Consider the following 71,052-nt stretch of genomic DNA (forward strand, 5'->3'; position numbering starts at 1 on the left):
CAATGTAGTTTGGGGCACAGAGTCAGTTACTAACTGCATTTTACAGAGAAGTCTTGGATTACAATGATTTTGTTCTCCTTTGTGTCAGATGGGTGTTAAATGATCAGACATGCAGAATTCTGCATTCACCACTGTTGGTATGTCTACATCTTGAGCTGGGGGAGGGAGCGATGCCCAGCTTGAGACCTATCCAGGCTGACTCCGATTGAGCTACCTCACTAAAAATAGTGCAGCTATGGCAGCACAAGCAGTGGGAGGGACTAGCTGCCCCAAGTGCGTCCCTGAAGTCTCAGGTGGGATCTTGGGGCAGCTAGTCCCTCCCACTCCTCGTGCCGCTGCCGTTGCTTTATTCTTAGCGCGCTACCTCGATCAGAGCTAGCGGGGGTATGTCTCCAAGCTGGGCATTACCCCTCCAGCTCGAAGTGTACACATAATCTAAGGGTGAAACTCACCCCCATACAGTGAAGATCATCCTTAAAGCTAGTGGTTATTAGTATTATTAATTATTTCTATTATCGTAGTGCCTAGGAGCCCTCCTCTTAGACCAGAATTCCATTGTGCCAGCTGCTGTACAAACACAGAACAATAGTCACTACATTCTCGGACAGTTTATTATGACTGTATTTAATATTCCAGTAGCATCCTGTTCTGCCAAGCATTGAACACACACATATGAAGGCCTGGTCCTGCCCCAGAGACCTGACAGTCTAGGGCCCTGATCCTGCAAACACTTACCGACATGATTAACTTCACTAACATGGCTTCAGTGGGATTATTTATGCGCTTAAAGAGTTCCAGCAGGCTCCGGTTATGCCCAGACCAGGAAAGCAAGAACAGCCTTTTGTCAATATTTGTTTTCACTTCCACTCTTGGCTTAAACCGGAAAGCACAGAGATGGGGGAGGGCTTAAAGTGAACCAGACTTTTTCTATGCCTAAAAGTTCAAATTCAGTATGAGTTCTCAGCTAAGAGCTGGTTCTCATTTTGTTTGAGGTGGTTTCTCTGTCTCACCAAATGATCAACCAAACTCAGTTATTTTCTGCAACAATGACATTTCTCTTATGATTTATGTTCTCAAATCTTTCCAATAGTCAGGAAAATCTCCCTTTCATTTCAATAAATTTATTTTTGTGTATAGTAAAATACATCCAGATTTCAAAGGTAATCTACCCACTCCCAGAATGTAACATGCTTCCCTAGATAGGTTTAATCTCCTAAAGAGCAGAATAAAAAAAATGCCCCATCCATGATTCCTGGGCGTTAGTCATACTGGAGATAACAGAAATCACGGAGGCTGGCACTACACACGCAGCAATTCACATGAAGCAGAGGCATGTTGCCAGGTGCTTCGGAAGAAACAAGAACGTTTCCGTATAGAAAGTGTGACAACTGGTTGGGAAAGCTTTTCAGTTCCACATCTCTAGGGGACCCTTCCAGCCAAGAGAGGGGGAAAGAGAAGCAATTAAACCCCACAAATACCTGCTGACAATATCCTTTTGCATTCATCAAACTTAATTCGATGTACGGTTCTAAATGTAAATCTGACGGTAAGATTCAGAAGTAGTCAAAATGACGCTATAAATCCTAATCCTAAAATCCTCGCCAGGGTTAAACTTCTCCTTCCATGGACACACATCTTGATAAGAAAGAGAGGAAACATTGTAAAGGAGAGTTCTACTGGCCAGTTCTTAAAATGCATCTGATTGGTTATATTTATTCAGCTGAAAACCAGCAGCCAATGGACTCTTCTGTTCTCACGTTTCTACAGCGGTGGATGGCACTCGGTTGATCTGAGCACTGGCAAGTCGCAGCTTCCGGGTTCCCAGGCTGCTTTCCCCCAAGCTGCGGCAAGAATACAGCTAATTCATCAACTGCGGCAGGAGTTCTTGCTTCCTGGGCAGGGAGTCCCTCCGTTTCTGGTTTCAGTGACATACACAGATACAAGGTACATTTCTTGTTATTGCTACTGTTTATCATATGCTAACTTGTGCCTGGCAGAGCTTGTCAGGTTGAGAAGTTTTAATCTCTGTGAAAGAAATGCATGATTTGGGGATGGAAAACAATTGACTGAAAATGTTTTTGGCCAGTGGGCTACACAAGGGCAAGTGATGATGGCTCAGCCCTAACTTTTACCTCCTATAAATGGTTATAATTCATTGGCTCTCTGTCCTTTACTCTGCTTCCTGAAGTGTTTTTCTTTCAATGCCCTTGTGAATTTGATAATAAAAACATGAAGAACTGAAATACACTGAAATCCTTTAGAGACAGAATGGTAGTTTCTATTCTATAATATTCAGGTGCTGATACCAGTCCCATCGTAGCTGCGCCTAGAGGTCTTAAACTCCCATCCTCTTTGATGTATTCATCTGCGCTCTGTCCCCATGACAGATTCAGATGCTGGAAGCTGGAGTTTCCAAAGGAGTTTTTGTAAAGGGCTGTAACTGATGAGTTTCCCGACAACCTCTACTACACACAATCCTTCATGGACATGGTTTATAATTAGGGGTGACCAGATATGCCGATATTATAGGGACAGTCCCGATTTTTGGGTCTTTTTCTTATATAGGCTCCTATTACCCCCCCACCCCCTGTTCTGATTTTTCACACTTGCTGTCTGGTCACCCTATTTATAATGCTATCAACCCCTTTTTCTCTCTGCAAGGCTGAATGCCATAGCACACCAGTGGGTTGCAGAATTAGCTGACTTAAACTTCAGAGTCAAATATTGTCCAGAGAAATCTGATGTGGAGGCAAATAACCTACCCAGGAATCCCCTTATGCAAAAATGTGACAGAATGCACTGAAGAGACAAGCAAAGATGTTTTGATTAATGCTGTCTTATAGTGCATGGATGTACACAGAGATGGCAAGGTACTTTGGTTGGCAGCTATTGTTAGCTGCCTTTTGGCAGCAGGAGACTTCTCTAGGGGTATTGAACCCAGGGCCGGCTCCAGGCACTAGCTTAACAAGCAGGTGCTTGGGGCAGCAACTCCGGAGCGGGGCGGCACTTTCAGGTATTCGGCGGCAATTCGGTGGAGGGTCCCTCACTCCCACTCGGAGCAAGGACCTCCCGCTGAATTGCCGCAGACCGCGATCGTGGCTTTTTTTTTTTTTTTTGGCTGCTTGGGGCGGCAAAACCCCTGGAGCCAGCCATGATTGAACCCATCACAATGCCTCTTCCACAGGAAGACATTTTTTGGCAGCCCAGAAGGAAAATCCAGCTATTGCTAAATTTCTTCATTGTAAGTTATTGGGGGGAAAAGCCTAATAACCAAGATAACAGGGGAGGATACACAATATCTATTTCCGTATCTTATCCTGCATTCTACCCAAGGCGGATGTAAAAATCCGTAAAAGAAGTGATATTGTTTTCTGATATTGAGATTGTTCTATATCCAAGGTTTTATCATTTTGCATAATGTACAGGTGTTTTTATTCGGCAGATGTTTTTTTCTAAATAGCTTGTGATATGCTCAGTGACATTGTGTGGTTTTACCATTGATCATATAGGCAGTGTTATTTCATAAGATATGAATATCTTTGGGACTATGAATGGTTCAGACCTGGATATCCTGTCAGATTGCAGAAATCAGCTGCCACCGAGAATTCCTGCTTGACTGGCCTTCACCTGGTATTTGGGGGACCCAGGTTCCCATCTCTGGTCTAAAACTAGGCAGAGCAGAGACATGAACTGGGGTCTCCCACGTGTGTGCCCAAACCACCAGGCTACACAGTACTTCTTATGCTCTCTGTGTGGCCCAATGAATGTTAAATTACATCTACACAATGGAAGAGCTTCAACAAGACAGAATGAAATTTGAAAGGTGGTTCTCATTTTACAGGGGATTAAGTGCCCCCTTTTTAGTTTTTACTAAAGTGTTTTTGAAGTTCTAATATATTTTCCTGGTATTTCTGTCACTTTCATGTTTGGAGGGTTGTCTCCCTTTTTTCTCTTCCCCACCCCCACAGTTATTTCAGAGGGGAAGGAGACAATTTTTTAAAAAATGAGTGAGGAGAATAAAAAAGAATAAACAAATGGTAAAAGGTATTTTAAAATGGCAAAAAAAAGGAAGTGTCACATTTTTGCAATGTTTGAGTGACTGTTTTTGGACGAATAGTCAGTTTAAAAAAGGTTATTTTTTACTACCTTTTTTTAAATCTTGACCTGCTGTAAACATAGGCCCGGATCATTAGCTGCTGCAAATCAGCATAGCCCAGTTCCCTTCTGATTTCCAGCACTAGATGATCTGGCCCATGTCGTATTTCCTCCCACAAACCCGTTACTCTGCTTTTTACATTTACCACCTATACCCAAGACCAAGACACTTAAAAAGCAAAGTTCGCTGACCCATACTGAACATGAAGTATCTTTGCCCTTAGCTGATTCCAAGGGCTAGAACTTCAGTACCTAATGTGACTAATATTTAATTGGTTATACCATTGATCCTATAATAAGTATTATGATTATGTAATCAGTGGAGTTTCACCTTATGGCTAATGTAACAAAGTGAATTTGCCTAATCCCCGTAGGTGCCAGTTTCCTGGAACATGGCTGTGCGTTTGTTAGATACACAGTATAATGCAGATTCCTATCAGAAATACAGATTCTCTCCCTCCGAAAATCTCCAAAGTGTCATCTTCTCCTACCTGGAAGAAAAGGTAAGTGACACTCTCCCTAGGCTGAGAATACATGTTATTAATTCTACTGTGGAGAAGACCTATAGAATGCAGTAGGAGTGAAACCAATAGGCTACCACAGACATTACTCTAATTACCTGGAGAATCAGAGCCTTTACTCTGTGACTAGGACTGTGTATGTGTAGATGGGTGTAAAGAGGACTAAGATTTGACTCTTCATAAGAATTTGTGCTCCGCTTGCTGAGACGTGTCTGTTCTCTTCTCAGAAAGTGGACCCCATTCGGCTGGCAGTGGATGTCGGCTGCGGGTCGGGACAAAGCACTCGCGTACTCGCAGCTCATTTTGAGAAGGTGGTTGGAACAGACATCAGTGAAGCTCAAATAGAAGCAGCCAAACAAGCTGCCTCCTTCCCAAATGTTTCTTATCAGTAAGTGTTCCGTAAAAGGATGCTGTCCCTTGGGTGTGTCCAGAGTGCTGACCTTTGCACAAAGCAGCACGTTGTGAACAGGACAGATACAGGCCAGCATTTTCAAACGAGGTCAGTCATTTTTAGGTGCCTGATTTCAAACATATTGGACCTGCTTTTTCACAAAGTACTCAGAACTCACGACTACATCTGAAGTCAGCAGGAGCTGCAGCTGCTCAGCTTCTGAAAATCAGGCCATTCCTAATTAAATGCCTAAATATGGATTTTGGAGCTCTAATTTTGAAAACTTGGGCTGACATTCTTAGGCCAAATCACTCTTCAGTTCCAAGAGAACAAAATAGTTAGACTTTTTTTCAATGTCAGATTTTCAACAACACCACATTTCCTCTCAGCAGAGTCCACACGTGACAAGTTTCATGCACATCAGGCCCCAAGTAGAGACAACTCCTTCCTATTTGAAATATCTTCCCTGTTTCCCTTTATAGTGTGTGCCCTGCAGAGGAGCTGCCATTTGCGGATGGCTCTGTGGACCTCATTACTGCTTTTACAGCTGCCCACTGGTTTGATCTGCCGAAGTTCATGAAAGAAGTGGATCGAGTTCTCAGGCCACATGGCTGTGTGGCCCTTAGCACCTACACTACCAACTTCAGTATGCACTATAAAGACTGCTCAGAGCGGCTTACAGAAATCTTCACTGAGGTAGGAGAAGAAGACAGTCCTCTTTTTTAAAAAAGATACTGCAGACAGCAGTTTATAATATATTTTAATGCTGCTAGACACTTTCCAGTATAAGACCATGTTTTCAGCTGCTTATAACTTTGCCAAACCTTAACCATTTGGGTTGAAATTTTCCTTTCTGCATCTTTGCCACATGCAGGATTATTTATTTATTTTTGTAAGTTTCAGCAAAAACAGTCACGCATTTCAAAAAACAGAAATAGAGAATAATAGGTGCCGTTGCCCATTTAAATGTAAATTCTTAGACCCATTGTATTGAGAAGGTCTAGTTCCTCCCCGCTCTGGAGCAGAGCTTGGAATTTGCAGAGCGGTTGTGCGAGGCAGCTTCCACCACATAAAACCTATTCCCAGACAAAAACTTCCTTCACATTGAGGTATGGCTCAGGGTACATATGAATAACTTGGGATCAAATACATTAGTAGCTGTTGTAATTATCCCCTAACGAAGTATTACAAACCCAGGACATTCAGAGTTATTGTTAGACTTACCTTCCTTAAGGTAAGAAAATGACTCAGGCAAGGTACCCAAAAAACATTAATTCTGTCCTCTATTGATACCATGTAATGCCTGTAGAATTCTGACTAAGGCATTATAATGCTATGGTTTCTTTAGATTAAACTGCTTGTAAAGACATGTTATATTTCTGTCTTCCCCCGCCTCCATAGTGGCACTCTGTTAGGTGACCATTTTGAGGAGGGTATCTATCTCCCATTGCTCTCAATGAGAGTAAGGCTGCAGGAAGCCTGAACAAAAATGGCTGCTGTTTACATTCACTTCATCGTCACAATATTCCTATACAAACACAGCAGAAAGAGATTTGCTAGTACAAACAATGGTGGGTGAGTGATCGGGGGGAGGGAAATGACCATTAAACCCAAAATAAAATTGTTCAAATGTAGCTCATTCACACAACTTCTGCGGGTATTATGTATAGGGAAAGTCTGAAGGGTCTGCATTATTCTCCTGTGTAGCTCTAACTTCCCCTCGGGCCAGGCAGCTCTGAATCAGGGAGTGCAGCTCAAATGGAGTGGAGGATCAAGGCCTTACGTAACATTTTTGCTGTTTCTGTTCTGACTTTACAGACCCAGGAACCGCTTCTTAAATATGCAGATGAAAAAGTAAATCTTGTCATTGCAGAGTATAAAGAGGTGTTTGAGTCTGTGCCTTTTCCAGACAAGAAGAGGTGAGAAAACGAGGACAAAAATGAATTGTATGTAATCTCTTGCATTGTGGGTGGTGTGAGCTCTGGAATATTGGGCACTTGGCAGCATTCATTGGTGTTCACTTTGAGACTGCAGGTTGAAGAAGATTCATAGAGTTTAAAGCTAGCAGGTAGCCCTGAGATCATTTGGTCCAATGTCCCTCAAACACATCTCCAGTCCCTGGTCTGTCTGGTTCATCTGTGTGGCCTCTTCATCAAATGAGAGAGGTTTCCCCATAACCAAATGTCCAAAAAGGGGAAGGGATAAGAGATCATGCCCCACATCTTAATAATCCACATGAGCCAGGTCCTCAGCTTATATAAATCAGCATAGGTCCATTGCCCTCCAGGCTTACTTCTCCAATGCTTTGGTTTCTCCCCACTCTTGCAGAGTTACCCAGATCTTAGACAAAATTCCCATGTCTGTTTCTGGGGTGATCGGGCTATTCCAGTCCTTCTCCATGTATCAAGCCTTTCTGAGGAGCGACCCTGAAGGAGCAAAATCCCTCCTCCAAAAAACTGAACAAAGGTAAAAACAAGTTAAGAAAACAAGCAGAATGTGGGCGGCTCCCTTGTATGACATAGGTGAAGAGTGAGGTCACTCACAACCTCCAACATTGGGGGAAGGGCGGGGAGTCGTTGCACTGGTGCAGCCATCTTTGCTGTGGGTCAGTATTGTGAACCATTGGCTTTTTATGGGCCAGATCCATAGCTGACTTAAATCAGCAAAGCCCCATTAACTTCAGTAGTGCTATGCTGACTTTAACCAGCTGAGGATATGACCCAGTATTTCTGCCAGAATCCCCTATGTGCATTGCTGTCACTGGTGAAGCTTGATATTTAGCTTGATTCTTCATAAAATAGGCAGCTTAGCTAATTTCCTCCTTCTGCTACTTGGTACTGAGTAATTAGCAAAGAAATAAAATATTGAGAGCTTGAGCTTCCAGTTCCAGCTTAAACCTAATAAACCACAATCTCTTGGGCTATATGGTGGCTTCAGTCTCTTCATTCAAACCCAGGAACACCAAAAGGAGTTTCCCATATGGGCAGCCTACCATACGGTCCTCAGTAATTACGGTTAGTGACTGGCACAGGTCACAAAACTGTTTTAGATATAGTAAGTTTCTCTTGAATTACCTTTTGTGTATCCATTTTTCTGATAAGAGTAGAATGTTTTGGGTGGGACAGGTATGTCTTAGGCTGTGATGCCAAGAACGGGCTGTCACCTCTGCCTCTGGTTGGACAGGAGTCAATCTATGTAGTGAGAAAGTAAGTGACCATTATTCCATTTCTTGTTTCAGGTTCCTGGAGACCATGGGAGTTTGCTCTAATGAAACCCAGGTAGAGATCGGGATAAGGAGTGTTTCTGTTCTAGGCTGCAAGGGGCCGTGAATGGAAAATCCAGCACTGACCCCATAGCCAGAAGAAAAATCCCGATTTTGGTATCTACTTATAACTGATGTTATCACCTTTAAAATATTTGATTAAGATCTCAATAAAGTCAATGGCAAAACTCCTATCTTGTTCAATGGGAGACAAAGGAGGCACAGAATTAAATAGTGTCAATATTAGAAGGGTTTTCATGGGGTGGATTTTTTCCTATTTAAAGAGGAAAAGCTCAGTGTTCTGTCTGGCCATCGTTCAACAGGCATTGGAAGAAATCAAGGACCCTTTGCCACATAGAAGGCTGCAGAGATTGGATCATATATGGAATATGCAATAAACATGTTACCTAAGAGCTGAGAGATTTTAAGAAGGCTTTATAATCCTACTGAATGAAAATAGCTTGTAGCAAGATCAACTGCTATATGTAATTCCATGTCAATGGGGTAAGCAAATAGGAACAGCAATAATGTTGTAGGGTTATAGTAATAATACTTCACAGGCATCTTTCATCCAGAGCCCTCAAAGAGCTGTACCAGGTAGATAAGTATTACTGTCTGCACTCCACATTAAGTGAATTGGAGACCAGCCCAAAACATGCCAATTACAGAACTTCTCGTTACAGGCCAGATTTTCAGAAGAGCTCACCTTCCATTTAGGCACCAAAATAACTGATGAGATTTTCTAGAAATCTCAGCATCTTGGGTGCCTAGCTCTGTGTGACAATCTGGCCATGAATGCGCTCTCTTGAAAATCTGACTCCATTGGTGGGTGCTGAGCACTTGAAAATCTGGCCCGAAGTTTCTAAGCTAGAATTAATGAGAGTGACTTACCATTACTCTGATGGACATAGAGCTATGTAATAATCTAAGAATATTGAGATGTAGAAATGTTATGAACATTGTATGTGAGCTGGTCAGGGAAGGGGAGTTATTGTATACTGGATTATAACATTTTCCTGTAGAAGGTATTGATCTAGCTTAATAGGGAACTGCCAGAAAAAACCCAAGAAAACAACACGATAGCTACATACAAGCAAACCTCCCGACAAACACTGTAGGTCAATTACAGGACAATAGCCTACTTCCAGGCTCCAGCTCAAAAGCTGTTTTGCCAGGCTGGGAGCTTAGAGATCAAAAGGACATTAAATAGTTAAAAAGCACCTATCCAGAGGGGATAGACAGCTATATGGAGGGATTGCCAAGGAGACATGCATAAATTATCAGGCATACAGGATTCTGCATTCACCACTATTGGTATGTCTACCCTTTGAGCTTGAGGAGACATACCCACGCTAGCGCCGATTGAGCTAGCTCACTAAAAATAGTGCAGCTGTGGCAGCACAAGCAGTGGGAGGGACTAGCTGCCCCAAGTGCGTCCCTAGAGTCTCAGGTGGGATCTTGGGGCAGCTAGTCCCTCCCACTCCTCGTGTCGCTGCCGTTGCTTTATTATTAGCGCGCTACCTCGATCAGAGCTAGCGGGGGTATGTCTCCAAGCTGGGAATTACACCTCCAGCTCGAAGTGACAGTCTAGGTCCCTGATCCTGCAAACACTTACCGATTATGATTAACTTCACTAACATGGCTTCAGTAGGATTATTTAGGTCCTTAAAGGTAAGTAGATGTGATTTGAAAACAAAGCTAAAGGAAGTGCCATCTGCCCTTCAGCCAGCAAGCACTGGCGGAGTTGGCAGGGGTGGATCCTAAGTAGGGATGTGAAGGAGAAAAAGAGACTGACGGCCTTTTCTTTTTGTAACCACTCATTTGTTAGCTGTTTGTCACTAGTGCAGCCTTTTAATTACCAGAGTTCCAGCAGGCACTGGTTATGCCCAGACCAGGAAAGCAAGAACAGCCTTTTGTCAATATTTGTTTTCACTTCCACTCTTGACTTAAACCAGAAAGCACAGAGATGTAGGGGATGGGGGGAGGGAGGGCGGCAAGCGGGTGGTGATTTTTTTTTAAAGTGAACCAGATTTTTCTATCCCTAAAAGTTCAGTGTGAGTTCTGGGCCAAGATTTTCCCATTTTGTTTGAAGTGGTTTCTCTGTCCCACCAAATGACCAACCAAACTCAGTATTTGCTGCAACAATGTGAAGTGATCACACTGAAGTAAGCTTGTGGGAAATCTAAATTTCCTTATAATAGCTGCAATTTGAGTACACTACCATTAGAACGGGCGGAGGAGGACTAGATAATTGATATTTCTCCCATGTTTTATGTTCCCAAATCTTTCCCATAGTCAGAAAAATCTCCATTTCATTTCAATGAATTTCTTTTTTGTATGAAGTTACATCCAGATTTCAAAAGGTATTTTACTAATCAGCTCCCAGAAAGTAACATGCTTCCCTAGATAGGTTTAATCTCCCAAAAAGCAGAATTAAAAAATGCCCCATCCATCATTCCTGGGCGTTAGTCATACTGGAGATAACAGAACTTCATAGAAATCACGGAGGCTGGCACTACACACACAGCAATTCACATGAAGCAGAGGCATGTTGCCCGGTGTTCTAAAAGAAACAAGAACTTTTCTGTATAGCAAGTGTGGCAACTGGTTGGGAAAGCTTTTCAGTTCCACATCTCTAGGGGACCCTTACAGCCAAGAGAGAGGAAAGGAATAACAAATTAAACCCTACAAGTACCTGACAGTATCCTTTTGCATTCATCAAACTTAATTCAATTTAAGGTTCCAAATGCAAATCTCAATGTAAAATTCAGAAGTAATCAAAATCACACTATAAAATATATTTACTCTAAAATACTCAGCAGAGTTAAACTTTGTTTCTCTGACACACATCTGGATAAAGAGATGTCTCCGTCTAACTGACACTGGTTTTCCAAGAAAGAGAAGAAACATTGTAAAGGAGAGTTCTACTGGCCAGTTCTTAAAATGCATTTGATTGGTTATATTTATTCAGCTGAAAACCAGCAGCCAATGGAATCTTCTGTTCTCATGTTTCTAAAACAATAGATTGTGCTCAGTTGACGTGGGCACTAACAAATCAAAACTTCTGGCTTCACAGGCTGGCTTCCCCCAAGCTGCAGAAAGAATACAGCTAATTCATCAACTACGGCAGGAGTTCTTGCTTCCTGGCCAGTGAATCCATCTGTTTCAGTGACATACACAGATACAAGGTACATTTATTTTTATTGCTTCACAGTTTGTTTTGGTGTGTATCATATGCCAAGTTGTGCCTGGCATGGTTTGTCAGGTTGAGAAGTTTTTATCTCTGTGAAAGAAATGCACGATTAGGGGTTGAAAAACAATTGACTGAAAATGTTTTTGGCCAGTGGGCTACACAAGGGTAAGTGCTGATGGCTCAGCCCTAACTTTTACCTCCTATAAATGGTTATAATTCATTGGCTCTCTGTCCTTTACTCTGCTTCCTGAAGCGTTTTGTTGTCAGTGCCCTTGTGGGTTTGATAATAAAAGCACGAAGAACTGAAATGCATTGAAATCCTTTAGAGACAGAATGGTAGTTTCTATTCTATAATATTCAGGTGCTGATACCAGTCCCATCGTAGCTGCGCCTAGAGATCTTAAACTCCCATCCTCCTTGATGTATTCATCTGCGCCCTGTCCCCATGCCAGATTCAGATGCTGGAATCTGGAAGCTGGAGTTTCCAAAGGAGTTTTTGTAAAGGGCTGTAACTGACGAGTTTCCCGACAACCTCTACTACACACAATCCTTCGTGGACATGATTTATAATGCTATCAACCCCTTTTTCTCTCTGCAAGGCTGAATGCCATAGCACACCAGTGGGTTGCAGAATTAGCTGAGTTTAACTTCAGAGTCAAATATTGTCCAGAGAAATTTGATGTGCAGACAAATAACCTACCCAGAAGTCCCCTTATGCAAAAATGTGATAGAATGCACTGAAGAGACAAGCAAAGCTGTTTTGATTAATGTTGTCTTATAGTGTATGGATATACACAGAGATGGCAAGGTACTTTGGTTGGCAGCTATTGCTAGCTGCCTTTTGGCAGCAGGAGACTTCTCCAGGGGCAGTGAACCCATCACAATGCCTCTTCCACAAGAAGACATTTTTGGCAGCCCAGAAGGAAAATCCAGCTATTGCTAAATTTCTTCATTGTTAGTTATAGGGGGGAAGCCTATTAACCAAGATAACAGGGGAAGATACAAAGCACCTATTTCTGTATCTTATCCTGCATTCTGTCCAAGACGGATGTAAAAATCAGTAAATGAAGTGATATTGCTTTCTGGTATCGAGATTGTTCTATATCCAAGGTTTTATCATTTTGCATAATGTATGGGTTTTTGTATTCAGCAGGTTTTTTTCTAAATAGCGTGCGATATGCCCCGTGACTTTGTATTATGTGTTTTTACCATTGATCATATAGGCAGTGTTATTTCATAAGATATGAGTATCTTTGGGACTATGAACGGTTCAGACCTGGCTATCCTGTCAGATTGAGGAACTCTGCTGCCACAGAGAATTCCTGCTTGACTGGCTCTCACCTGGTATTTGGGGGACCCAGGTTCCCATCCCTGGTCTTAAACCAGGCAGAGCAGAGACTTGAACTTGGGTCTCCCACGTGTGTGTCCAAACCACCAGGCTACACAGTAGTTCTTACGCTCTCTGTGTGGCCCAACGAATGTTAAATTGCTTCTACACAGTGGAAGAGCTTCAGCAAGACAGAATGAAATTTGAAAGGTGGTTCTCATTTTATAGGGTCTTAAGTGCCCCCTTTTTAGTTTTTACTAAAATGTTTTTGAAGTTTTAAAATATTTTTCCTGGTATTTTTGTCACTTTCATTTTTGGGGGGACAGGGTTCCCCCCTTTTTTCTCTTCCCCACCCCCACAGTTATTTCAGAGGGGAGAGAGACAGTTTTCAAAAATAAGTGAGGAGAAAAACCAGGGAGGATAGAGGCAGGGGCGGCTCTAGACATTTCGCCGCCCCAAGCACGGCGGCACGCCGCGGGGGGCGCTCTGCCGGTCGCCAGTCCCGCGCTCCGGTGGACCTCCCGCAGGCGTGCCTGCGGAGGGTCCGCTGGTCCCGTGGCTTCAGTGGACCTCCCGCAGGCGTGCCTGCGGAGGGTCCGCTGGTCCCGTGGCTTCGGTGGACCTCCCGCAGGCGTGCCTGCGGAGGGTCCGCTGGTCCCGCGGCTTCGGTGGACCTCCCACAGGCGTGCCTAAGGAGGGTCCACTGGTCCCGCGGCTCCACCGAAGCCACGGGACCAGTAGACCCTCGCCAGACACGCCTGCGGGAGGTCCACTGGAGCCGCCTGCTGCCCTCCCGGCGACCAGCAGAGCGCCCCCTGTGGCATGCCGCCCCAAGCACGCACTTGGCGTGCTGGGGCCTGGAGCCACCCCGGACAGAGGGTAACAGAAAATAAGAAAAAACAAAAAATGTATAGTAAAAGGTATTTTAAAATAACAAAAAAAGAAAATGCCAAATTTTGTAATGTTTAAGTGACACTTTTTGACAAATAGTCAGTTAAAAAAAGGTATTTTGACAAAAAATAATTTGACACATTTTGACCAGTGCTGCTGTAAACATAGGCCCAGATATTCAGCTGCTGCAAATCAACATAGCCCAGTTCCCTTCTGATTTCAGCACTAGATGATCTGGCCCATGTCGTATTTCCTCCCACAAACCCGTTACTCTGCTTTTTACATTTACCACCTATACCCAAGACCAAGACACTTAAAAAGCAAAGTTCGCTGACCCATACTGAACATGAATCAGCATGGATTCACCAAGGGCAAGTCATGCCTGACTAACCTAATTGCCTTCTATGACGAGATAACCGGCTCTGTGGATGAGGGGAAAGCAGTGGATGTACTATTTCTGGATTTTAGCAAAGCTTTTGATACAGTCTCCCACAGTATTCTTGTCAGCAAGTTAAAGAAGTCTGGGCTGGATGAATGGACGGTAAGGTGGATAGAAAACTGGCTAGATGGTCGGGCTCAACGGGTAGTGATCAATGGTTCCATGTCTAGATGGCAGCCGGTATCAAGTGGAGTGCCCCAAGGGTCGGTGCTGGGGCCGGTTTTGTTCAATATCTTCATTAACGATCTGGAGGATGGTGTGGACTGCACCCTTAGCAAGTTTGCAGATGACACTAAACTGGGAGGAGTTGTTGATACGCTGGAGGGTAGGGATAGGATACAGAGGGACCTAGACAAATTAGAGGATTGGGCCAAAAGAAATATGATGAGGTTCAACAAGGACAAGTGCAGAGTCCTGCACTTAGGACGGAAGAATCCCATGCACTGCTACAGACTAGGGACCGAATGGCTGGGTAGCAGTTCTGCAGAAAAGGACCTAGGGGTTACGGTGGACGAAAAGCTGAATATGAGTCAACAGTGTGCCCTTGTTGCCAAGAAGGCTAATGGCATTTTGGGTTGTATAAGTAGGGGCATTTCCAGCAGATCGAGGGATGTGATCATCCCCCTCTACTCAGCACTGGTGAGGCCTCATTTGGAGTACTGTGTCCAGTTTTGGGCCCCACACTACAAGAAGGATGTGGATAAATTGAAGAGAGTCCAGCGGAGGGCAACAAAAATGATTAGGGGGCTGGAGCACATGACTTATGAGGAGAGGCTGAGGGAACTGGGATTGTTTAATCTGCAGAAGAGAAGAATGAGGGGGGATTTGATAGCTGCTTTCAACTACCTGAAAGGGGGTTCCAAAGAGGATGGATCTAGACTGTTCTCAGTGGTAGAAGATGACAGAACAAGGAGTAATGGTCTCAAGTTGCAGAGGGGGAGGTTTAGGTTGGATATTAGGAAAAACTTTTTCACTAGTAGGGTGGTGAAGAACTGGAATGGGTTACCTAGGGAGGTAGTGGAATCTCCTTCCTTAGAGGTTTTTAAGGTCAGGCTTGACAAAGCCCTGGCTGGGATGATTTAGTTGGGTTTGGTCCTGCTTTGAGCAGGGGGTTGGACTAGATGACCTCCTGAGGTCCCTTCCAACCCTGAGATTCTATGATTCTATGATTCTATGAAGTATCTTTGCCCTTAGCTGATTCCAAAGGCTAGAACTTCAGTACCTAACTTGAGTAATATTTAATAGAGTTAATTAGATAGTTAGTGGAGTTTGATCTTATGGCTAATGTAACAAAGTGAATTTGCCTAATCCCTTTAGGTGCCAGTTTGCTGGAACATGGCTGTGCGTTTGTTCGAGGCACGAGATCATGCAGTTTCATATCAGAAATACAGATTCTCTCCCCCTGAAAATCTCCAAAGTGTCATCTTCTCCTACCTGGAAGAAAAGGTAAGTGACACTCTCCCTAGGCTGAGAATACATGTTATTAATTCTACTGTGAAGAAGACCTATAGAATGCAGTAGGAGTTAAACCAATAGGCTACCACAAGCATTACTCTAATTACCTGGAGAATCAGAGCCTTTACTCTGTGACTAGGACTGTGTATGTGTATAAGGGTGTAAAGAGGACTAAGATTTGACCCTTCATAAGAATTTGTGCTCCACTTACTGAGACGTGTCTGTTCTCTCCTCAGAAAGTAGACCCCATTCGGCTGGCAGTGGATGTCGGCTGCGGGTCAGGACAAAGCACTCGCGTACTCGCAGCTCATTTTGAGAAGGTGGTTGGAACAGACATCAGTGAAGCTCAAATAGAGGCAGCCAAACAAGCTGCCTCCTTCCCAAATGTTTCTTACCAGTAAGTGTTCCGTAAAAGGATGCTTTCCCTTGGGTGTGTCCAGAGTGCTGACCTTTGTACAGAGCAACACTTCATGAACAGGACAGATACGGGCCAGCATTTTCAAATGAGGTCAGTCATTTTTAGGTTTCAAACATATTGGACCTGCTTTTTCACAAAGTACCCAGAACTCAAGACTCTATCTGAAGTCAGCAGGAGCTGCAGGTGCTCAGCTTCTGAAAATCATGCTGTTCCTAATTAAATGCCTAAATATGGATTTTGGAGCTCCAATTTTGAAAACTTGGCTGACAGTCTTAGGCCAAACTGCACTTCAGTTCCAACAGAACAAAAAAGTTAGACTTTTCAGTGTCAGATTTTCAACAACACCACATTTCCTCTCGGCAGAGTCCACACGTGATAAGTTTCATGCACGTCAGGCCACAGTAGAGACGACTCCTTCCCATTTGAAATATCTTCCCTGTTTCCCTTTATAGTGTGTGCCCTGCAGAGGAGCTGCCATTTGCGGATGGCTCTGTGGATCTCATTACTGCTTTTACAGCTGCCCACTGGTTTGATCTGCCGAAGTTCATGAAAGAAGTGGATCGAGTTCTCAGGCCACATGGCTGTGTGGCCCTTAGCACCTACACTACCAACTTCAGTATGCACTATAAAGACTGCTCAGAGCGGCTTACAGAAATCTTCACTGAGGTGGGAGAAGAAAACAGTGCTTTAAAAAAAAAAAGACACTCCATATGGTGGGAAGTGTATAGTATATTTTAAGGTTGCCAGACACTTTCCAGTATAAGACCCTGTTTTGAGCTGTTTATAACTTTGCCGGACCTTAACCGTTTGGGCTGAAATGTTCCTTTCTGCCTGTCTGACACAGCAAAAACAGTCAGCCATTTCCAAAAAACAGAAATAGAGAATAATAGGTGCCTTTGCCCATTTAAATATAAATTCTTAGACCCATTGTGTTGAGAAACTCTAGCTCCTCCTTGCGGTTTGAAATTTGCAGAAGGATTGTGCGAGGCATCTGCCTTTCTGATTTTTTCCCCCATGGGAAAACCACCTGAACTTGGCCAAGTTATAAGTCTTTGAAAAAATTCAGCTTGAACATTCTCAGTAGAGGGTTTGGCAGCTAAATTTTCCAAAGATTCCATCTGCGATGAGCATGATCCAGCTCCTCACAGCTCCCGCTGCTTGCCCAGCGACTGTGACTGCACCATTCTCACGCAGCAACTGAGCATGCTCCATCCTGAAGTTGTTGGGGCTGAGCTGGAGGTTCCCTGCTGCAGGTCAGTGTGGTGCTGGGCACCAATCCTCAGAGCAGGGACACTGTCTTCAGTGGTGCCCTGCTGATGCCCAGGCAGCATGGAGCAGGCAGCATGCCTGGCTCAATTCAGAGAGAACATGGGTCATGGTGGTGGAGGTAGAGAAAGTAGATTGGGACAAGGAGCTTTGGGAGGGCGAGGAGTCTGGGACTGGGAGCAAGTGAGAACAGGGTAATTGGCCACAGAGCAAGCTACGTGGTAGTGGCTAGCACTGGTTGGGCAAGGGGAGAGGGAGAAAGTGCCTGAGAGTGAGATGGGGGAGCAAGTGGGAGAAGTCTGAGGTGGAATGAGGAGCTTCAGGGTGGAGGCTGGGATGTGTAATGTTTGTGAGGCACTCGAACATTATACTGTGTTCTAACTGTGCATGGCAGGGTTTGAATAGGGTTTACAGGAAATAAGGCCACACGTTGGACAATGAGGATAAAGCAAAATATTGACTAGCTACACATTATGTGAGCATTGCCCATCTTGCGCACTGACTGAGACGGGTCCTGTGGGAAAAAATAGTATCCAATCATGTAACTTAAAGACTGTATTATAGTAGAACAGATGTACAAGGTGGGAAATTAAGGTTACACAAAGAACTTTAATTCTGGCATTTTGAGTCCATGGAAGTAAGCAAGAGTTGTTTGACTCCACTGGGATTTGGATCCAGCCCTTATGGAATGGTGCTGGGTGAAGTGATACATTTGGGAAGGCTGGCTTGTGTTCAGGCAGCTTCCATCACATAAAACCCATTCCCAGACAAAAACTACCCTCACATTGAGGTATGGCTCAGGGTACATATGAATAACTTGGGATAAAATACATTAGTGGTTGTTGTAATTATCCCCTAACGAAGAATTACAAACCCAGGACATTCAGAGTTAGGGTTAGACTTACCTTCCTTAGAGTAAGGAAATGACTCAGGCAAGGTACCCAAAAAATATTAATTCTGTCCTCTATTGATACCATGTAATGCCCATAGAATTCTGACTAAGGCATTATAATGCTATGGGCTGTTTAGATTAAACTGATTGTAAAGCCATGTTATATTTCTGTCTTCCCCTGCCTCCATAGTGTCATTCTTTTAGGGGGCCATTTTGAGGAGGGTATCTATCTCCCATTGCTCTCAATGAGAGTAAGGCTGCAGGAAGCCTGAACAAAAATGGCTGCTGTCTCCATTCACTTGGTTGTCACAATATTCTTGTCTGCCTCCTGATGACACAGGTGGCCACCATCTTCCCTGAGGTGGCTTCATTCTCATTGGGTGGGCAGTGATCATTTTGATAGAGGGCATCTTAACTGAGGTCAGCCTTATGGCCTAAGTCTCAGTAAGAACAATGGAAGAGGTTATGTCTGCCATTTTGAAAGAGGGCAGTTTTTCATGGAATTCTCTGTAAAAGAACATTCCTATACAAACATAGCAGAAAGAGATTCTGTCTAGTACAAAGAATAAAGGGTGGGTGGGTGGGTGGGTGGGGGGACTGCGGGAGGGAAATGACCATTAAACCCAAAATGAAATTGTTCAAATGTAGCTGATTCACACAACTTCTGTGAGTATTATGTATAGGGAAAGTCTGAAGGGTCTGTATTATTCCATTATTCTCCTGTGTAGCTCTAACTGGCCCCGAGGCCAGGCAGCCCTGAATCAGGGAGTGCAGCTCAGATGGAGTAGAGGATCAAGGCCTTACGTAACATTTTTGCTGTTTCTGTTCTGACTTTACAGACCCAGGAACTGCTTGTTGAATATGCAGATGAAAAAGTAAATGTTGTCATTGCAGAGTATAAAGAGGTGTTTGAGTCTGTGCCTTTTCCAGACAAGAAGAGGTGAGAAGACAAGGACAAAAATGAATTGTATGTAATCTCTTACATTGTGGGCTGTGTGAGCCCTGGAATATTGGGCACTTGGACGGCATTCATTGGTGTTCACTTTGAGACTGAAGGTTGCAGAAGATTCGTAGAGTTTAAAGCTAGCAGGTAGCCCTGAGATCATTTGGTTCAATGTCCTTCAAACACATCTCCAGTCCCTGGTCTGTCTGGTTCATCTGTGTGGCCTCTTCATCAAATGAGAGAGGTTTCCCCATAACCAAATGTCCAAAAAGGGGAAGGGATAAGAGATCATGCCCCACATCTTAATAATCCACATGAGCCAGGTCCTCAGCTTATATAAATCAGCATAGGTCCATTGCCCTCCAGGCTTACTTCTCCAATGCTCTGGTTTCTCCCCACTCTTGCAGAGTTACCCAGATCTTAGACAAAATTCCCATGTCTGTTTCTGGGGTGATCGGGTTTTTCCAGTCCTTCTCCATGTATCAAGCCTTTCTGAGGAGCAACCCTGAAGGAGCAAAATCCCTCCTCCAAAAAACTGAACAAAGGTAAAAACAAGTTAAGAAAACAAGCAGAATGTGGGTGGCTCCGTTGTATGACATAGGTGAAGAGTGAGGTCACTCACAACCTCCAACGCTGGGGGAAGGGCGGGGAATTGTTGCACTGGTGCAGCCATCTTTGCTGTGGGTCAGTATTGTGAGCCATTGGCTTTTTTTGGGCCAGATCTTTAGGTGGCTTAAATCAGCAAAGCCCCGTTAACTTCAGTAGTGCTATGCTGACTTTAACCAGCTGGGGATATGGCCCAGTATTTCTGCCAGTATCCGTTATATGCATTGCTGTCACTGGTGAAGTCTAGCTTGATACTTCGTAAAATAGGCAGCTTAGCTAATTTCCTCCTTCTGGTACTTGATACTGAGTATTTACTTCTGGGACATCCTCAAGTTTGATTAACAAAGGAATAAAATATTGAGAGCTTGAGCTTCTAGTTCCATTTTAAACCCAGTAAACCACAATTTCTTGAGACTGAAGCCAGCATGCAACCCTTCATACAAACCCAGTAACACCAAAAGGAGTTGCAGGTATGGGCAGCCTACCATATGGTCCTTAGTAATTACGGTTAGTGAGTGGCACAGATAATGTGCTAAAACTGCTTTACATATAATAAGTTTCTCTTGATTTACCTTTTGTGTATCAAATTTTCTGGTAAGAGTAGAGTGGTTTTGGTGGGACAGGTAAGCCTTAGGGCTTGTCTACACTAGCTCTTACGTCAATGTAACTTTCATCGCTCAGGGGGGTGAAAAAGCACTCCCCTGAGCAACATAAGTTACATTGACTTAAAGCGCTGTCTACACCACACTATTTTGGCAGGAGACAATCTCCCACTGATACAGCTTCCGCCTCTCATTGAGGTGCAGTGATTATGTGGACAGGAGAGCACCCTCCTGTTGGCATAGCATATCTTCACCGATGTAGTGCAGTAGTGAAGACAAAGTCTTAGGTTGCGATGCTAAGAACTGGCTGTCACCTCTGCCTCTGTATAGACAGACTCCTGTCCTACCAATGAGAAAGTAAGTGACCCTTCCTCCATTTCTTGTTTCAGGTTCCTGGAGACCATGGGAGTTTGCTCTAATGAAACCCAGGTAGAGATCTGGATGAGGAGTGCTTGTGTTCTGGGCTGTAAGGGGCCATGAATGGAAAATCCAGCAACGACCCTATAGTCAGAAGAATAATCCCATTTTTGGTATTTACTTATAACTGATGTTATCACCTTTAAAATATTTGATTAAGATCCCAGTAAAGACAATGGTAAAACTCCCTCCTCTTCAATGGGAGACAATGGAAGCACGAAGTCAAATATTATCAATATTAGAAGGGCTTTCATGGGGTGTTTTTTTTCCTATTTAAAGAGGAAAAGCTCAGTATTCTGTCTGGCCATCGTTCAACGAGCATTGGAAGAAATCAAGGATCTTTTGCCACATAGAAGGCTGCGGAGATTGGATCATAAATGGAATATGTAATAAACATTGTGTTACCTAAAAGCTGAGAGATTTTTAGAAGGCTTTATAATCCTACTGAGTGAAAATAGCTTGCAGCAAGATCAACTGCTATATGTAATTCCATGTCAATGGGGTAAGCAAATAGGAACAGCAATAATGCTGTAGGGTTATAGTAATAATACTTCACAGATGTCTTTCATCCAGAGCCCTCAAAGAGCTGTACCAGGTAGATAAGTGTTACTGTCTGCACTCCACATGAAGTGAAGTAGAGACCAGCCCAAAACATGCCAATTACAGAACTTATTACAGGCTACAGATTTTCAAAAGAACTTGGCTTCCATTTAGGCACCAAAATAACTGATGGGATTTTCTAGAAATCTCCGCACCTTGGGTGCCTAGCTCTGTGAGACAATCTGGCCATGAATGAGCTCTCTTGAAAATCTGACTCCATTGATGGGTGCTGAGCACTTGAAAATCTGTCCCTAAGTGTCTAAGATAGAATTAATGAGAATGACTTACAATTACTATGATGGATTGGGAGCTATGTAATAATCTAAGAATGTTGAGATGTAGTAATTTTATGAACACTGTATGTGAGCTGGTCAGTGAGGGGAAGTTATTGTATTTTGGCTTAAGTCGTTCCTGTAGAATGTATTGATCTAGTCAAATAGGGGGGACGGCAGGAAAAACAACCAAGAAAGCAACACAATAGCCACATACAAGCAAACCTCCCAACAAACACTGGGCGTCAATTACAGAACAATAACCTACTTCCAGGCTCCAGCTCAAATTGATGCTGTTTTGCTAGGCTGGGAGCTTAGAGATCAAAAGGACACTAAACAGTTAAAAAGCACCTATCACGAGAGGATAGACATGCATCTGGAGGGGTCGCGGACAAGATATGCATATAGACAGGTTTATTATTTAAAGATTTTTCTCTTCAGTGCTGTGGTTCTAAATATAGACTTTGCTTTAAGAAGGCTGCTTGGTCACTGGTTAACACTATCACTGCTTCCTGAGGGCACCGGCACTGAAGTTGAATCACGTGAGGTAATCACAGTTTAGGGCCAGGGCTGCAGGCCCCTGCATTGTGGGAGAATCGCGTAATTCTCCCCCTAAAGAGAGTGACAGCTTGAGACCTGAGTGGGTGTGCACTCAGAGGCCAGGTGGGGTCAGAGGTGACATATATGGTGGCAGCATGGTGGGATGGTGAGAGATTTGAATATCTAGTAAGTGCCAACAGCAGGGAAAGCAAGTGCTATTGTAGGAAAAAGCAAAAAGAATGCGTCTTGTGGCCTCTTCCGGAAATGAATAGGAAAGGGCAGGAAAGATGAGCTATGACTGTGCAACTGAAGAAAGTCAGCTGGTGAAAATATGCAGAGAGGGGCAGCTAAACTCCCAAGAGATGACAAGGCCACAGCTGTTTACCCTGTTGTATTCTGAGAATCAGAAAAGGAATTTCAGAGGAACCTAACCACACTAGGTAAATGGGTAACATTGTGGTGGATTAAATTCAGCATTGATGAAGACAAGGTGACACACCGTGGAAGGGATCATTTGAATTACTCATACACATTGCTGGGTTCCAGGTTAATCGTATCGGCTCCAGAGAGAGACCTCAGCATCAGTGGAGAGGAGCAAACAAAATATTCGGATGCATAAGGAGTGGGGTTGAAAGTAATACAGCCTCCCTAGGAACCCTGTGCTCAATTCTGGGCACTCTGCTTCAGAAAGGAGATAGCAGACAAAAGTGTTCACAAATGGGTGATGAAATGATTAGACATCTGCAGAAACTTTTGAAGGAAGAGATCTGATACTGGCCACTGCTGGAAACAGGCTACTAAAAAGGATGCACCACTGATCTGATGTGCTATAGCATTTTTTGGCTTCCCAGGGTGAGGCAGTGTTTCAGCTTCTCATGTCACCGTTCTCATAAATCTGTCCATTTTTAAAAAAATATATATATATATAGTCCCAATGGATGAAATTATACAGAGGGTCAGCACAGAGCCCATGAACTGCTTATTTTGTTCTGGCCCTTTGCATGAGGTGACTGTCCCTTACTGAAAACAGGATAGCACCACTGCCTGGTCCCTTTTTGACCGGGCACTCCAGTCGAAAATCAGACACATGGACACCCTAAGTATGGGGCCTGCTTTTGAAGATAGTTTGCAAAATACAGGCTTGGGGGTAAAATTCAAAATGCAGTGTTAGGGTGTGAAGAGCACTGGCCCCTCCTACATCCCATTTAAGCCCTATTGCAAGGGCTTTAAGTGGTACATAGGCCTTGTTCTGGGTTTGTGCAAAGGGGGGTGATTTTACCCCGAGCTGATCATTTGCAGAAATCAGTCACTCTCTCTAGTGCAAATGAGTGATTGAGAAGCTACTGTGTTTGTACCTTTTCCACTTCAGTTATTAGGGCTCTCTTATTCCTCTTCCCTCAGTGTTGAATTTTGTCTTCCAGCTTGAATGAGCATGGCTGGACCCAACATTGTAAAACATTGCACCTGTTTTTTACACACACACACACATACACACACACACACACACACGGAAGGGGTTAATGTGGACCTCAGAGCCCATTAACATACCTTACAGCACCTGGGAGAGAGAGAAAGCCAAGATGAAGAGTGTAGTTGCTGACTATAAACCAAGAAGTTTGCAGCAGAAAGGGGGTTAGATTCTCTGGGACCAGAAGAAGGACTAGCAAGTAGGAGGGCAGGAAAGGAAAATGGGGACTATTACATAACAGTAAAATCCCTAGGTAAGGACATACAAATAGAGGATATGTATCCCCTGAGGATTTGAGAATGGATCTCCTCTTTCCCCCCCCCCCCACCCAAAGTGCTGGAGATATAGTAAGAACAAGGAAACTACCTGGTGGAGACTTGTTAGTGAAATGTGAAAACAAAAACAAGAGGGATGCTCCTTCAGATAAAGGCGCTAGGTAGAATAAAAATTATCTGTCTGCTGCCCAAATTCCTCACAGAAACTGAGGGATGGTATATGGTATGTCAACTGAAATGGGAGAAGAAAGAGCAAGGAATAGGCGAAGATAAGATGATAACTGCTAGCAGGTTAATTAGCAGAAGAGGTGATAGTAAACCCTCCACAGCTCTGCTGGTCACATTTAAGGGAAAGATGCTGCCAAACAGAGTAATTTTAGGGCAGGGGTTCTCAACCTTTTTCTTTTCCACCCCCCACCCCCAACATGCTATAAAAACTCCACAGCCCACCTGTGCCGCAACAACTGGTTTTCTGCATATAGAAGACAGGGGTGGCGTCAAGGGGTACCAAGTATGGCAATTGCCTGGGACCCCATGACACAGAGGCCCCCACGAAGCTATATTGCTCAGGCTTCGGCTTCAGCCCTGAGTGGTGGGGCTCAGTGCCCCAGGCTTCAACCCCATGCGATGGGGCTTCGGCTTTCTGTCCTGGCTCCTAGTGAGTCTAATGCTCACCCTGCTTGATGGACACCCTGAAACCTGCTTGTGGCCCCCTGGGGGCCCTGGACCCCGGTTGAGAACCACTGTTTGCTATTCTGGACTAAGACCTATATGCCTCATCCTGTGAGATGCTAGGGGTGCCAAAGATTTGGTCATGCAGCAGATAATTGCAAAAGGACAGTAGGGTGCAGTAAGCATGGAGATGAACATTCATATGAACATTGGGAGGAAGGGACAAAACAAAAATGTGGCAACTGGGAACACAGTTCAGCATGTGGAGGGTCTACTGAGGCAAAGTGAGCTGGAGAAATACAAAATACCAAAATCACTAATAACACTTCGTATGTAGAAACCTCTAGGAGATATCTAAAGGGTGGGGGAGAAAACCTGATGTGAGGAAAGGAAACTGCCAGCAACAAATTAATGGGAAGGAAGTAATGGGTGACATTGGGGTAAAAGGAGATGACCTACTACTTATAGAAACAGAGAGATTAATTGTGTTCATGCCTGAAGTAATAAATTGTACATTTCAAATGGGAAAGAAAACAGAGAATATGAGAATTATAATTAAAACTGCTGCTAAGTACCTATGGGCCAGCAGCCTACATAAAGGAAGTGTTGAAGGTTAAAAGAATGATGACTATTTTCAGCTGGAATGCCTATAGCCTAATAGCGCAGGGGCTGTGTAGCGAGGCAGTCTGGTTCCCCGCTGTGGGACGAGCCGCTCCGGATACCAAAGTGGGCGGAGCCAGTGGAACTTGTGCCCGCCCCCCAGAGGTCAGGGCGCAGGACAGGAAGTACAAAAGCCCAATCCCAGAGCTCACCTGAGGCCCAGCTGCTGGAGAAGCGAGACACTTGTGGCCTAGGTCCTGGTGGGGGAGACTTCTTCTGTTGGCAGCCGACTTGAGGACTGGCCAGACCCCAGAGAAGCTGTTAAGGCTGCCTGTGGCAGGTTACCCAGAGGAGCTGCCAAGCCCACCGCTTGCTGGGTACCCAGAGGAACCCACAGTGCTTGACCCCTTGGAGGACATCGTCCAGACGCAGGTACCTCTAGAGGGGGAGTGTGGAAGTAGCCCAGGGGCAGCCGACCCCAGTCTGGCTGCAGCACAGCCAGAGCCCATGTCAGTGTGTTGCGGCCAGGATCCCCACTGACACAGCAGCAGGCCGTCTACCGCTGATAGGGCCCCGGGCTGGGACGCAGTGGAGTGGGTGGGCCTGCGCTCCCCCCCACCCCCGCCACCCAATGTGTGGGTGTCAGTCTCCCCCTCTCCCAGGTCCTTCGGAGCCAGGGCCTGGGCCTCCTAAACTTATTTGTCTGCGCAGCCCCTGCCTGAGGGTCTGAGCCACAGACTCTCCACTGCCTCGCCCTGACCCAGGGCCAGGGCCTGTTATTTAACTGTTTGTGCCGCCCCTGCCTGAGGGCCTGAGCTGCTGACTGTTTGCCGCACAGCCAGGCTAGTTCCTCGACACCCCTGACCGAAGTAGTGAGGCGGTCTGGTTCCCTGCCACCCCAGAGGGGGCGAGCCCCGGCCGAATCCCCTACAGGCAGGAATTAAAGAAAAATACCCAATAACATGAAACCACAGCCTGATATAAGATGCATACAAGAGACTTGGACTAGATGACCTCCTGAGGTCCCTTCTTACCCTGATATTCTATGATTCTGTGACTTGGCATGACAAGAAAAACTGGGTTATATGTTCCCAGGATATGGCTTATATAGACATGGCTGCAAAATAGAAAAGGGTAGGGGTGTCTGCACCTTCATTAAGGGGACCTGAACCAACTGAAGTAAGGGTTAAAAGGCTAAATATAAAGCTATTGAGATACTGATATAAAACAACACTGCTTCCATAAGATTTTATAATGTTTATAACACAGGCAGGAAACTAAAGGTGATGGACCTAAAAGAATTAACTGCAAATGTCACGTGCCCGTTCATTATCTGTGGTGATCTGAAGTGAGGAAAATGATAAAAAGGGAAAATGTTAAGAACAATTCTTTGAAGAGAATAATTTAGCAATATTAAATGATGGAGCACTTACCAGGACCAATACTTCTGGCAGAAGCTTCTCATACTTGATCTGGGAACAGCTTCTGGCACCATAGCTAGGAAATGCAGCTGGGAAATGTACAGAGAGGAGGAAATGGGTAGTGACCATTTCCTGACGTCAATTATATAGCAAGGAAAAGGAAACACTGAAGATGAGGAAAATATCCCCACTTGAAATCTAAACAAAGCAAACTGAAAACTGTTTAGAAACAAAAGCGAGGAACATGGGAATGAGCAATGTATAAATGAAGATATTGAGGAATTCTCTTAGAATCATAGAATCTCAGGGTTGGAAGGGACCTCAGGAGGTCATCTAGTCCAACCCCCTGCTCAAAGCAGGACCAAACCCAACTAAATCATCCCAGCCAGGGCTTTGTCAAGCCTGACCTTAAAAACCTCTAAGGAAGGAGATTCCACCACCTCCCTAGGTAACCCATTCCAGTTCTTCACCACCCTACTAGTGAAAAAGTTTTTCCTAATATCCAACCTAAACCTCCCCTTCTGCAACTTGAGACCATTACTCCTTGTTCTGTCATCTTCTACCACTGAGAACAGTCTAGATCCATCCTCTTTGGAACCCCCTTTCAGGTAGTTGAAAGCAGCTATCAAATCCCCCCTTATTCTTCTCTTCTGCAGACTAAACAATCCCAGTTCCCTCAGCCTCTCCTCATAAGTCATGTGCTCCAGCCCCCTAATCATTTTTGTTGCCCTCCACTGGACTTTCTCCAATTTATCCACATCCTTCTTGTAGTGTGGGGCCCAAAACTGGACATAGCACTCCAAATGAGGCCTACCAGTGCTGAGTAGAGGGGAATGATCACACCCCTTGATCTGCTGGAAATGCTCCTACTTATACAACCCAAATTGCCATTAGCCTTCTTGGCAACAAGGCACACTGTTGACTCATATTCAGCTTTTTGTCCACCGTAACCCCTAGATCCTTTTCTGCAGAACTGCTGGCCAGCCATTCGGTCCCTAGTCTGTAGCAGTAATGTTACTAGAGGAATCATAAAGACAGCCAGCCTAGCTACTTTTAGGATACCAATGCTGTGTCAAGATGGGACCAATGTACCATGGTGGAACAAGGCATGTGAAATGGCAGTTAGGGGAAGGAAGAAGGCATACATGACAGCAAAGAATTAATTAAATAGAGAGGAAATATGAAAAAATAATGAAATGTAAAAAAACGAAGGCAGTTGCACAGAGGGCAAGAAGAGAAAGCTGGAGACCAAACTGTGGTAAAGTGAAATAAAGATACCAATACAGCAGAGGTATAGAAACAAATTAGGGAAATGAATGGAATAAAGAATAAGAGCCATATAATACCATGCCTTGAGAAAGTCCGTAATGATGAGGCTCAGAGGATAGAGATTAGGGAGAGGAAAAGAACATGCATTGAGGAAATTATGAGATGATGAAGAGGTGGGAGGAGGACGGGGCTATTATTTTAAATGAAAACATTAGTATGAGAGCGATAATAAGGAGTAAAATGCACTGCACCAGGAAAGGATGAAATAAGCTTTGAAATACTTAAACACATAAATGAGGGAAGATTGGGGTGTACTAGGCCCTGCAGTCCTACTGCACCCTGCCCCAGGAAAGGGAGCAGTAGAGGTGTGTGGGAAAAGAAATGTGAGATAAGTTAGACAGGTGTGTAGGATGATAATTATCCCACAAGGTCACAACTGTGCTTGTGTTAATTTAATCAACCAATTAGTTATTGTCTGATTGCTTGATATGATTGTATATAAGAGCATGCTGGAGTGGAATAAACGAGCTCTCTGCTTATGATCACACTTGGTTGTCAGACTCTATTCCCGCTCCTGCGATGCAACAAATGGCACCTGACCAGGGACGATAGTATCGGTGGCCCAAAAAAAGGAGGCGCACCTGAGTCTCAGTGTTGAGCGGCTGGGAGCCGCAGGGCGTCCGAAAAAAGGAGGCGCACCTGAGTCTCAGTGTCGAGCGGCTGGGAGCCGCAGGGCGTCCGAAAAGAGGGGCGCACCTGAGTCTCAGTGTTGAGCGGCTAGGAGCCGCAGGGCGTCCGAAAAAGAGGGGCGCACCTGAGCTCAGTGTTGAGCGGCTGGGAGCCGCAGGGCGTCCGAAAAGAGGGGCGCACCTGAGTCTCAGTGTTGAGCGGCTAGGAGCCGCAGGGCGTCCGAAAAAGAGGGGCACACCTGAGCTCAGTGTTGAGCGGCAAGCCACAGGGCGTCTGAAAAGGGAGGCACACCCGAACCCAGAGGTGAGGAGCTAATATGGGAACCGCTGCGTCAGCAGAGGAGAAGACGGTGCATGAATATCTGATACGCATCGCGGAGCAGCGGGGAGAAAAGCTCCCCTCTGTTGCGTTATCCCGCCAGTTGTGGTGGGGACGAAGTAGGGGATTTTCCGTTCAACCAAGTACAATATTTGATAAAACTGTTTGGGAGCGGCTGGGCTGTGAGCTTTGGAAATCGGTGGCTCAGGGTGATAAGGAGGCTTTCTCCCTGAGTCCAGTATGGAAGAAGGCGATGGCATTGGCCTCTACTGGCTCTCGCGATGTGATTAAGCATTGGCAGGCATGCTTTGCTGTGATGGGGGTTTCTGCCCTCATTAAGACTGACAATGGCGGGGGTTATGTTTCTCATCGCGCTGCCCAGTTTCTTTCCCACTGGGGTGTGCAGCACTCTACGGGTGTTCCGGGCAATTCTACTGGACAAGCTATTATTGAACGTGCTCACGCCTCTCTGAAGGCGCTCCTCTTAAGACAGAAAGGGGGGATTCGCAGTGAGCGGGCAGACGCTTTGGACAAGACGCCCGCCGCTCGGTTGCTGAAAGCTCTTTACATCTTGGTAAAAACAGCCAGGTGCCCCCCGCGATTAAACATGTCAGCGGGATGACTGGGGAAGAGCAGGGTGCGGCATGTCAGACTCTATTCCCGCTCCTGCGATGCAACAGAGGTGGGCCCTCCAAGCTGCCTAGAGCGGCTGCAGGAAGCAGCCAGTCAGAGACCAGCAGGCTCATGTGAAAGGGAGCTGCTAGAGACAGCAGTTCAGTTGCTTGGTGGAGTCAGAGGAGCAAGGATATTGCTCCTGGCTGGCTGCAGGGCTGGACAGATCAGGGCTGGCTGGAGTCAGGCTGCAAGGAAGGTACCGGGGCTAAGAATGGAAGTGGACAAGGGAAATGCTGTAGCAGATAGTTAAAAGGAAGCAGCAGACGGCTGCTATTTTTAGGGTCCCTGGATTGGGACCTGGAGTAGTGGGTGGACTTGGGTCTTCCCCCCCTACAGTTGGAGTGGCTAAAACCCTGAGGAAGGAAGTAGCCCAGAGAGGGGGCTGATGAGCTGAAAGAGGGTCAGTAATTGTGGAAATTAATTACACACACCCCCCCCCAGAAGGACACCAGGGAGGAAGCCCTGGGGGCACTGCCAGGAGTGCTGGGGGTGTCGCACCACCCCCTGGCTTGATGTAGTTTCTGTCATATGCAGGGTTTACAGTTTGGTTCAAGGGCTCTCAGCACCCCCAATATAACTATCGCTCCAACACCACTGGGCACTGCTCCATATCAGAGCCGTGGATGATATTTGAGTGAGTGAGAAGGGGCCAAGACACTCTGAAAGCTAGCCCAGGAGGGGCAATAACCAGGGTACTGTGACAGGCCCTGTTGGACTGTTTACCCCAGAAAGGGTCTGTTTGTGTGTTTGTTTCACACGTGGACTGTGTGTGACTTGGCTGGAGGGCTGAGTCACTGGAAACCCACCAGAGACGTTTAACGGCCAGCAGGGGTCACTGCAAACAGCACAACGCACAGGGAGCGCAGGTGCGGGACACTCGGTTGGTAGGGGCGCTCACATGAAGTGAGTGGACCCCATCACAGGGTGATCCTAAAATGATATAATAAGAGACAAGGTGAAATGCCTAAGGATTGGAAACATTCAGTGATTGTCACAGTGAGGAAAACGGGTAAATTATGCCCAAGACTCGAAGCATACAGACTAATTGCCCTCCCAGCATGTTTAGGTAAAACTATCACACTGTCAGCAGTGGCTCACGACCGTGAGTGCCAAATTCAGGGCAGTGTTGTAGCTGTCTCAGTCCCAGGATGTTAGAGACCCAAGGTGGGCAAGGTGATTGTGACAGGTTGTGACCCCCAGGGTGCAGTCTGGAGCTGTGGGAACCGCGTCCCTCTAATCCTCCAGCTGGGCAGGCCTCTCTCACACCGCTTTGTGGGAGATTGAGCCAGTGTCTCCAGCCAGCCAGTGTCTCCAGCCATAAAGACAGAGCTTGTTGTCACCCAACATTACAGCAGGTGACGCCACATCAACTGAGTGCATTACCTAAGCCACTCAAGGACAGACAGAATACAACAGCCAAATTCCCATCTTACCAGCCTTGCTCCCTTGCTGGAGTATAAACCCAGAATTATACTGTCTTGCACGGCCTAGGGATCTGTATAATGTCAGCTCATTAATATATTTGCTCCCCTCTTGATATGGGAAAGATATGCACCAGCCTTTGTGCACAGAGCTGAGATTTTCCCAGACACTTCACTCAAAACACACTGGTTAAGAGAAAGCATAAAACAAGTTTATTAGCTACAGAGAGATAGGAAACAGATCAAAGCAGATTACCTAATAAATAAACAAAACCGCAAACTAAGCCTAAAGTACTAGATAGATTACTGATTCAAATCCTCTTACCCTGACTGATATTACAAGCAGGCTTGCAGATTCTTAAGGCACAAGCTGCACTTGCTTTGCAGCGTGGGCTCACCTCTCCCATCCTAAGTCCTTTGTCTTTCAGCGCTTCTTTCAGATGTTGGGTTGTGGGGGAGTGAAGACCAATCATGATGTCACTCCCCGCCTTATATAGTTTCTTCATAGCTGGAAACAAAGGGTTCCTGCCCAAAGTTCCCAGCCCAGTTTGTGGAAAAATACAGGTACCAAAATGGATCTCAGTGTCATGTGGTCTGGTCACATGCCCTTGCTGAGTCCTAGCAGCCATTACTCATAGACTGGTTGAAATGTTCACAGGAAGGCTAAGCTCTTCCAGGTCCATTGTCTTTGCTTCTTCATTGTTGTACCTGAAAGCAGGGCCGGCTCCAGGCAACAGCATTCCAAGCTGGTGCTTGGGACAGCATTCTGCAAGGGGCGGCTGCCCCTGTTGTTTTGCCCCCAAGCAGTGCACCGAATTGCCGCCGTGGACAGTGGGGGCAGTCCGTGCGCCCTTAGGGCGGCAGGCGCGTTTCCGCGGTGGTGGCAATTCGGCGGCAGCTTCTATGTTTAGCTGTCCACAGCGGCTTCAGCTAAACATAGAAGCTGCCGCCAAATTGCCGCCGCTGCGGAAACGCGCCTGCTGCCCTAAGGGCGCACGGACTGCCCCTGCCGCCCGCGGCGGCAATTCGGCGCGCTGCTTGGGGCAGCGAAAACTGTAGAGCCGGCCCTGCCTGAAAGGCTGGTTGTGGGTGTAACCCAGAGTAAGCACATTTGAAATATAGGTACATAGTCAATATTTATAACTTCAGATTCAAAAAATGATACATGCACACAAATCAGATAATCATGTTCAGCAAATCATAACTTTTCCAATGATGCTTCACGTGTGTCAATTAATGCTTCTTTCCTGTTTGAGTTTCACAATTACAGAGGTTTACAGTGCAAACACTCAATATAATGTTATAGTATGGGCTATACAGGTTATAAGGGAGATCAATACCTGCAGCATCCTACAAGTATTTAATCAAACATCTTCTTACCAACTTAACATCTATTCTAAAAATACTAACCCAGGTGAACCAGATTGGCTTCCAGCTGTGTGTTTGTCAATTTTCCGTGAGGCCTGGGGCCTTGGCATGAGCGGGCACCTGGTGTGCCAGTATCACAAGAACAACAGACTAGTAATGGAGAGATTAGTAGCACACTTGGAAAGAAATAGGTTCTTAGATGGAATGCAAAGTGGGTCAGCAGAGGTAGACGTGCAATTGACCACATTGTCGATAAAGACAGAAGCACAAAAAAACATGAGAACCAAAGAATTCATGATTGTAACCAAGGACATAGGAAAAACCTATGATGTATTATAGAGAGAGGGACTATGTCATAAAGTGGCCTCCATGGGTATTACAGGAAGGATATACAGATGGATAAGGGACTTGCTAAGGAAAAAAATGATACGAGTCCCACTAGGGAAAGCTTCTTCCAGTGTATAGTCAATTGCAAATGGAACTCCACAGGGGAGAGTAATTAGCCCAACTCTCTCTTTAGTATGGTAAATGTCCTCCCTAAAGAGACGAGTAAAGGAATAGGGATCACATTATGTGTTGACAACTGTCATGTGGACCAAACGCAGAAACCTTGGAAGCACTGCCAAGAGAATCAGTGATGCACTTAAAAGAAGCACAGAAGGCTGAACAGGTGGGACTTCAAATTCTCCATAGCCGCAACTGAGGGAAAGCTCATCACAGCAAAGAAAATCCCAAAAGATGTAAAGTTATATCTATCTGAAGGACAGATAAACATGGTGGGGAAAAATTACGAATTCTTAGTTGTGATATTTATAACACGCTCACTTGGAGGGAAAATATCAAAGATAAGTGCAAAGGTAGAATTAATTTATTTAAAAGTGCCTCAGGAACATCCTAGGGAGCAGATAAGAAAACAGTGGAAATGCTATATAGAGCGCAAATTACACCAATTTGTTGAGTGTGGTTGCGAAGCCTTTGGGTCAGCAATGAACACCACTCTGAGAAAACTAGACTGTATCCAAACACAGACATTGGATATCAGATGTGATGCCTGTACCTCTATGTGTACTACAGATAGCAGCCAGTGAAATGCCTCTCATTCTTATGATGAAACACCTAGACTTCACTTTTTGGGCCAGAGTACTAGGTAATAATGAAGATGACAACACAAAGCTAACATATAGTGATTGTTGGGAATTACATGGAGGCCAGATAGGACAAAAAAATCAAAATTCCCCTTGTAAATAAGGTACAGAAGTAGATAAAGGATCTTAATGAAAAGAAAGGATTGAAAAAGACCAAAATCTACAACTATGGGAAAATACTCTATCACTGGAAAACCATCCCCCCAAGATAGACATGGAATTATAAAATGAATTAAATAAAAGGAGAAGACTGATACAGGATGTAGCAAATTAATATATGTGTGATAATAGGGACATGATTGCCAGATATGTGCAGATGGCTCCAAAGAGGAAGGAACAGAGAATGAGAATAGCTTTCTGCTTGCCTTCCCTCGGGCTCAAGAAAGTCATGAGGCTAACTAACTTTGTATCCATCTTTACAATGGAGCTAACGGGGATTATGCTAGCACTAAATTAGGCTTTAGATGTACAGCCAGCTGCTGTGGCTATCTTGTCTGACTTCTTATCAGAGCTGTAGGCAACTTACAATGGTAAATCTGACAGCATAAATGATATTCTTAATGAAATACTACTGCTAACTGAACTGGCGCAATTGGACATAATAGAAATAGCATGGATCCCGGTGCATGTAGGGATAGCATCCAGCAAACTGGTGGATAAACTGGCAAAAAGTGCTGTTAATCACAAACAAGACTACCTAGGGATCCCCTTAAGCAAACAGGAATTTAAACACCTAATCAAAAATGAGCTAAGCAAGGAATGACATGAACTGTGGTCAAATGAAACAAAGGAGGGGAAAATATTCGGAGAAGTATGCCCAGCAGTTGAAAATGCTGATATAATTCAAGGCCCCGAGAGGAAGAGCAAAGTGGCTCAATTTAGAATTCTACTTGGACATTTTGGATTAAAAAGTAATTTATTTCTAATTAACAGTCATAAAGAGGGATTATGCATAGCATGTAAGGTTCAGGAAACAATAGATCTGATCCTTTGGGATTGTAAAGACTGTACCAGTGAAAGGAGATGATTATACAGAAAACGCAGAGGCCTTAAAGTATCTATTTTCCTTGCAACATCTATCAAGAATACAAGGAAAATGGGGCCCAGTGAAAAAAACTTTCTCTGTAATTCTTCACGAATACCAGGAAAGGTGCAAGACTCTAAGTCGTGAATGAGATACAAAGTACAGTGCATGGCAGTCAGACTCAGGAATCAAGTCTGCTATGCCACAAAACCCAAGAAGAGGAAAAAGAAGAAAGGGGGCTTCAGGGAGAGAGTCTGTAGTCATTCTCTGTGGAACAGAAAAGGTAGGAAACAGTACAGGGAGGCCATAAGGAGTCTGAGAGTTTAGACCTTGGCTTTTGCCTACAGGGTCCCTGAGATGGAGCCCAGAGTGGAGGGAGGCCCAGGATTCCCCTCTCAGCCACCAAGGAAGGTGGGATGAAAACCCCTGAGATAAAGGGTGCAAGGACCGCAAACTCCAGAAACCCAATGGAACACCTGCTGTAAGTCATTGGACTATGTTACACCGGAAGGAATGGACTAAAGCATGACCTGGCCAAAGGGCCAAGTTGCAGAAAGAGAGACCACCACAGTGATGGAGCAACTGTTGTCAGGGGGTGTCATCTGGGCAGAGAGCCACTACCCCACACCTGGCCAGGAGGAGGTGCTCCTGCAGTGAATGAACCCCTTACAAATACCTCTCTTCCCATTCGGTGTCGTTCTTTCAACGAATGATGCGACATACAAATAACTGTGTGTTCTAGCAGATCCGTCCCCGGGGATTGAGTGCACAGGACTTTGAAACAGTTACTAAATTGTTCATAGCCTGCTTTTGCAAAGTCCCTTATCCCTGAACATCTTGAAGTAAAAAGTCCATAAAAGCAAATAAGAGATTAAAAGACAAGGCCAAGGGAAAGAACTTGTGTTACCAACCCCAACCCATCTTCCTTGGAAAGGTGCACTCACATTAAAATCAGGGTCTGGTGCAACATGAACATGGCACAGAGTCATTGACAATTGAAATCCAAATTGCTTTTATTAATAGTAGCGCAGTAGGATGATGGATTTGACCAGTAGGTCTTGTCTACACAAGAAAATTAATTGGAATTAATTTTTGAAGTGGATTAGCAAAACTGCATTAAAGCTGCATTTTGGGAATGAATTAAACAAAACTAAAGCTACTTAATGAGAGCATCCATACAGTGTTTTAATGCAATTTAATTAATCTTCTTTAAAGTCACACCTTGAGCTAATTTGGATTAGTTTTCTTGCGTTTCTGTGTAAACAAGCCTTTAGGTGGGGAGATAACAACCACAAATTGGCTCCAGACAACATTCCAGGGGCACAAAAGTAACATCTCAAATAGAATTCTGTTGCTAATTTGGTTATTTGTGCCAATATTACTTGAACATAATTTGGCTGAGCAGAGAGAACTACTTCAGCTCATTAAGGGTGAAATTCAGCCCAGTACAGACAGACAGCTCAAGGCTTCTGCACCATTTATGACCTTGAAACTAGCCTTTAGTGGGATATAGGTGATACGCAGGCCATGTGCTACTCTTCTGTCCAGAGGTGAATCTCACTGTAAATGAATAAACCCAGTTCTAACAAGCCAGGTTAATGCATCACATAATGGACTTGGCTCATTTATTTCCACCATTGGCATTTAGTTTGAATTATTTATAATGCTTCACAAGTTACAAGTAAATGCACAGCTGTGTAGCTAGTGAGCGTAGGATGCGAGCTTGCGCCAGCCTTCTGCAGTTAATTCTTTGCGGAGCAGTGGGGAGAGATGGTCGGTTATTGTGAGTTGTACGATGCGTGGATTAGTGACTCTCCAGACTCCACCATGAGTGTGTTTGCAGCCTGTCACGCCACAGGGAGGAAGAACGGAAGGATGCCGTGTGGTGGGGTGAAACCAGTCTAAGAGTTAAAAGCACATTAGTCACAGTTACCACAGATGTGCTGGAAGAAATTAGTTGCTTCTCAGCCAGCAGGAGTGAGACTGAGGTGTTGGGAGAAAACTTACTGGACAGCTGGGCCTCAAAGGCTGAGAAAGTAGCCCAGAAAGGGAAACAGTGGTGCTGGCTTCCTCCGGGCCCCTGGCGTGCTCAAACCTCTGTTCCACCCCACAACCGCCCTCACTTGACCCCTTCCCCCAAGGCCCAGCCCCACCTCTTCCTGCCCCTGCCCCGCCTTTTCCTGCTCAGTTCCACCTCTGTCCCTGCGCGTGCCCTGTCCCCGCTCCTCCTTCCCTCCCTCTCCCCAGCGCCTCCTGCATGCTGCAGAACAGCTGATCGCAGCGGGCGGGAGGTGCTGGGAGGAGTTGATCAACAGGGCTGCCAGCGGACAGGAGGCGCTGGGGGAGAGCGGAGGAGCTGGCTGCCTGTGGGTGCTAAGCACCCACTAATTTTTTCCCATGGGTGCTCCAGGGATGGAGCACAGAGGAAGGGGAATGAAGATGGAGCACAGAGGAAGGGCTGAGTTGTTGAGAAACTTTGGATGTTTGAATTTTTGTTACCCCGAAAGGGATCTGAACTGGACGCTCCACAAGGGCGATGGGGCAAGAACCCTTGCAATGAGAAGCTCTGGCACTAGGGGGCACTGAGGCAGTGAGTCCAACCACTTATATGCCATCCTGGGGGGAGGGGGAGGGGTTCTATCTTCATTGTAGCAAATGCTACCTTAGTGGCTGTCTAACACTATATGGGAGGATGCTGGAAACTATAAAGATATCCACAGGCATCCAGCCATAGTGTCTTAGGCCCAGCTCCTCAAAGGTATAGAGAACCTGGTCCTTATTATGCTAATATTCATTCACAGCTGGATTGTGGCTGCACCAGTTAGGTGACAGGAGCCATGTCCCACCTCCCCATAGCCCTTCCAAGCAGCTGGTGACTGTAATTGGGCAGCATGTGCTGCCTGTGTGCAAAAGGGAGGGGAAGCCAGAGGGTATTTACACTGCAGGCTGCACAGAATAGCCCCGAGGGGGTGTTTTTGGGCCAGGGGGACTGCCTGAGTGGCTGCGGTGGAGGGGAGTGCATTCTACACCTCGCTAAAAGGTGTAACAGGGCCATCAGTGAGCACACTGGCCTCAGGGTCCCAGCAGGTGTTACACTAACCCCCGCTCTATGCAGACTCCCTGGGCCAAATGCATCTCTAGTGTATGTTCAATTCAAGCCAACTGAGTTACACCAGAGAGGAATCTGGCCCAGTGCCACCAGGCATGCAGCCCTCCTCAGCGCGTTACCACCCCACAGGGCTCGTAGTGCAGCCCCATCTGATGTAACAAACCCCTGGTGGTGGTGCATCCGAGTTCAGATTGCTGTCCAGAGCAGTCACAATGGTGCACTGTGGGATACCGCCCGGAGGCCAATACCATCAATTTGCGGCCACACTAACCCTAATCCGATATGGTAATACCGATTTCAGCGCTACTCCTCTCGTCGGGAAGGAGTACAGAAACCGGTTTAAAGAGCCCTTTATATCAATATAAAGGGCCTCGCTGTGTGGACGGGTGCAACGTTAAATCGGTTTAACGCTGCTAAAATCAGTTTAAACGCGTAGTGTAGACCAGGCCTGAGTAACGGGGGTTGGAAAGAGTTCTCATTCCACTCCTTGGAACTAATTGGAAGCCAAGGCCTGTTGGATGAATTTCAACGGAACAGATGGGCCCAAAGAGTCAAAGATGTTAACATGACCCTGTCACCGTCCAAAATCATGTGCAGCATTCAAGGTGTGTACACAGAGCCCTCAGCCTGCTTAGCACCCTGGCAAACACACCATCCTTGTATTAAAGACACAGAAAAGAAGGAAAAACAGTGAAAGCATTTGGAAATATAAAGTATTACGTATGGCGTTCAGTGTTCCAACATCCCTTGTTCCCTTTCCCATTACCTGGAGAGAGTCTTTAGAAGGACTCCCCCACCCCCACCCCTGAATTTGACAGTCTTTTCACTAGTATTAAAGATGGGAACAACTGTCCAATTTGGGGGGAAGAGAATTTAGTTGAAATGAGCTGGAGCCGTTGTTATAGCTACTAAAGTTGAGCCGGCCTCCTTGAAGACAAAACAAACATACAAAGGGTGTCTCTGGTATTGACTCTCACTTGCAGGATCACTGCTGGAGAAACACCGGCACAGCCAATGGTCTAATCAGCCACTTTGAGCCCTGTATCATCATCAGGCAAAATATCCAGTCTTATTAAACAAACAGCAAAAAGAGAGAAATGGGGGAGAATAAAGGACACACAACAGGGGGTAGAGGTGACAAAGTCTCACCGCCCAGATGGTTTGGGAGATTAAGGTGGGGCTGGGATTGGTGACAGTGTCAGCTGGGTCCCTCTTTTGGTCTGGTCAGGACATCTCTCAGGATCAGGACAATGAAGGACAGTCGTGTCCCAGTGGATCCTGGGGGTCCCAGGAGATGGTAAGGGTGGAGCCAGGATGATGAAGCTTATCCCTTCCTTTCTCCCATCTTTCACTCAGCCAGCATCTCCCCAAAGGACCCCAAAAGGGAGTGCTGGGTAGAATTGCCCGTACTCTCATTATTGTGTCCACCAATTAGGCCTAATTTCTGAGTCACCAGTTTGGTTCACTGATTCCCAATCCTACACTTCTCTTGTTTCCCAGGCCTGATCTTAACACAGGCCTGGAGTCCTATCAGTCAGCCTCTTTGGCCTGGTCTACACTAAGAAGGGGGGGTCGAACTAGGGTACGCAAATTCAGCTACGTGAATAGCGTAGCTGAATTCGAAGTACCCTAGTTCGAACTACTCACCCGTCCAGACGCCGCAGGATCGAAGTCCACGGCTCCAAGGTCGACTCCGCCACCGCCGTTTGCAGTGGTGGAGTTCCAGAGTCGACCGGAGCGCGCAGGGAGTTCGAACTATCGCGTCTAGATTAGACGCGATAGTTCGAACTCCAAGAAGTCGAACTCTCTGCGTTGACCCGGCAGGTAAGTGTAGACTAGCCCTTTGTTTGGATGAATGCAGCTTTTCTATCTCCTTTTCCAACTAATATTTATTGTTTCAGATTATTGTGACCTTTAAAACTTTTATCTGTTTCCCCATAGTTAGACTTACAACTGGGGTAGGATGCCAAAGCCCCGATTACCATGACAGTCCCCTAGGGGGGAGAGTTCTGTTTTCAGGAGTGACCCTTTTAATTCTTCCATTTTCTCAGTCTCAGAGGCTTTTCTCTAAATGGATCTGTTCAACGCATGTTCTATGATTTAGAGGCCCTAATGCAGAGACTCATTTTTTTTCCAAGATGAAAAGCTGTATTCTTTTTATTGGAGTCTAGAAACCTTCACTTGACGTGAAGGAAAAAGCAATAATTCTCTTTTTTTTCCCCTGGTAAGTCTAGTGTATAACAGACTAAGTAGCTTATGGATCACTCAGTTATATAGCGCTAAGATAAGTGTTTGTCCCTGAACTGTTTTCACATACACCTGAATATACTGATGCCTAAATACCTTTGAGGATCTGGTATATTCCACTATATTCTACTACATTTATCTATTAACCTAGCCTGCAACTAGCCTCCCCCCTCAGACATCAAGAACATTTTATAATTACAGTGGAAGAGCTCAGTTGGAATGGGAAGCAGAAGAGCCTAAACATCTGTAAAAGAAAATCACATTTTCGGCTTTGAATTTGAAAGCCAGCCCCTTTCTTTGGTGCTAAGCTCCCTGAGCCTGATTCTGAGCACATTTACACCAGTTTTAAATGAGTTACTCAGCTGCACAATGGCGGCACATGGAGAATCGGACTCTATGAGGCTGCAGATCAAATTTTTTTTAAAAGATGATTGACTCTAATGAAGTTTATGACTGAAAATCATGGGCCAGGAGCTCAGCTGGAACAGTCTGGACTTGCTCCATTGACTGTTATAATTGTTGTGTATTACATAGCACCTATAAGCCTCATTCATGGACCAGGACCTCATTGTGTTATCTGCTATACAAACGCAGAACTAACATACGGTGCCTGCTCCAGGGAGCATGTATAGCACATGGAATTACTGTTTGGCTAAAGGAGAAACATGGGAAGAATGCATGTGCCCTGTTCCTACACCACTGAATGCTTGGGACCATCCCTGCTCCCTTGGGGAAGGAGGTATCCTTATTGGAACAGCTCTAGACTTCTGATTTCGCAATACCTTCCCCACCCCCACTCACACTGGCTCCCATATTAGACTATATTTTTAAATCCTCCCACTCTTGCTCCCAAAGAAGAAACAGCTCTGCACCGAAATCAAAATGTTTTTTGAACAGGTAGCTGGTTTCCTTTGAAAGAGTCTGCCGTTCAGAGGAAATTGCTCAATTATCCCTTTACTGATCTGACAAGGCTAGATTGGATCACGCTATAGTAAATTAGAACTGAATATACTAATTGGAAGTAAGCGTCAAACACTCCACATTTATGTGCCATGCACACTGCAGTTTTACCCCCGAATTTAAAAGTGCCAGCGTTGACCCTGGTCAGCATAATTGTTTCTGGAGCCATGCAGTATTCATCCCGTCTTGGAGGCGGGCTAATGGACTAAGGATATGTTTTCTTGACACTTAGTGAGCTTATGGAAGAGGATGTAATTAAAGAATCCTCAGCAAGTGCAAGGCAGGCTTGCTCTGTTGACTTCAGTGGCCCCTAATCTGGATGGTAAGCTTTGAAGGTAGAATCATAGAATCTCAGGGTTGGAAGGGACCTCAGGAGATCATCTAGTCCAACCCTCAAAGCAGGACCAAACCCAACTAAATCATCCCAGCCAGGGCTTTGTCAAGCCTGACCTTAAAAACCTCTAAGGAAGGAGATTCCACCACCTCCCTAGGTAACCCATTCCAGTTCTTCACCACCCTACTAGTGAAAAAGTTTTTCCTAATGTCCAACCTAAACCTCCCCCTCTGCAACTTGAGACCATTACTCCTTGTTCTGTCATTCAGTCCATTAGAGAGAGGAGATGGGGCTGGCTGCAGACCCAGGAATCAACTTCAACACAAAGTGTGTCAATGGAAATACTCAGTTCTGTGCTGTCAGTCATACTCTTTCCCCTTAATTTAAGTACCAGGCTTGGCTATCATGTTCATATTCAGACTGGAGTGGCTCAGGAGAGCTGCACGCACACACACGTCGCAGGTTGCAGAAGCTCCTCTTCCTGGCCTCAGATGTCTGAGCCAGGCCTGGGTGACATCAGGGCAAGTTAGAGGTGGGGACCCAGGGGGAATTCTCCAGGTAAATATGAAGTTCTGAAAGGATCTTGGTTGCTATTTACTTCTTGGCTCCACCATTGCTACCCGAGCTCAGCTCAGTCCCCACCCTGGCAGTGTGAGCAATTTCACACATGCATCCTGCCAGCATTAAGCCAGGCTGGTTCAGAGCCCTCTCCATGCATGGCTTTGAGATGTCTCTTTAAGGTGGAAGTGTGAGCTGGAACAGCTTGTGGATTTATCAGGACAAATAGCACAGCTCTGCCACTGTCAGAATTGCTCCTGGGCTCAATAGACATGACTAGGAAACTGCTTCTCACTGATAATAAAGTACTGTCTGACATGTCTGCTTTTTCTGTTGCCTTTGTATAGTCACTGGCTAAATACATATGCATGTAAAACATCATAGGCCAGCATTAGAAATGATCACGGCTTGATCTAATTCTGCCACTGCTGGAAGACTTGCAACTCCCCAGGGCTGGTGGACAGGATAGTTGGAGTAGTGATGTGAACAAAGTGTCTCTTCTGAACCCCTTGAGATGCAGTGCACCATTGCATGGGAAGTTGTTTATTTGCTTACCTGTCCTGTAAATTGTCACAGGCCATCGATTTTTAGAATACGATGCCAGGCCTATTGATCTACTGAATAGTTTGTGTTTGAAAAGGACAGATTTATGCAATGTGATAAACTCTGTAAATCTATGTAGCTTTCCCATGCTTCTTTGGTACAGACACTGCTATGTGAATACATTGACACCCGGCTGTTGTTAAAGATAAAACATGGCTCATTGGGCTTGTGTATTTCTTTACGGCTGGCAAAGAAAAAAGACATGATTTTGCAGCATTGTATTGGATGTATTACTAGGACTGTTCACTTCTAGATGCTTGGGCCTGGCTGAAGCAGCTGTATGTTGAAGCCAGGTGATAGTAAACAGATACAGACTCCAATTTACAACTTCATTGTCTGATTTGGGGTATAACTTCGACCACCTCCGCAGGTGCAGAGAGTCCTCTTGGATCGGAATGGTTGTTGCTCAGCTGTACCCGGAGGTCACACAGAAGGGTTGGAGGCCGAGCAGAGGAATGGCTGGGGGATCCACTAGTGCAGCCTTTCCCAACTTGGAGGGACCTGGGAGGTGTAAACATGAAGATGGTCCTTCAGTAGCATGTGATGGGGTAAAAGGAGCATCAGTAGGTTTAATTTGTCTGAAGAGGGGCTCAGTTATCAAGAGTTTGGAAGATGCTGGACTATGGGTCCTAGGGCCGGGGCACAGGGGCTCTGCTGACTGGGTGGTTGGCTGCAGTGGCAGTAGTCAGAGCAGCAATTATGCCATTCCACAGCGGTGGGTCAGCAAGGAAGGGATTTCCCCCACCACTTTACCGTGCTGACTTCCCCAGAGCAAGCCCGTTTACTCCAAGGCCTTGCCCATTGCCATAGGCTAAACTGCACTAGGCCTGGTTTAAACAAACTACGTGTGTCTACACAGCCTTCTGCACTGACTTCACTACATGGGTTCAAAAATCACTGGCTAAATTAAGCCAGGTCAACTTTCTCATGCAGACAAGGTGTAAGTCAATGCAACAGCACCTCAGAGCCAAATTCTGCTCCATTGCACCCAGGCAGCCTTTCTGAAGTCAATGGAGTTGGATATCTATGACCGGGAGCAGAATTTGGACCCAGGTGTAGATTTGGCCCAGAGTCTTTAGAGAAGCCTGACAAACCTGCTGCTCTCTGAATCCCAGGCTGCTCAGAGACTAAGCAAAGATTAACTGCACCAGAACCAGCCAAAGATACACTCAATTATTACAGCTCAGTGAACTCACCCTGACACAGTGGAAGTAGCAGTGTCTGAGATTCCCACACTTCTTCCCTGCTCCTCATAGACTTATAGATTTTAAGGTCAGAAGGGACCATTATGATCATCTAGTCTGACCTCCTGCACAATGCAGGCCACAGAATCTCACCAACCCACTGCTGTATCAAACCCCTAACCTATGTCTGCACTACTGAAGTCCTCAAATTGTGGTTTAAAGACTTCAAGGTGCAGAGAATCCTCCAGCAAGTGACCCGTGCCCCACGCTGCAGAGGAAGGCGAAAACCCCCCAGGGCCTCTGCCAATCTGCCCTGGTGGAAAATTCCTTCCCAACCCCAAATATGGCGATCAGCTAAACCCTGAGCATGTGGGCAAGACTCACCAGCCAGACACCCAGGAAAGAATTCTCTGTAGTAACTCAGATCCCACCCCATCTAACATCCCATCACAGACCACTGGGCATATTTACCGCTAGTAGTCAAAGATCAATACATTGCCAAAATTAGGCTATCCTATCATACTATCCCCTCCATAAACTTATCAAGCTTAGTCTTGATATACTTCTACAGAGCAATCATATCTCCCCTCAGCCTTCTTTTGGTTAGGCTAAACAAGCCAAGCTCTTTGAGTCTCCATTCATAAGACAGGTTTTCCATTCCTCGGATCATCCTAGTAGCCCTTTTCTGTACCTGTTTTAGTTTGAATTCATCCTTCTCTAACATGGGAAACCAGAACTGCACACAATATTCCAGATGAGGTCTCACCAGTGCCTTGTATAACGATACTAACATCTCCTTATCTTTACTGGAAATACCTCACCTGATGCATCCCAAGACCGCATTAGCTTTTTTCATGGCCATATCATATTGGTGGCTCATAGTCATCCTGTGATCAACCAATACTCTGAGGTCCTTTTCTGCTTCTGTTACTTCCAACTGATGCATCCCCAGCTTATAACAAAAATTCTTGTTATTAATCCCTAAATGCATGACCTTGCACTTTTCACCTTGAAGAGGAGGAGGCATCTGTGATAACACAGTAACTGGGCTGGATCTTGATCTCATTTACATGGGCATAACCAAAATCAGGATCTGTCCCACCATGTGTTAGATCATTGCTAACAATTAAGGGCTTTTACTGTTTTACTCTGGAAGACATTTAGTCTAGTAATGACATCACTATGTAACCTTGTCAGTAGCTCCTTTCCCCCCATCTCCGCCCCACCCCCCGCAAAAAAACCCCAAAGACCCATGAGTCCTGTTCCAAAGCCTCTTCTCTCCTGGCCATACCTCCTACACAGGGGCCAAAACGGGTAGGAGGGAGGCACAGACCCACTACTGCATCTGCTGCACTCCCTCCAAAGCTGCTAGGGAAAGTCCAGGTTAGCAGTTTGGCAGCACAAAGCTTGCTGCAAAGCTGTCATAGTAGGTGAAGCAGCTGGAATGGAACTGAGAATCAGGTCCCAGAGCAAAATATCAGTGTTGGTTGGAACAGAGCTGATGTAAGCATGTGTTATTCCTTGACTTTAGCAAAGCTTTTGATACCGTCTCCGACAGTTTTCTTGCCAGCAAGTTAAAGAAATATGGGCTAGATAAATGGACTATAAGGTGGATAGAAAACTGGCTAGATGGTCGGGCTCAACGAGTAGTGATCAATGGTTCCATGTCTAGTTGGCAGCCGGTATCAAGTGGAGTGCCCCAAGGGTCGGTGCTGGGGCCGGTTTTATTCAATATCTTCATTAACGATCTGGAGGATGGTGTGGACTGCACCCTTAGCAAGTTTGCAGATGACACTAAACTGGGAGGAGTGGTTGATACGCTGGAGGGTAGGGCTAGGATACAGAGGGACCTAGACAAATTAGAGGATTGGCCAAAAGAAATATGATGAGGTTCAACAAGGACAAGTGCAGAGTCCTGCACTTAGGACGGAAGAATCCCATGCACTGCTACAGACTAGGGACCGAATGGCTGGGCAGCAGTTCTGCAGAAAAGGACCTAGGGGTTACGGTGGACGAAAAGCTGAATATGAGTCAACAGTGTGCCCTTGTTGCCAAGAAGGCTAATGGCATTTTGGGCTGTATAAGTAGGAACATTGCCAGCAGATTGAGGGATGTGATCATTCCTCTCTATTCAGCATTGGTGAGGCCACATCTGGAGTACTGTGTCTAGTTTTGGGCCCCACACTACAAGAAGGATGTGGATAAATTGGAAAGAGTCCAACGGAGGGCAACAAAAATGATTAGGGGGCTGGAGCACATGACTTATGAGGAGAGGCTGAGGGAACTGGGATTGTTTAGTCTGCAGAAGAGAAGAATGAGGGGGGATTTGATAGCTGCTTTCAAGTACCTGAAAGGGGGTTCCAAAGAGGATGGAGCTGGGCTGTTCTCAGTGGTGGCAGATGACAGAACAAGGAGCAATGGTCTCAAGTTGTGGTGGGGGAGGTTTAGGTTGGATATTAGGAAAAACTATTTCACTAGGAGTGTGGTGAAGCACTGGAATGGGTTACCTAGGGAGGTGGTGGAATCTCCTTCCTTAGAGGTTTTTAAGGTCAGGCTTGACAAAGCCCTGGCTGGGATGATTTAATTGGTCCTGCTTTGAGCAGGGGGGTTGGACTAAATGACTGTTGCCTGATTTAGGGTGTTAATACTATTAATGTGGATAGTATGGGTTTTAGGCTCGCCAATCTATTTGATCAGAAGATAAAAGTTCTTGTTCGGGGGTATGACAGGAAGCTCACACTGAGGCCGATATAGTCGTAAAGCCTTTTTATTAAAATCAATGAAATAGTAATTAAATGGTTAAAATAATCAGAGTTACAAAGTTACAATTGCATTACTGTTATTCAAAAGATACATATGGTATTATGGCATTATATGCTACAAAGCTTTGGTTAATATACTCACACCCTTTCTCGATAACCTGGTGATAAGAGACACAGGACCAGCCTTGCGGTTCAGGTTTCTCAATTCTTGAGTAAGAGATGCAGTGCTTAGAAGAAGCTAATGCTAAGAGCTAGCAAAGCTAACTTAGAGTTTACTTGACTAACTTAAAATCAAAACCTAATAAGTATTTATGGGGGTAGTTTCAATGCCATTTTCATAAAGATGATAGGCTGGGTCGGACTGAATAATGGTAATGTTTTCAAAAGTGGGAATAGGGGAAATAACTTAATTCCCTATCAAAGTAGGTTGCTTTGGAGTAAAACAAAAATTTGGTTCTGTGACAGAACACTCCAAGGGACCATATTGGTGTGTCTTTTGCTTGGTAACCCACACAAAATTGGTTATTTCCAGCGTAGGTCACCTTCTCCATTGTAGTCTTCCACTGTGTCAGCCTCACTAGGCATGACGATGATAAGAACATAAGAACATAAGAATGGCCGTACCGGGTCAGACCAAAGGTCCATCTAGCCCAGTATCTGTCTACCGACAGTGGCCAATGCCAGGTGCCCCAGAGGGAGTGAACCTAACAGGCAATGATCAAGTGATCTCTCTCCTGCCATCCATCTCCATCCTCTGACGAACAGAGGCTAGGGACACCATTCTTACCCATCCTAGCTAATAGCCATTTATGGACTTAGCCATCATGAATTTATCCAGTCCCCTTTTAAACATTGTTATAGTCCTAGCCTTCACAACCTCGTCAGGTAAGGAGTTCCACAAGTTGACTGTGCGCTGCGTGAAGAAGAACTTCCTTTTATTTGTTTTAAACCTGCTGCCTATTAATTTCATTTGGTGACCCCTAGTTCTTGTATTATGGGAATAAGTAAATAACTTTTCCTTATCCACTTTCTCGACATCACTCATGATTTTATATACCTCTATCATATCCCCCCTTAGTCTTCTCTTTTCCAAGCTGAAGAGTCCTAGCCTCTTTAATCTTTCCTCGTATGGGATCCTCTCCAAACCCCTAATCATTTTAGTTGCCCTTTTCTGAACCTTTTTTAGTGCTAGAATATCTTTTTTGAGGTGAGGAGACCACATCTGTTCACAGTATTCGAGATGTGGGCGTACCATGGATATATATAAGGGCAATAATATATTCTCAGTCTTATTTTCTACCCCCTTTTTAATGATTCCTAACATCCTGTTTGCTTTTTTGACCGCCTCTGCACACTGCGTGGACATCTTCAGAGAACTATCCACGATGACTCCAAGATCTTTTTCCTGACTCGTTGTAGCTAAATTAGCCCCCATCATGTTGTATGTATAGTTGGGGTTATTTTTTCCAATGTGCATTACTTTACATTTATCCACATTAAATTTCATTTGCCATTTTGTTGCCCAATCACTTAGTTTTGTGAGATCTTTTTGAAGTTCTTCACAATCTGCTTTGGTCTTAACTATCTTGAGCAGTTTAGTATCATCTGCAAACTTTGCCACCTCACTGTTTACCCCTTTCTCTAGATCATTTATGAATAAATTGAATAGGATTGGTCCTAGGACTGACTCCTGGGGAACACCACTAGTTACCCCTCTCCATTCTGAGAATTTACCATTAATTCCTACCCTTTGTTCCCTGTCCTTTAACCAGTTCTCAATCCATGAAAGGACCTTCCCTTTTATCCCATGACAGCTTAATTTACGTAAGAGCCTTTGGTGAGGGACCTTGTCAAAGGCTTTCTGGAAATCTAAGTACACTATGTCCACCGGATCCCCCTTGTCCACATGTTTGTTGACCCCTTCAAAGAACTCTAATAGATTAGTAAGACACGATTTCCCTTTACAGAAACCATGTTGACTATTGCTCAACAGTTTATGTTTTTCTATGTGTCTGACAATTTTATTCTTAACTATTGTTTCAACTAATTTGCCCGGTACGGACGTTAGACTTACCGGTCTGTAATTGCCGGGATCACCCCTAGAGCCCTTTTTAAATATTGGCGTTACATTAGCTAACTTCCAGTCATTGGGTACCGAAGCCGATTTAAAGGACAGGTTACAAACCTTAGTTAATAGTTCCGCAACTTCACATTTGAGTTCTTTCAGAACTCTTGGGTGAATGCCATCTGGTCCCGGTGACTTGTTAATGTTGAGTTTATCAATTAATTCCAAAACCTCCTCTAGTGACACTTCAATCTGTGACAGTTCCTCAGATTTGTCACCTACAAAAACCAGCTCAGGTTTGGGAATCTCCCTAACATCCTCAGCCGTGAAGACTGAAGCAAAGAATCCATTTAGTTTCTCCGCAATGACTTTATCGTCTTTAAGCGCTCCTTTTGTATTTCGACTGTCAAGGGGCCCCACTGGTTGTTTAGCAGGCTTCCTGTTTCTGATGTACTTAAAAAACATTTTGTTATTACCTTTAGAGTTTTTGGCTAGTCGTTCTTCAAACTCCTCTTTGGCTTTTCTTATTACACTCTTGCACTTAAGTTGGCAGTGTTTGTGTTCCTTTCTATTTGCCTCACTAGGATTTGACTTCCACCTTTTAAAGGAAGTCTTTTTATCTCTCACTGCTTCTTTTACATGGTTGTTAAGCTCTTTTTTAGTTCTTTTACTGTTTTTCTTAATTTGGGGTATACATTGAAGTTGGGCCTCTATTATGGTGTCTTTAAAAAGGGCCCATGCAACTTGCAGGGATTTCACTTTAGTCACTGTACCTTTTAACTTTTGCCTAACTAACCCCCTCATTTTTGTATAATTCCCCCTTTTGAAATTAAATGCCACAGTGTTGGGCAGTTGAGGTGTTCTTCCCACCACAGGGATGTTGAATGTTATTGTATTATGGTCACTATTTCCAAGCGGTCCTGCTATAGTTATCTCTTGGACCAGCTCCTGCGCTCCACTCAGGATTAAATCTAGAGTTGCCTCTCCCCTTGTGGGTTCCCATACCAGCTGCTCCATGAAGCAGTCATTTAAAGTATCGAGAAATTTTATCTCTGCATTTCGTCCTGAAGTGAAATGTTCCCAGTCAATATGGGGATAATTGAAATCCCCCACTATTATTGGGTTCTTAATTTTGATAGCCTCTCTAATTTCCCTTAGCATTTCATCATCACTATTACCGTCCTGGTCAGGTGGTCGATAATAGATCCCTAATGTTATATTTTTACTAGAGCATGAAATTTCTATCCATAGAGACTCTATGGAACATGTGGATTCGCTTAAGATTTTTACTTCATTTGAATCTACACTTTCTTTCACATATAGTGCCACTCCTCCCCCTGCACGACCTGTTCTGTCCTTCCGATATATTTTGTACCCCAGAATGATTGTGTCCCATTGATTGCTCTCAGTCCACCAGGTTTCTGTGATGCCTATTATATCAATATCCTCCTTTATCACAAGGCACTCTAGTTCACCCATCTTATTATTTAGACTTCTGGCATTTGTGTACAAGCACTTTAAAAACTTGTCCCTGTTTATTAGCCTGCCTTTTTCTGATGTGCCAGATTCTTTTTTATGTGACTGTTTATAATCTGATCCGGCCCTTACGTTATACTCTTCAGTCCTCTGCTCCTGACGATAACCTGGAGATTCTCTATCATCAGACTCTCCCCTAAGAAAAGTCTGTGTCCGATCCACACGCTCCTCTGCAGCGGTCAACTTTCCCCCATCTCCTAGTTTAAAAACTGCTCTACAACCTTTTTAATGTTTAGTGCCAGCAGTCTGGTTCCACTTTGGTTTAGGTGGAGCCCATCTCTCCTGTATAGGCTCCTCCCATCCCAGAAGTTTCCCCAGTTCCTAATGAACGTGAACCCCTCCTCTCTACACCATCGTCTCATCCACGCATTGAGACTCTGAAGCTCTGCCTGCCTACCTGGCCCTGCGCGTGGAACTGGGAGCATTTCTGAGAATGCCACCATAGAGGTCCTGGATTTCAGTCTCTTCCCTAGCAGCCTAAATTTGGCTTCCAGGACATCTCTCCTACCCTTCCCTATGTCATTGGTACCTACATGTACCACGACCACCGGCTCCTCCCCAGCACTACACATAAGTCTGTCTAGATGCCTCGAGAGATCCGCAACCTTCGCACCAGGCAGGCAAGTCACCATACGGTTCTCCCGGTCATCACAAACCCAGCTATCTATGTTTCTAATAATCGAATCTCCCATTACTAGCACCTGCCTCTTCCTAGAAACTGGAGTTCCCTCCCCCGGAGAGGCAACCTCAGTGTGAGAGGCAACCCCAGCACCATCTGGAAGAAGGGTCCCAACTACGGGAAGGTTTCCCTCTGCTCCCATTGACTGCTCTGCTTCCCTGGGCCTTTCATCCTCCTCAACAGCGCAGGGGCTGTCTGAGCGGAGGTGGGACAATTCTACAGTGTCCCGGAAAGCCTCATCAACATACCTCTCTGCCTTTCTTAGCTCCTCCAGTTCCGTCACCCTGGCCTCCATAGTCCGTACATGGTCTCTGAGGGCCAGGAGCTCCTTGCACCGACTGCACACATATGCCACCCGCCCACAGGGCAGGTAATCATACATGCAACACTCAGTGCAATAAACTGGATAGCCCCCACTCTGCTGCTGGGCTTCTGCCTGCATTGTCTCCTAGTTAATGGAAGGGTGGTTTAAAGTCAGGGGTTTTGAAATGTGGTTCGGTTTATAGGTTTTAGGGGGACCACAAGGAAGGGGTTTAAGGCTGGCGAGGGACTCCCACTCCCTTCCCACTCCCCTTCTGAACTCCCTTGCGAAACTCCCTGTTAGCAGCCCCTGGTCGCTTGTGCGCAGCTTTATAAAGCCCTGGCCTGAGTGAATGCCCCGCCCACTGATTAAGGCTCAGCCAATTACCAGAGGCTTCGAGCTTTCAAACCTGCCTCCAACTGCCAGCCAGAGCACACAGTCCCTCAAACAACCAAACAAACAAACAGACTGACAAACACAAGATGAATTCTGTACTTTCTCTCTCTGCAGTCCACACAGAGCAATGTCTGTTTCAAACATGTTACACCTACAGATATACTGAGACCCTTTTTCAGTGCAACAGGCCATCTGTGGCACTTTCCAAGTCTGAGGTGGAGTGTGACAGACCACCAGGGGAGGTGCATTAATGCATTCCCTATAGATGTTGTCTTTGAGGTGACCTATAGAATGGACAGCAACCAATTGCCTGTACACATCCTTGTCTGGGTCAAACACTGGTAACAAGACTGTGAATGAGACATACAAGGATTGTGCCATCATACAATCTTTAGAAAGAAAACAACTGTCTCGACTGGGGTAAGGTGTCACAGATCCCATTTCTCTCATAGCACCCACTGATAAATGCTGGCATGAATCCAAACATGTGGATTGTTCCTTTTCCAGCTTTTGAAAACACTTGGGACAGTACCAACGTAACAGTTGCTCATTTTTAATTAAGTTAGGAACCTTTCCCAATCTTAAGGATCGTAATGCATCAGTGCTTGCATTTACGACATATTCCCCATATGCAGAGTATATAATCTCCTTTCCTAAATGTTGATCCCTGTGCTGATCATTGTTTAAAATGATCAGCTGATTAATTTTATGTTGGGTCTCATTGAACAGTTGAGTTATGTCATGCATATTATAAACAGTAAATTGCCCTTCCTGTGGATAAGTCTTGGGTTGAGTATAATAGTCCGCTTCTTTTGTGTTGGTATGTCGTGTTTCACGTGCTCAGGCAATTGAGCATGACCGTGTTGTCTGGTTTCATGGGGTTGTAATAGTTCAGTCCCAGATTTGTGATTTTGGCTCAGTCTTACCCTTAGAGCAATGATAAGGGTGTAGTAAATCAGAAATGTCAATGTCCATTTCATGGTTGCAATCTGGTGGGCTCCAGTTGTCGCGATTCTGTTGGATGCTGTTCACTTAAGTCCGGAGGAGAAAATTGCTCCTGCGACCAGAATGATCGATACAGCTTTAACTAATTAGTATGATAGATTCTGTCTCTATTATGCTTGACTCCTGTTATCCTAATTTTATACACTGATGAACTGAGTTTATTGATGATTCAGAAGGGTCCGATCCATCGGTAACACAGCCCATGTTCTGGTGCTTTATACGATGACAGCATTACTTGGTCTTTAACCTTCCAAGTATTCTCTCTCTGTTTTTTGTCAAAGTAAGCCTTTGCCTTTCCTTTGGATTTTCCCAATTTGGCTGCTACCTGAAAGTGGATTTGATTTAAATGTTTTTACAGATTCTGCAGGTAGGTATCCATTTTTATTCCCTCTAATTGACTGCCTCTTGTGTCAGATTAAATGGTTTGGTAATCGCATCATTCGGCCTGTCATCACTTCAAAGGGTGTTTTTATCAGTAGATGCAGCCGGTGTTGCTCTCAATGCCATTACAATTAGAGGCATGAGAGTGTCCCAGTTATGTCCATTGGCATCAACCAGTTTCCTCAATATCACTTTTTATAGTCCGATTGGTTTGTTCCACCATCCCAGATAACTGTGGTCTGTATGGGATGTGTAGTCTCTGCGGGACTCTCATTAATTTAAGACAGTCCCTAAAGAACTGTCCAGTGAAATGTGATCCCTGGTTCGATTCTACCTTTGCAGGGATCCCCCATTGAGAGAAGACTTGCTCTACTAGGACCTTGGTGGTGGCTTTTGCAGTATTGGCCTTAAGAGGAAATGCCTCTACCCACTTTGAAAAAGGATTGACCACTAATAGCATTGGTTACCTCTTTGAGTCCTTGGTAAAGGACCTACAGAGTCAATTGGCTAAGCCATCCAAGGACCTTCCTACACCTCCCCTGGTGGTCTGTCACACTCCACCTCAGACTTGGAAAGTGCCACAGATGGCCTGTTGCACTGAAAAAGGGTCTCAGTATATCTGTAGGTGTAACATGTTTGAAACAGACATTGCTCTGAGATTTCAATGGTGCATTCCTTTTGGATGGAGTTGGATTAGCTTTGGCACATGCCAAACAGTTATCACAATATTGTTGCACATCCATCCTAAGAAGTGGCCACCCTGGGACAGTGATTGTAACTGCTAACCAGTGGATAGATTTTTATCAGTGATGCATACCGCTTGCATCTCTGCCTAAAAGGGCTATGACTACGTTCGGGGACAATTGCCATCATGCTGAGTAATTTGTAGAGAATGCCAATAAATAATCTACGGGGTTTTCCTTCTCTCTCTCCTTCTTCTGTCCTCCAGAGAGAATGAAATGGGTCAACCAAGGCCACCGGATGGTTTGAGGGTGCTGGGTCTTGGCCTTCCATCATCAGCTCATTCACGCGGGCTCGGAGTTCCCGGATATCCTGTCATTGAGCCTCAAGTGTCTGCTAACCTTTTTAAAACATCATTACAAGTGAGTCCTCATCTTTGTGAGGAGGTGGTGACTTGGGTCTCTGCAGGCATGAATTGTTCTATGCAGCATCTGAAAAGAAAGAAACACGGTCCCAGGCCCCTACATGGGATCCAAATGCATAACCCTATCGAGGGGCACACCCACTTGAAGATCCAGGGTTACTACGTGAGTTAGGGTCATTTGCCAACGCTGGTACCCTGGGAGTCCCTCAGTCCTCAAAGTGAGAGTAGCTCGTGGTTCCTGAAGTATTGCAACAGTGGCTCCACACCGACCTATTTTTAGGGCCTCCCTGAGAATATACCTTGGCCAGTAAGGCTACTGCCTCCTTTAAAGAAGTATCATCAATTATATGTATGTTAACCATTTCCCATAAATGGGGAAGAGCGTTATTAACCAACAAACTAATGTATGGTGGCTCATCTGTTTCCTCTTCCATGTGACTATGCCATGCCGCACTTAACTGCAGGTGAAATTGATGTGGGGACTGAAGAACTGTATGAATTCTGAGTTATTGCGGCCTCTTGGCGGCAATAAATACATAGATTTATCAACTCCCCTGCCACCACTAGTGTGGGTCATCGGGCCCGATGCTACTGCTAATATCTTATCGGTACCATTTGTTATAATTTCAACCTTCTAACAAAACCCCTTAAATATGTGTATCACTTTAAATAATACCACTATTACTCTTTATCTTGCAAGATTAAATTTCAAAATCTCTATTCTAAAACTCTAAGTTAAACCACAATACAGAACAGGAAATACTGGGATTGGTGCCAAGCTGCAGCCACAGGAAATCAGGTTCCTGTACTCTTAAGAGTGAGTGGGTAAGACACACAATCTTGCTCTCTAACTCTCTGTAACTTTAACTCTTTACTTATGCCTCAGGTGAGATTCTCAGGGGTCTAAGGATGCCTGGAATCCTTGAAAATTCCTGTCACACACTCTTCGAGTCTCCTGGCTGACTCGCCAGTCTGTTATCTGATTTAGGGTGTTGTTAATATTAATTTGGATAGTATGGGTTTTAGGCTCGCCAATCTGTTTGATCCAAAGATAAAAGTTCTTGTCCCAAATCAGGCTCCACAGAATTTACAAAGGATCCTCAGGGATATGACAGGAAGCTCACACTGAGACAGATAGCTAAAGAGCTATCAAAGCTAACTTAGAGTTTACTTGACTAACTTAAACTTAAAATCAAAACCTAATAAATAAAACTAAGAACAAAAGCTTAGGGAAACCAAGCTTAGCCTGGTCCCGTTGGAACTTAGAAAGTTAAGAAAAACAAGTACAGTCTATTAATAGTAGTAGTTGTCGTAGATAGATAGAGGAATAGAATAGAGTAGAAATAGAGAGTGTGAGTACTCTAGCGAGTGGCTCACAACTTTTATAGGGCATAAGTGCTGGAAATCCTTCCTCCTATCCCCAAATTTCATTCCTCACCCACAAAATGTTAGGGTACACTTACTCCATAGGCTAGTATGTTTGTATGTATTGATGATGTGTACATACACACGTTATTTTTATTCTTTTTAGTCATGTCAGGTTTTTCCTTGTGGTGTACCTGTTAAGTCTGTGGGTACAAACTTGGAAATCCCCTATACCATTTTCCCATTATCTATCTGTCCAGATAAAAGGTCTTAGACATATGTGTGGATATTTATCTAGGTAAAAGATCTTAATATAGATATGCTGACTTTGCCTTAGCTTAACATACAGCATATGGCCTGTAGGTCCCTTTGCATTACAGCCAAACTTACTTTAATATAAATTTATACAAACCTATTACAATAAACCAAAATACTTAAACTATAAGATATAGATAGATAGATATATGCATATGCAGGTTAATCCTATAGGCTACAACAGGGGTCAGCAACCTATGGCACACGTGCCAAAGACGGCACGCGAGCCAATTTTTAATGGCACGCTGGAGCCTGCCGGGACTCCAGTATGACATTAAAAATCCTGCCCAGCCCGGCCCGCTCTCCTCTGCCCTCTGCTCCCCCTGTGGGAGCGCAGCAAGCTGCTGGCCCCTCCCCCGCCTTCTCCCCTCCCCTGGAACCCTGCTGCCACGCGCAGCGCTCTGGGGGTTGGGGCTGCGCGCTCCCGCGGGGCAGCGTTTGGCTCCGCGGGGAGGCAGACACGCTCCCTGCTCAACTGGAGCCATGCCGCCGCCGCGCGTAGCGCTCTGAGGGCCGGGGCTGTGCTCTCCCGTGGGGCAGCGTGTCTGGCTCTGCGTGGCGCCTCAAGGTAAAGGGCCCAGGGCTGGGGGTGTTGGATAAGGGGTGGGGGCAGTCAGGAGACGGGGGGGTTGGATGGGGCATGGGAGTCCCGGGGTTTGTTAGGGGGCAGCGGGTGGATAGGGGTCAGGGCAGTCAGGGGACCGGGAGCAAGGAGGGTCCTGGGGGGGCAGTTAGGGTGGGGGGTCTCTGGAGGGGATGGTCAGGGGACAAGGAGCTGGGGGGGGTTGTATGAGTTGGGAGTTCTGGGGGTCCTGTCAGGAGGCAGGGGTGTGGAGAGGGGTTGGGGCAGGCAGGGAGGGGGGGGGTTGGATGGGTCGGGAGTTCTGGGGGTCCTGTCAGGGGGCAGGGAGCGGTTGGATGGGGCATGGGAGTCCTGGGGGTCTGTTTGGGGATAGGGGTGTGGATAAGGGTGGGGGCAGTCAGGGGACAGGTAGGGGGTAGGGTCCAGTCTGGGGACAAGGAACAGGGAGGCTTAGATAGGGGGTGGGGTCCTGGGGGGCAGTTGGGGGCAGGGGTCCCAGGAGGGGGTAGTCAGGGGACAAGGAGCAGCGGGGTTGGGAGTTCTTAGGGAGGCAGTCACCCAGCCCTCTCCCCTGAGCCCTGATCCCCGACTCCCCCACACACCACGCCTTCTGCCCTGAGCCCCGCACACACCCCAGGCCCCTGCCCTGAGCCCTGTACCTCCTTCATACACACCCAGCCCTCTGCTTGACTCCTTCATCCCCCCCACCCCAACCCTAGTCCTGACTCTGGCACCCCCACCCATACCTAGCCCTCCCTCTGCCCTGACACCTCCAGCCCCCAGCCCTGACTCCAGCCCTCTGGGTCCTGGCTGCCGGCCCCGCACAGTCCGCTGCTGGTCTGGGGTTCTGGCTGACAGACCCTTGCCAGCCGGGGTCCCGGCCGCAGGCCTCACTCAGCCCGCTGCCAGCCTAGGTGAACAGAACCCCAGACAGCAGCGGGCTGAGCAGGCCAGCGGCATAAGATCATCATTTTAAAATGAAGCTTCTTAAACATTTTGAAAACCTTGTTTATTTTACAATACAACACTAGTTTAGTTATATAATATATAGACTTATAGAGAGAGACCGTCTAAAAAACATTAAAATGTATGACCGGCACGCGAAACCTTAAATTAGAGTGAATAAATGAAGACTCGGCACACCGCTTCTGAAAGGTTGCCGACCCCTGGGCTACAATGACCTCCTGAGGTACCTCCCAAACCTGATATTCTATGATTCTAAGCTAAAGGTGAGTGTGTGATACACGTCCCCAATCCAGAAGACTTGGGTCTGTTACAGCTGCAGCTAAGGATGCATGACTTTTTAGCTCAAATTGTAACAGCTCGTGCTTTTTTCTTGGAGGGCAGAGCTGGCTCCAGCATTTTTGCTGCTCCAAGAGGTGAAGCAAAAAAAAAAAAAGGAAAAAAAAGAAAAACCCAATTGTGCTGCCACCGAAGTGCCACCGAAGACTGATGTGGAACGACTGAGCTGCTGCCAAAGTGCTGCCGAAGAGGAAGAGAGGGACTGAAGGACCTGCCACCGAATTGCTGCCGCAGATCCAGATGTGCCACCCCAATAATGCTTGGAGTGCTGCCCCTTTTTATTGGCCACCCCAGGCACCTACTTCCTTCGCTGTGCCTGGAGCCAGCCCTGTCTGGGGGCTTGGTTCAATACCGGCTGTGTTGGACAGGATGGCTGCAATCACATTAGCACAGCCTGTTTTTCTCTTCTCTTTGCAAAGCCAATGGGCAGTATTTTTTTTTGAGTGCTTCTTCCCTGAATACATATTCTAACATATTTGCTTTTTCAATGAAAGAAAAATTGATATTGATCAATCAGACAGCAGCAAAAGCTTGTCAGACGAAATGTTAAGAGTTTGCTTTCAAAAAGGTTATGATGAACGGAGAGGTTATTTTTAGAACCATGAAAACAGTATTGATAACTCTCAGGACTTTATCAGGAGTCTTGCAGCAGACAATGTTTTTGTTAGAGCCCCAGCTCCTAAAATCAAGTTACTACCAGAGAATCTCAGCTTTGAATGTTTTAAAGTAAATTCCTAGCCCTCATGGCTGCAGAGAAAAGCATGAAAATGTTCATCCAAAATACTCCAATTCTTAAAGGCAACTAAAAAGAACACAACATTTAATCTCATGATTTTTCCAAGATTTGACTCATAATTTGTAAACACCTGGGGTTGCAACACTGTGAAAAGTGCCTTAACGATATACCTTTTTAAGGGAAAGTGGCAATGTGTTAAAAACACACTCCAGAATCAGTTCCACTCATTGCATTGGCTAAGGCTGCATTACAGGTATCTTAAAGCCAAAAATACATTTGTGTCACATACTATTAATGTAGCCCTTCTAGTCAGCCATAGCAATTATTCATCCTAGATTTGTTTCATGTAAGGTAAAATATGTCTAGTGGGTGAAACAAAAGTATCCATAGCCCAGCTCCTCAAAGGTATTTAGGTGCCTAACTCCCAATGGCGTTTGGAGCCTGAATACCTTTAATTTATTTATGTGGGCCCAGCTCCTTAAACTGGGTCAGATCGACTGGTACTTTCTAGCTGCTTAGGTTCACTCCAGTGACTCAAAGCAACCATGAACTCGGCTACTTACCCAGCCATTTTAACCAGGGTTACTGATGCCTTGTGCTGCCTGAGCAGCTGGTGCATACCAGTGAATCTGCCTCACTCTCTTTTCTCACAGAATTACTGTATCTTCAGAATGCAGCTTAACATGGTTATTACTATATGGATTTGCTAATAGAATTTTCCCCTTTTGGGACACAATATTGATTCATTATTGCCTTAGACCCTTGCCAATATTTTAGCTCAGTATTAACCACTCCATAACAATCTGAGTTACAACAGCATTTATAATAATCACATGTATCGCTGCGCCAAACAGTTATTCTTTGTGTTAGCTAGTGTATTAGGTATTTAATGGAATTGGAACACAGAATGAGCCATTGGTCTCCCTATGTTATAAATCAATAGCTAGGTTACATGCTGTTAACATTTCACTGCTCTTAATTAAAAAGGATATTTGGAGGATACATATTCTGCAGGGGCTCTTTTACGTTCACTGAGTTGGAGACCCAGTTTAAACCCCTTTAAAATGTGGGCCCAGGTCCTCAAAGATATTTAGGCTTCTGCCATCCACTGAAATCAGTGGAAGTTAGGTGGCTAAATACCTTTTTGCAGGGGTCTGGTGAGAATGTTGTATATTGTTCTTGGTGTAAAGGAACAAAAGAAAAGTAGTGCTTGAGAAAGATGGCAGTAGAGTGGAGCGTGAAGTTGACTTTTATCTGCTAATATATTTGGGTGTGCTATGCACATGAGAGTTTCTATAGCAATTACATTGCAAATGAAGTTTGTAGCTGTAGAAGAGGGGATTATGATGTAAATGTCCAGTAAGAGTTTGATTGAGAGACTCAGATCCCCAAAGGCATCAATTGATTCCAGTGGGAGTTAGGCACCAAAATACCTTTGAGGAGATCTGAGCTAAACTGACTAGGTCATTTACCATAATTGTTTGCAGAGTTGTAGCCAGGATATTCAAGAGACATGGTGATGAGGTAATTTCTTTTATTGGACCAACTTCTGTTGGTGAAAGGCACAAGCCTTCAAGGTACACAGAAGACCAGAAGAAGAGCTCCATGTAACTCAAAAGCTTATACCTTCCACCCACAGATGGTGTTGCAATACAAGATATTGCATCACCCACCTTGTCTAGCTCATTTCGATCTACCACTGACCAGCAATCAGATGGCACGAGAGACTGGCATGACAGCTGGCCTTACCCATGCTATATTTGTTAAGAACAGCAGGATGACGTTTACTTGATCCTGTGGGAGCGTAGGGCATTGTACTTGGTGACGTCTCAAGTTCCCTTCCAGCCCTAAATTTCTGTGATTCTGTGTTGACAGACAATATTAAAGTAAAATGTCTCCTTTAGATACCCAGATGTAGCTTCATGGACTGCATGAGATGGTCGAGTTCAGGATCCTGACACAAGGAAGAAAGGAGAGCAGTAGAACAGAGACCCTGGACTTCAGAAAAGCAGACTTCGACTCCCTCAGGGAACTGATGGGCAAGGTCCCCTGGGAGAATAACATGACGGGGAAAGGAGTCGAGGAAAGCTGGCTGTATTTTAAAGAAACCTTATTGAGGTTGCAGGAACAAACCATCCCGATGTGTAGGAAGAAAAGTAAATATGGCAGGGGACCAGCTTGGCTTAACAGTGAAATCCTTGCTCGTCTTAAACACAAAAGAACAGCTTACAAGAAGTGGAAGTTTGGACAAATAACCAGGGAGGAGTATAAAAGTATTGTTCAGGCACGCAGGAGTGAAATTAGGAAGGCCAAATCACGCTTGGAGTTGCAGCTAGCCGGAGATGTTAGGAGTAACAAGAAGGGTTTCTTCAGGTATGTTAGCAACAAGAAGAAAGTCAAGGAAAGTGTGGGCCCCTTGCTGAATGAGGGAGGGAACCTAGTGACAGAGGATGTGGAGAAAGCTAGTGTACTCAATGCTTTTTTTGCCTCTGTCTTCACAGACAAGGTCAGCTCCCAGACAGCTGCACTCTGCAGCACGGTATGGGGAGGAGGTGACCAGCTCTCTGTGGAGAAAGAAGTAGTTTGGGACTATTTAGAAAAGCTGGACGAGCACAAGTCCATGGGGCCGGATGCGCTGCATCCGAGGGTGCTAAAGGAGTTGGCCGATGAGATTGCAGAGCCATTGGTCATTATCTTTGAAAAATCATGGCGATCGGGGAAGGTCCCGGATGACTGGAAAAAGGCTAATGTAGTGCCCATCTTTAAAAAAGGGAAGAAGGAAGATCCAGGGAACTACAGGCCAGTCAGTCTCACCTCAGTCCCTGGAAAAATCATGAAACAGGTCCTCAAGGAATCAATTCTGAACCACTTAAAGGAGGGGAAAGTGATCAGGAACAGTCAGCATGGATTCACCAAGGGCAAGTCATGCCTGACTAACCTAATTGCCTTCTATGATGAGATAACCGGCTCTGTGGATGAGGGGAAAGCAGTGGATGTGCTATTTCTGGACTTTAGCAAAGCTTTTGATACAGTATCCCACAGTATTCTTGCCAGCAAGTTAAAGAAGTATGGGCTGGATGAATGGACGGTAAGGTGGATAGAAAACTGGCTAGATGGTCGGGCTCAACGGGTAGTGATCAATGGTTCCATGTCTAGTTGGCAGCCGGTATCAAGTGCGGTATCAAGTGCTGTTCCCTCAGTCAGTCTCAGTTCCTGCGGGCCTCTTGTAGTGTGAGCATCTCGCTGCGCTGAGTGTGAGTCTAGTGTTTAAAGATACATATTTTTCATACAACATGGCCCCTAAATGCAAGCCAACTACTTCATCTGGTGCTCAAGCAAAGAAACAGCGATCTGTTCCAATGCTGGAGGAAAAACTGGCTGTATTGGACTTACTGAGAGACGATATGTCAGTCTCCAGTGTGGTGCGTAAATATGGCTACAACGAATCTAGCACCTGTGCCATCAATATTCGAGAGAGATAAATTCGTCAAGCCATGGCATCAAGTGCTCCAATAATTGCTAAGGTGATGAGCCAGGAGCATGATAAGACTTTAGTGAAGACTGAAAAGGCATTAAACTTATGGCTGGAAGACATGAATCGAAAATGTGTGCCTATCGATGGCAACACATTGCGAGAAAAGGCTCTTACCCTCTACACGCTGTTCAAACCTCCCGCTGAAGAGGGACAGCCTTCTGATAAGAAGGAATTCAAAGCCAGCCAAGGTTGGCTTAACAGTTTTAGGAACTGCTTCAACCTCAAAAATGTGCAGACTACTGGTGAAGCTGCATCTGCCAATGAAGAGGCAACAAACGCCTACCCCGAACAATTAAAGAAAATCATAGAAGAAAAGGGCTATCTTCCGGAACAAGTTTTTAATGCTGACGAGACTGGGCTCTTCTGGAAAAAAATGCCCAACTGCACTTACATTTCAAAATCAGAAAGACAAGCCCCTGGCTTCAAAGCAGCTAAAGACCGTGTGACTGTTATTTTGTGGCAATGCGGCTGGGCATTTAATAAAGCCGGGCTTGCTCTACAGGGCTGCAAATCCCTATGCCCTAAAAGGCAAGAACAAAAATCTCCTGCCTGTGTTCTGGCAATCAAATAAAAAGACTTGGGTGACAGCAGCATTATTTCTGGATTGGTTCCACAAGTGTTTCATTCTGGAGGTCAAGCGGTACCCCAAAGAGAAAGGACTTGACTTGAAAGTGTTGCTGATTGTAGACAATGTTCCTGGCTACCCTGCAGCACTCCGGTTTGCACATAATGACATTGAAGTCATGTTTCTCCCCCCAATACCACCTCCATCCTCCAACCTCTCGACAAAGGCGTGATTCGCTGTTTCAAGGCCACGTACACGAGGCTTACGTTCTCACGGATACGTAGCGCTATGGCTGCTGATCCCAATCTTAATGTGATGGAGTGTTGGAAGTCTTTCAACATTGTCGATTGCATCACTTACATTAAACAGGCAATAGATGCAATCAAGCCTGAAACAGTCAATGCATGTTGGCGAAACCTACGGAAGGAATGTGTAAATGATTTTCCCGACCATTGACAAAGAAGTGAAATGCATTGTTCAGGTGGCCAAGCAAGTGGGTGGTGATGGTTTTGTCAACATCCTTGAGGAAGAAATTGAAAAATTGAGAGCCATAGAGAAACATTGACTAACGAAGAGTTAGAGGAACTGATAAAATCGTCTACAGAAGACGAAGATGATGATGATGAACAGGAAGAGCCAGCAAGTTGGAATCTTCATAAATTTGCTGAAGTGTTCCAAGCAGTGAAACAACTGAATGATTTAATTTCTGAATATGATCCCTCTGTGGAACAAAGCCTCAAAATCACATGTAGTATTATGAACGATTTGAGACCACATCAAGAAATGTTAGAGCAGCTCAAGAAACAACAGCGACAGTTGCTGATCACCATGTTTTTCAAGGGAAAAACAGTCAGCAGCAGATGACCTTATGCAATCAACTTCTCGAGCTGAACCAGAGCCAACCACTTTGTCTACAACTCGCTCTCTGTCACCCAAACTCTCCATCACCTCCATTTCCTAGATCGATACCAAGCCCTGATTACCCCCTGTAATTAAAAATATGTACTCTTTATATACAGTACATTACTGTATACATTATACATATTACTGTACAGGATTGTATACACAAAACCATGTACAGTATACTGTACTTTATGTGCGATTTAAGGGATTTTCAAGGGTAATTTTGACTATATGCAATTTTCACCTTACGCGCTGATTTTAGAACCTAAGCCCCGCGTAAGATGCGACTCCACTGTATCTTCCATTTCCTGATGTATAAATAGAATACAAATTATTAGCAAATGCACATACCCCCTTCCCCTGACCTAACTAGCCCCTGGGAGCGAGAGCTCATCCCTATTCTCCAGTGCCCCGTTTCAGTGCCAGTGATGCCCAGCTGATCTTTGAATGTGCTCACAAACACCAGGGATAAAAGCACCTAAAGGACTAAGGAGCCTAAGTCCAATTGACTTTCAGGGGAACGTAGACCCCCAGAGGGCCAGGTCCTGAAAGGTGTGTGGACATCTAACCCCCACTGATTTCTGTCCAGGTCTTAAGACATTTTTTGAAAATGGGGCACAGTCTCCAAAATCACGTAGGCCCTTTTTGCATGGTTTTTTTTTCAAAATCTTTCACCTAAAACAAACACACAAACAAAATACCCAACAAATAAGAGTGACCTATTTATGTACAAAACACGTTAATGTGGGATTGGAAAATCTGTTATTCAAATAATGAATTATATTTACAGTATCTAGTGTTCCTTAGAGTGAAATTTGTATAAGTGATAACTCTCCCTGTTCTCTGGAGGTCTCTTTCATGAGCTGTATGTTCAGAGATACCACATTCATTTCCAGAAATTAAGGTGAGGAAGTTGCTTGCAGTTGTTTTGAGAACAGTGAAAAGTGAGTGTACTGACTCCCAAAAAGATGCTTACAAATGTACTCTGTTGTTTTGCAGATCATGTACCCTTTCCCCTGGCATATTCCCTAAGTACCCAGTGTTCTCCAAAAGACTTCACTACTGGAAATGGTAAAGTGTTACTCCTTCAGCATCTTCTGGGCATTTCTGAATGTGCTTTCATCAAAGACAATACATGCGAGAATCACAAATCTGCATAGCAGGGCCCAGTGACTTTGTAGGTAGAAGAGGTGACTAATACTTGTTGTGAAACTTTCATTCCTTATTACCCTATCACATGGGGATTGGCCCCTCTAGGGGAGATGGTCTCCATCTGTGACTAATTAGCAGATTAGCTGACTGCAGGAGCAAGGGAAACCAAATAAGCCTGTCTGGCTCTTGTAGGAGTCCAAGGCTCAGGACAAGGGGGTGGGTGGAACGAATGAGATGAGGGCACTGTCTCTGGGAACTGTAGCCCATGTTGGGCTGAGGATCTACTTTGTGCTGACATTTTTGACAACACTTCTGGTTAGCCAATACATTATGCCCCGAGGAAAGGGCCTGAAACCGACCCTGGGATGATACTGATGCTTTCTTGGCTAGTGGGAGACAAGCAGCTTCCATGTGGTGGAGAACGCGGGCCAAGGACTGGGCCTTGGGTGTCTGGTGGGGCCCGGACTCCTAGTAAATGGAAAGGATGGAGAACATTCTCTGCCTGCTGATGGCTGAACAGGAATAACAGCTCCCCTCCTGCACAGTCAACAAAAGAAGCAGAAGTCTCAAACACCAGCAGCAGCAGTAGTTCCTGAGAGTAATTTTCGCAACTGTATTTTGCCCCAAATTCTCCCAGCCAGGTGTGTACATTACATCATCCAGGAAGAAGAGTGATCCCCAGAGCGGGGGAGGTCTTGTAGGTGCTGGAAGACGGGCTGGATCTCCGTTGAGCAGGCCTTCAAAGTGATTCTGTGTGAGATGGCCGCTCACAGATCCAAATGGAGGCTTATGGAGCACTGACTGCTTTGCATTTTAGTGTGGTCAGCACAGGGGCAGAGCTACGGTGGCCCAACTAAAATCCACACAGTCAACACAGGCTCTCCAGGGGCCTCTCCATGGATCTCAGAGCGGCTTTCCCAGCTGCCCTTGCACCATGTGTAAAATAACCAGCGTTTGACCCAAGATAAGGAAAATGTGTGACTCTAGGAGGTAACAGACATAATGGTTCTGTGAAAAGGACTTTGCTTTGAAACTCTGGTGACTTGGCTATATTTTGATCTCGATTCAATGAATTAACTGCAGCTTCTAGTTAATAAGAAGATTAGAAGAGAATTAGAACTCAAAACTGTCCTCAGAGATATTACAGTCCAATCAACCATAACGCAACAGGGATTGTGAGTTCAGAGCCTCGCTGATGAGACGCTGAGTACTAATCATGGAAATCAGCCAGGAGATGAAAGTCAGCTCATTTCAGCTGTTTCTTAGCAACACAGCCAACTATATTGCCCCAGCCTTTTTAATTTCTCCTCAGATGGAAGTTGTTCCACACCCCTAATCATTTTTGTTGCTCTTTTCTGTACATTTTCCAGTTCCAATGTATCTTTTAGAGATGTGGTGACCAGATCTGCACGGAGTATTCAAGATATGGGTGTACTATGGATTTATATAGAGGCATTATGATCAGGGCCGGCTCTACTGTTTTTGCCGCCCCAAGCAGCACGCCGAATTGCCGCTGTGGGCAGCTGAAGACAGAAGCTGCCACCGAATTGCCGCCACTGCGGAAACGCGTGTGCCACCCTAGTGGCACATGGACTGCCCCCACCATCCACGGTGGCAATTCGGCGCACTGCTTCGGGCCAGGGAGGGTGCAAGGATGTTTTGTGCCCTAGGCAAAACTTCCACCTTGCGCCACCCCCACAGCCCCCCAAGCCCTGTGGCAGCTCTCTGACCCCCCGCCCTGAGGCGCTCCCCCCCCGCAGCAGCTTCCCACCTCCGCCCTGAGGCGCCCCCAGCTGTTTGGCGCCGTAAGCCTGGGAGGGAGAGAAGCAGAGCGGGGTGGCATGCTCAGGGGAGGAGGTGGAGCAGAGGTGAGCAGGGGCGGGGAGCAGTTCCCCTGCATGCCGTGAACCCCCTTACTTGCTGCAGGAAGCCCTCCCCGCACCCCCCTACCCCATGTCCCTCTGCCTAAATGCCGACAACAACTGGGGCGGCTGAAGATTTAGCCGCCGCGGTTGCCGCCGAAGGACCCGAAATACTGCCCCCCAAATGCTAGTGCCCTAGGCGACCTAGGCGGTCGCCTAATAGTTTGCACCAGCCCTGCTTGGGGTCACAAAAACACACGGACTGCTGCCCCCTGTAGATTGCCGCCCCAAGCACCTGCTTGGAATGCTGGTGCCTGGAGCCGGCCCTGATTATGATCGGAGTGTTAGGGGTGCCTGCATTATCCCTGTCAGCTTTCTGTCTTTCTGCTGCAAAGCGCTTAGAGTCCCGTAATGGCTTTCTAGCAAACATGCTTTCCAGACTTAGGGTCAGATCCTGTTCTCCTGACGCATACAACTAGACTTCGATGTGACTTACATAAGATGAGCAGAATTTTTCCCTTAATGGAAAGTATTAGGGTTCTATAGTGATCTTAAAATGGAAGTGTTCTTCTCCGCCCCCGCTCCCTTCCTATACAGCTGCGCGCATCTGCCATGTGTCACCTAGTGGCTAGGGAACTGACGTAGAACGCAGGAGGTGTGGGTTAATTCCCAGCTCCGCTAGTGAGTTTCTGGGCAACCCTGGCCACATCAATTCCCTCACTATACCTCAGTTTCCCATCTGTAACACGGCAATGATACTGACCTTTCGTATAGCGCTTTGAGATCGAAAGATGAAACTGCTAGATGAGACCTAGGTACTATTATTGCTGTTGTTTCTAACTCTATCATAGCCACAATAGGCAATTAACAATCCTGAATAATTAAACAACACACCTGAAAAGCTCTTTTAAAAACTCTTGTGAAATAATAGCTGCATCCAAATGGGTTAAAAATTCCTTTTGGACATTTCACCTCTTGAATACCATTAATTCATATCTCTTTTTTGAATAGGTCGCCTGTGTAGGTGGAGTTCAGAAGCAATATGGTGATGTAACTCAACCAGTTTCACTTTTGCTCCTAACCTTATCTTAGCAAGGCATGTGTCACAGAGTCCTGTGTTGATACATGCAGTAGAATTTGATTCAGTGTAGTGTATGGTCTGCTAATAGTGTCCTATACAGTTTACTTTAGTGGTGTCAGAAAGCCGCTTTTCATACATCAAGAAACATCTCTCTTTTGTCAGCTACCTGAAAGGATCCCACTCACTGAACCCAGTTATCTTTCAATGATTTGGGCAAAGAATTGTTTCCATATAGTTGTGGATTTTCCTGTTACTCTGAATAAGAAGCCCTGATCTAATGCATGTTCTGGTTTGCTTTCCACATGGCAAGCAGCACAAATACACACAGGTTTCCTTTTTTTCATTAGAAACGTTGTGCGCAGATCATAATGGCACAGGTAGCACCAGGGATTTAAACACCTGTGTCGACATAACTGCTAACTACGCCTGCCAGTGACCTGGTTATGCTTAACAGAGCCGGTCAGCAGAGAGAGAAAATAATGCATAGAAGGTGAACAGGAATCAGGGCTAATAAGAGGAAGTTTCTGGAAAGGCAATGAAACTTACAGGCCAGCAAGTGGAAGGGAGTGAAATCTTCTTAACAAATTGTTAGTTTAAAAAATCATCCAATCCCACTATTGAGAGAGTATACAGAGACTTAGGCATGGGAAGCTTTGGGTCTGCAGTGCTTTCATAGGCTGAATACTACTGAAGTTAATGGGTGTTTTGTGTGAGTAAGTACTGGTGAATCAAAGGGTGAATCAAAGGGTGTTTCTACCTTCCAAAACCTGAGTGTAGTCATTCAAGAGTCTGTTTCCTAGAAATGAGCAAGCTGCGTTTTTCATGTGTTTCTAGAGCCCTTTGCTCTAGTCAAACGCAAGCCCCTGAAATCAAAGTTTTTTTCACAACTAGTACGTTTTACTGCTTTAACTATAGCGGTATGGTTAAACAGTACAACCTCCCTTACTGTCCCCCTCAGCCCCCCTAAAGGAATGCAGATGCTTTATACCAGCAATAGCTCTGCCTGTACAGGAAGAGACGTAACAATACTGGTATCAGGCACTGTAATGCTGAGATAACTGCATCCACACTTGGTTGTACTGGTATAATTGCATCAATTAAAAAATCACAGTCAGGCCTGGTTGACCCTTCAAAGTCGTACCATTCTATGTACTGGCAGGTAAGCAAAGGGGAAACAATTTTTAAAAAAAATATTTATTTTATGTGGTGTAGCTTTGTTATTTTAGAGACCTGAATGGGTTGCGTTTAAATGAGGAAAGGGAGCATGAGATCTGTTACTTTAAAAGTTGTCTGGCTGTATTCCTCTGAGTCTGTCTGAATAATGGAGCTCAGCCTGGACGGAGGCAAGGAGACAATAGCCATTGAATACAGCCAAAAGATCAGAACAAAAGACAGGAAACAGATCCTAACACAGGTACGAGTACAGTGTGAGGCTGAGGGGTGGCGGTGGGGGGAGGGGAGGACTGCAAAGAGCTGTACCTAGGAAAGGAGACAATAGCACATATTCTCTTCATTAATCCAGGCAAAGCTTTGCTCCTATTACTGCCATCCTTGTCTCTCCCCCTCACTTGTGTTCTACGACCCCATTGTGCCAAGGCCCCATTTAGACTGTAAACGTATATAGGGGACTGCCTGTATTTTATGTGTACGATGCTTACATAATGAGGCCCTGATCCTGACTGGGGCATCTGTGCACGAGTGGAATAAATGCTACTGCAGCTAACTGGTAATGTTAGAATACAGGAGACCTCCACAGAGACCGTATGTTCTTGGCTTTGTGGTGAAAAGTAAAACAAATTGGATGGACAAACGAATACCCACCCAGCTCGAAATTCCTGCGTGTCGGCCTTTATTTTATTTTACATTTTCGAGGCTATATCTGCAAGGAAGAGGAATTTAAAAACAAAAGGGGCTGAGATTCTTCTTGCCTTGCAATTCAGCAAAGGCCAAGTCTACATTCATACCTACTCTAGGCAGGGAACACTTCCATAATTCACTTGTGATGTCACAGTGTTTTCATCACCTGGAAATCCCTCAGGGCTCTGAGCTCAGGTGTGATACCTGCCTCACTTTCGCTTTCCCTTTCCAAACACCTTGCTGCTCTTTGCTGGGTGACAGCACAGCTGGGTTTTCTGCCCTAGACTAAAGCAAAATGAACTTTCATGTTATTTTTCTGAACCAGAAAAAGCCTTTGGGTATAAAAGCAAGAGCCATGGAGAAGAAAAACCACATTCAGAGCCAAGAGAGAGGCAAAGCAGCCCTGAGACACAAGAGGCAACTAAAGCAACATCCCAGCAAATACATGTCAAGGTAAGGGTGACTAGTCTGGAACCTCCCCTTGCTACACGATTTCTCTTTACTGAGTGATTATATTGTGCTCTATGGTAGAGAGCAAGGAATGAATGTTGTACAAGCAAAGTGCATTACACCTGTAATGTATTATTAATGGCTGAATATTTAAACAAAAAAACCCTCTGATTCATGAATATTTTCCTGGAGAAAATCAGAGTTCAAGTTGCTATGATTTGTATGGTGTTTTAGTTTTCTATCTGGAGAATTGTTGGGTACTTGCAAAAAGTGTTTGCCTACCCCCAAAACTTTCACAAATAATGTTTCGTACAGAAATGTGCATGGATTAAAAATAGTTCAGTCATCAAATTATGGAGCGGAAACAATGCCCTGTGACTTAGGAGACCAGCAACAAAATATACAACGACTATCAAATTGCAAACAGACACAAAACAATCAGTAGCCTGAAAATTCTTTGTCAGAAATATTTGGCAAGTAGCATAACATTGGGATTAGTTCACACTTTGCTGTACTAAAAGAAGCAGGATAAATTTGTAACAAATGCTACAGGATGATGTACCCTGCCGCACCTACTAGCTACTTTATTGTTTGACGACACAGTGTGCAAGTATTTACAACAGCTGAAGTCTGAAGGGTAGTCTGAAAAGAACAGATAATTCTGCTGAATGTCAATAAGTTAGTTTTAAGAAAAAAGATAAAAACATCACTTTCATCAGCTATTTCATTTCACAACCAATCAAATTAACTGGTTGGCTTGAGGAAGACTTGAGAAATGGCAACAATTGTTTTACTTCCTAGTCCCCTATAGGAAGCCACAGATCAGAGCTGGGCATTTCACTGATTCTGTGTCACCAGCTGCCTCCTGCAGTAGATTTAACAATGTTTTAGGAAACAGTAAGGGGAAATTTAGAGCTAGGTTATCTCCAGTGCGGGCCTCGCTTATGAGACACCGTCTAACTCGCCAGCTCGTAAGCCTTGCAGCCTGGCATGGCAGTGATGTATCTCTCCTGTTCTGTCTCCGGTAGGGAAAATGGTGAACGTAAGCTACAAAGTTTTCTTTGCTCTGGCCATCTGGACGATGACTACAGAGGCCTTTCCCAAAGGCGCTGAGAGGACAAAATGCCACCTCGCAAAATACAAGTCCCTGCCACCTCGGGAACTGGAGGCCTTCAAGAAAGCCAAGGACAAATTTGTAAGTGTGAAGAACACACACTGGGCAATAAGAGCACTGTGAGCCCTAGGCTGTCATCTGAACAGCGACCCTCTCTGCATGTCCCTCTGGACTCAGGGAAGAAACTCAAAACAGACTACCAAGAAGGGTTTGGTTTAACTTTTCTGCCATGTCGAGCACCCTGCTGGCAAGCACTAGGGCTCTAGCACAGCGCCTGCTGAACCCAGGTCCTCTCCTCACTGGAGGAGAATGACAAAGCACAGTTTAAACTTGGTCATGCATATCCCTGTCATATCCCTTGTGGATACCAGCCCTCGGGGTACAAGGGAGACATCTGATGTCAGCATCTCGTCTCCCTGCATCCCCACTGGGATTGCGTGGAGAGAACTGAGGGAAGAACTAGTACAGGTT

General features: G+C 45.3%; 2 protein-coding genes and 1 long non-coding RNA gene across 4 annotated transcripts in view; all 3 read left to right on the top strand.

Moving 5' to 3' along the window:
* The first annotated feature begins 1,775 nt into the window (after positions 1 to 1,775).
* On the top strand, positions 1,776 to 8,517 carry LOC123343276 (putative methyltransferase DDB_G0268948). Its single transcript, XM_044978271.1, has 7 exons — positions 1,776 to 1,944; positions 4,530 to 4,658; positions 4,904 to 5,064; positions 5,550 to 5,763; positions 6,886 to 6,986; positions 7,396 to 7,533; positions 8,306 to 8,517. The coding sequence occupies exons 2-7, from the start codon at positions 4,548 to 4,550 to the stop codon at positions 8,394 to 8,396; spliced, it is 816 nt and encodes a 271-aa protein (XP_044834206.1). The 5' UTR covers positions 1,776 to 1,944; positions 4,530 to 4,547; the 3' UTR covers positions 8,397 to 8,517.
* Positions 8,518 to 11,366: 2,849 nt separating this feature from the next.
* Positions 11,367 to 21,207, top strand: LOC123343278 (putative methyltransferase DDB_G0268948). The gene is made up of 7 exons (XM_044978272.1): positions 11,367 to 11,517; positions 15,497 to 15,625; positions 15,871 to 16,031; positions 16,505 to 16,718; positions 19,050 to 19,150; positions 19,561 to 19,698; positions 20,751 to 21,207. Exons 2-7 carry the CDS (start codon positions 15,515 to 15,517, stop codon positions 20,839 to 20,841), a joined length of 816 nt encoding a protein of 271 aa, XP_044834207.1. The 5' UTR covers positions 11,367 to 11,517; positions 15,497 to 15,514; the 3' UTR covers positions 20,842 to 21,207.
* Positions 21,208 to 68,349: 47,142 nt separating this feature from the next.
* The window catches only part of LOC123343410, a 2,779-nt gene continuing 76 nt past the window's right edge, over positions 68,350 to 71,052 (top strand). The window contains exons 1-3 of one of the 2 annotated variants that reach the window (XR_006572229.1): positions 68,350 to 68,574; positions 69,343 to 69,470; positions 70,496 to 70,662. This is a non-coding gene — a long non-coding RNA (uncharacterized LOC123343410). Of the gene's footprint in view, positions 68,575 to 69,064; positions 69,471 to 70,495; positions 70,663 to 71,052 lie in introns of those variants that run through there. The other variant, XR_006572228.1, reaches the window with a different exon arrangement.

Source organism: Mauremys mutica, chromosome 10, assembly GCF_020497125.1.
Source record: "Mauremys mutica isolate MM-2020 ecotype Southern chromosome 10, ASM2049712v1, whole genome shotgun sequence".
In the NCBI taxonomy this organism is placed as follows: domain Eukaryota; kingdom Metazoa; phylum Chordata; order Testudines; family Geoemydidae; genus Mauremys; species Mauremys mutica.

What these genes read in the sequence shown, in the direction of transcription:
- LOC123343278 (XM_044978272.1), top strand. Translation starts at nt 15,515, where the DNA reads ATGGCTGTGCGTTTGTTCGAGGCACGAGATCATGCAGTTTCATATCAG. An exon ending in TTACAGAAATCTTCACTGAG is followed by an intron (nt 16,719 to 19,049) that starts GTGGGAGAAGAA and finishes CTGACTTTACAG; the next exon opens with ACCCAGGAACTGCTTGTTGA. An exon ending in CTCCAAAAAACTGAACAAAG is followed by an intron (nt 19,699 to 20,750) that starts GTAAAAACAAGT and finishes TTCTTGTTTCAG; the next exon opens with GTTCCTGGAGACCATGGGAG.
- LOC123343276 (XM_044978271.1), top strand. Translation starts at nt 4,548, where the DNA reads ATGGCTGTGCGTTTGTTAGATACACAGTATAATGCAGATTCCTATCAG. An exon ending in TTACAGAAATCTTCACTGAG is followed by an intron (nt 5,764 to 6,885) that starts GTAGGAGAAGAA and finishes CTGACTTTACAG; the next exon opens with ACCCAGGAACCGCTTCTTAA. An exon ending in CCTTTTCCAGACAAGAAGAG is followed by an intron (nt 6,987 to 7,395) that starts GTGAGAAAACGA and finishes CCACTCTTGCAG; the next exon opens with AGTTACCCAGATCTTAGACA.